Source organism: Trachurus trachurus (genome assembly GCF_905171665.1).
Source record: "Trachurus trachurus genome assembly, chromosome: 22".
NCBI classification, from domain to species: domain Eukaryota; kingdom Metazoa; phylum Chordata; class Actinopteri; order Carangiformes; family Carangidae; genus Trachurus; species Trachurus trachurus.
The window spans coordinates 16,134,002-16,194,039 of record NC_139907.1 but is presented as its reverse complement, the minus strand read 5'-3'; the positions used below and the strand labels follow the sequence as shown (position 1 = coordinate 16,194,039).

General features: G+C 42.4%; 6 protein-coding genes across 10 annotated transcripts; 3 read left to right on the top strand and 3 right to left on the bottom strand.

Moving 5' to 3' along the window:
* Positions 1 to 16,918: 16,918 nt before the first annotated feature.
* pkdccb (protein kinase domain containing, cytoplasmic b) lies at positions 16,919 to 26,049 on the bottom strand. Its single transcript, XM_083997735.1, has 7 exons — positions 25,378 to 26,049; positions 24,463 to 24,600; positions 22,518 to 22,789; positions 22,090 to 22,169; positions 21,680 to 21,787; positions 18,139 to 18,315; positions 16,919 to 17,865 (listed from the first exon to the last, which is right to left on the bottom strand). The coding sequence occupies exons 1-7, from the start codon at positions 25,987 to 25,989 to the stop codon at positions 17,759 to 17,761; spliced, it is 1,494 nt and encodes a 497-aa protein (XP_083853861.1). The 5' UTR covers positions 25,990 to 26,049; the 3' UTR covers positions 16,919 to 17,758.
* A 2,973-nt stretch (positions 26,050 to 29,022) lies between these two features.
* On the top strand, positions 29,023 to 41,299 carry disp2 (dispatched RND transporter family member 2; the record flags this gene model as incomplete). Its single annotated transcript, XM_083998254.1, has 10 exons — positions 29,023 to 29,117; positions 33,262 to 33,406; positions 33,560 to 33,837; positions 33,930 to 33,959; positions 34,088 to 34,211; positions 34,771 to 34,886; positions 35,640 to 35,758; positions 36,592 to 36,689; positions 36,940 to 37,098; positions 37,970 to 41,299. The coding sequence occupies 10 exons, from the start codon at positions 29,023 to 29,025 to the stop codon at positions 41,297 to 41,299; spliced, it is 4,494 nt and encodes a 1,497-aa protein (XP_083854380.1).
* A 1,815-nt stretch (positions 41,300 to 43,114) lies between these two features.
* On the bottom strand, positions 43,115 to 45,880 carry rpusd2 (RNA pseudouridine synthase domain containing 2). The gene is made up of 3 exons (XM_083997708.1): positions 45,241 to 45,880; positions 44,174 to 44,470; positions 43,115 to 44,052 (listed from the first exon to the last, which is right to left on the bottom strand). The coding sequence occupies exons 1-3, from the start codon at positions 45,715 to 45,717 to the stop codon at positions 43,213 to 43,215; spliced, it is 1,614 nt and encodes a 537-aa protein (XP_083853834.1). The 5' UTR covers positions 45,718 to 45,880; the 3' UTR covers positions 43,115 to 43,212.
* A 403-nt stretch (positions 45,881 to 46,283) lies between these two features.
* Positions 46,284 to 48,907, bottom strand: pcmtl (l-isoaspartyl protein carboxyl methyltransferase, like). Of its 5 annotated transcripts, none has more exons than XM_083998978.1 (9): positions 48,855 to 48,907; positions 48,406 to 48,541; positions 48,200 to 48,304; positions 48,026 to 48,057; positions 47,801 to 47,905; positions 47,569 to 47,689; positions 47,392 to 47,477; positions 47,084 to 47,253; positions 46,284 to 46,914 (listed from the first exon to the last, which is right to left on the bottom strand). In XM_083998978.1, exons 2-9 carry the CDS (start codon positions 48,521 to 48,523, stop codon positions 46,902 to 46,904), a joined length of 750 nt encoding a protein of 249 aa, XP_083855104.1. In that variant the 5' UTR covers positions 48,524 to 48,541; positions 48,855 to 48,907; the 3' UTR covers positions 46,284 to 46,901. The 5 variants fall into 5 exon arrangements, with proteins under 5 accessions (XP_083855104.1, XP_083855100.1, XP_083855102.1 ...); XM_083998974.1 differs by having other exon boundaries at positions 46,284 to 46,878; XM_083998976.1 differs by having other exon boundaries at positions 46,284 to 46,878; positions 48,793 to 48,873.
* A 117-nt stretch (positions 48,908 to 49,024) lies between these two features.
* ccdc32 (coiled-coil domain containing 32) lies at positions 49,025 to 51,229 on the top strand. The gene is made up of 4 exons (XM_083997873.1): positions 49,025 to 49,137; positions 49,457 to 49,692; positions 50,055 to 50,208; positions 50,438 to 51,229. The coding sequence occupies exons 2-4, from the start codon at positions 49,458 to 49,460 to the stop codon at positions 50,625 to 50,627; spliced, it is 579 nt and encodes a 192-aa protein (XP_083853999.1). The 5' UTR covers positions 49,025 to 49,137; position 49,457; the 3' UTR covers positions 50,628 to 51,229.
* A 4,656-nt stretch (positions 51,230 to 55,885) lies between these two features.
* prlh2r (prolactin releasing hormone 2 receptor) lies at positions 55,886 to 58,514 on the top strand (the record flags this gene model as incomplete). Its single annotated transcript, XM_083997856.1, has 2 exons — positions 55,886 to 56,891; positions 58,188 to 58,514. The coding sequence occupies exons 1-2, from the start codon at positions 55,953 to 55,955 to the stop codon at positions 58,512 to 58,514; spliced, it is 1,266 nt and encodes a 421-aa protein (XP_083853982.1). The 5' UTR covers positions 55,886 to 55,952.
* Positions 58,515 to 60,038: the final 1,524 nt, after the last annotated feature.

Sequence of the window (60,038 nt, the reverse complement as noted above, 5' to 3'; positions counted from 1 at the left end):
GTTTTGTTTAACCCGGCAAGATCAACTTGAATCCGTTAAGAAGAGCCTTTGTTGAAAGTTTTTGTCATCATGAATTATGTGGTGGTAATGTGACCTAGTTTCAATGGGGGTGGGGGGGATCCAGCAGAGTGATAACATTTTATTCACAGCTCTGCATAATAAAAAGCACTTGGAGCTGCATTGGACTCTCACAGCATTATAAACAACGCATTCAAACCAACAATTTGATACGTGCTCCATGGCTCATCCCAGTGAGGTCATCATCTCATTAAGTAAGACAGCTGTAGGGACAGCAGTGAGCTGAGGGCTAGCTTTAGCTTTAGCATGCTTACAGTCTTATAATGAGTGCTGTGCATATGTGAACCCTGCGCACCATCTTAGTTTAGGGTGTTGCTATGTTAACATTAGCTGATTGGCACTAAACAGTCACCAAATTAGACTGTTGTTGTGTATCACGATGGCTCTAGATGAAAACTTTGGAGATCACCACAGTTATTAAAATTCAACCTGAGAAATGAACGTACAGGAGTTCACGTGACGCCAATCCATAGAATATTTGGCAGTTAAAATACCATAAAAGTCAACCTCATAGTGGCACTAAAGGAAAAGTTAGAGAATCAATAAAGTCATCAGGATGTATCCTCTGGGGACTGTAAGTGTTTGGCTTTTCAGTCTGGAGCAAAGTGGTGGCCCAACAGATCAATACTACCAGCCACAGAGCTTTTTGCATGGCTAAAAATGTTCCGTTCATACTGCATGCAAATGTGTATCAATACTTTATTGAGCCATCTGCTGCACCAAACTCTTCTAAAAATGAATATTTCAGCAGAAGTTCCCAACAGAAGCAGGTGACTTATATACTGTAGATTGTAAAGCATGTATTTTGTGGGTTTGATTTGTTTTCAGTGCGCAAAACAAAGATAAGGCCTCAGCATGAAAGTAAACTGCAGCTTCACAGTGCAGTGTACTAGTGTGGGCCACACAAGCAGCCGCAATGCCAAATAATGATGTTATGATTCAGTAAAACTGGGTCACCACTTGTGTTTTTAGTGCAGTCTTTTGGACATGGCCCCTAATAGCATTATGCATGTAGGACTCCACTGCCAGACTCGGTAATATCTACAAAGACCCACATTTACCCAAATTTAAGAATTTGAAGGAGTCGTGGAAATATGATGCACTTTTCAAGAGTCACAAGATTGGTTAAATGAAACCATATTTTTCCCATTTATGCAGCGATACTGATTTTAACTCTGTCAGTGGATCATTTTGTGTTTTCATCAGTCCTCTATGACTAGATGCTTGACCATTGCTTAAGACAGACAATACAGTAAATACAGGCACTGATCTGGTGCTGCAGCTACAGTCACAGTAAGACAAAATACAGTCAAAGCGTTTGGTGGCTCAGGCATGAAAAACAGCAAATCCTGTCCCCTGTTAAATCTCTATGGATGCTGCGTCAAAGCCAGACTTTATAGGAGAGAGACAGTGGAGGCATGCAAGCGTAGAAGAGGAGAATCTGCTTTTGGTCTGTAAATAGCTGCTAATCCTGAGGCTGTAGAGCAGTGTTACAGGTCCTACTCCAGCTCCTCTTCCCTGTCCTGTGAGTGGTATGTATAACCCTGTCAATCACAGGGTAAACATAGCATGCTCTTCCTATGGCATGGGGTTAATATCCAACACCCTATTTGGACTGTCCAAAATAAATACTTAGTATCATCTTGGTTTCTGTTGAGTTTTACAATAGGTGTGTTCAGTTTTAAAGTGAGTCAGCAGTTGTAAAGCCACATATTTGCCATTTTTCAAATGCACTGAGTTTTGATTTATGGGTTGTGGTAAACCTAACTTGGCTGAATGACAAATTACATCTCTGCCATGAATTTAATGGAGTCCATTAATGGAAGCTACACCATCATAGTCAGCGAGCAACAAGAACCCCAAACTGCATGTCAATAAAGACACAGGATGCAATCTCATTTTTTTAAAATATAAAGTGTAATCTTAAGTATAAGATTCTGCTGAGATCCTGATAACACGCTGAGTAAAGTGATGGAAGTATTCAGATCCTTTACTTTATCACAAATAGCAAAGAAACTACTTCGTAACAGTGAAAGTGCACTGCATTCAAATTTTTCCTCAAGTACAAAACAAAAATAGTTACTGTGCAGAAAAAAGCAACTTGCAGTGTGATGTTAGTAAATATTATATTGCTGATTACAGTATGTCTTTGGTGTTTGGTGACGTTTGAGCTAATTATAGCTTCTGTATTCTGCTGGGTAACTTAATCTATATTATGCAGTGCACCATATTTTATGAGGTCATCATTGATTTTGTGTGTAAAATGTTATGTGTAGCTGTTACTAAGATGAGGGCGAGTAAATAGCAGCGTACCATATGAAATATAAGTATAGTTAAGTGCAAGTGCAAGTAGCCCAACATGAACCTAAGCACTTTATGAATTGTGGTTAGTTTACAATTTACGACTGATTGAGAATTGTAGAAAATGAACACAAACTCAAACAAGGTTTAAATGACAATTTAAGCCATTGAATAGTAACACTGAGTCCAAAGAGTGACTCACTCTCTGACAATTTAAAACTGAATAACGACTTTTAAGTGAATTACTGAAGGCAGTGCTTTTAAAAAGGTGAACCCCTAATCCAAAAGTGGAGAGAAAAGAAGTCCCCGTGGGTTGTACAAAATATATAACCCAGTGTTAGGAAACAATCTCCCACATCCAACTTTTCTTTTTCCAGCCGTACAGTAGTTTCATCTTTTATGGACCGTATCAATACGCCTGTCTCTGTTGAGAACACACAGTAAGTCAGTTTTATTTATGTGGCACCAAAATCACACATCTCTCTCAAAGGGCCTCGAAATCTGTACAGCGTTCAACGGCCTCTATATTTAGACCCTCAATTTGGATTAGGAGAAACTCTTCTAAATCCTTCCTTCAAGAGGGAGAGAAGGGAGCGAACTACAAAAGAGGAGGACTCCGTCTTCCAGGAGAGAGTGGGCAGACGTGCAAAAAAGATATGGCACATGTGCCGAGAACAGGATTAGATTTTCATTGAGCGCACAGGCAAACACTCTGAGGGACTGACATGCAGATGGTCACAAGGAGACTATTATACCGTACAAATTCATGACACTGTATCAAAGCTTATTACTTGAGCTTTGCATCCGTGTCAACCTCTGGTACCTCTTCCTGCCTTCCTCTCTCATACCTCATACCTGACCTCCTCGCCTACACACTAATGGTGCCATAGAAGTGGGGGAAAGGGGTTATAAACCACACCGAGCTCTAATCTATATGTTAATGAGGCATAACTTGGACGGAGAAGTAGAATAGGATTGGTGTAGTTCATGGGATGGGAATCTACTAATGTGGGCTGGAGTGTGACCATTAAAAAGCAGCAAAAAAAAACAGCAACTTGCATCTCAGTGGGAGACGCTGTAATTCGTCAACCTCCTACGTTTCTGAAAATGATCCATTCATCTTAAAAGGATGGTGATCAACACAAGAAAAATCCAAGAGTGCTATGGCGTGTAACATGGACACACACTGTGCAAGGCAGAGTGTGTGCTGTGTGTTCTCTCAAGCGTCTACAACATTAATCACATTTGACTTGGTCGCTGAAACATCCATGTACACCCTTCCCCCCATTTCCTGAACAACCAAGAACTCTGCTCCTTCTCCATCTCTGTACAAGCTACATAGAATATACATGTATGTGAAATGGCCATGGGTGGAAAACCCATACACCATCTGCACTGTGTTATCTTTAACTCACTTTTCATGCACCACCACCCACGGCCTCGCACCGTAAATTCTCTTTTGTCTCTTAAATTGATAAGCTTTCCATTTCATGTTATTCTTTTTTTTTTAATCTTTACTTCATTTTTCCTGCATCAATTGACTTTTCCTCTTGCACTTGCCGATCTCTCCTCTCCTGTTCCTTTCAAAGTCAAAGCAACTCAGTCCTTCAATCGATATCGCCTAAAATAAACTCTGCTGAGGAGATCTGCCGTCTGCTTGCTCCTGCGGAGTTGGCTCCAATGCATATGTTGTGCCAGTCACGTTTCCCTCTATGTCTTCATTGTCAACTGCAGGTGACTGTGTTGACACCTGTGTGACAAATGACCCATTTTCAGCCAGTTTGTTAACATGAGAAATAGGTTTGACATCAGCGTAGCTACTTGTCCTCATATTCGGGACGCAGATGGAGGGCTGACGTCAGTGGACCATGATGCTGTCTTCATCTCTCATCTGCATTTTTGAGCACAGTCACTCCAGCCTACATACATATAGTAATGTAGGCAGTAGAAACTGGATGCTGATGGTTTTTCTGTCACATAAAGACTTGCCAGCTTCCACTGATGCCTCCATTAGTCTCAGTTACATGAAATGCAGCAGCCAGTGCAGCTTTTCATTTTTTCCACCAGAACTGATCGGCTTGGAGACAGCCACCGCCTCTCTCCTCGTCCCCTTCATCCTCCCTACTCCTCCATGTCCCCTATTCATATCCCACTCACTCCTCTCTGGTCATCTCCCATTCTCTCTACTATCTTATCTCCTTTTCTATCACCCGCCCCTATTTAATCCTTTTTTTTTCAATGTAACTTCCCACTTTTCATGATACTCTGCCTTGCCTTCACTCAGTGAGCATGATACCATCCATAAAGTAGGCTAATACTGACACCTGCAGGACACATGTTGAACTGAAAGATACTTTGCTGCAAGTATAAAGGGCTCTGAATGTGTGTATCAAAATAAAAGCCAACTCTGGAATTTACAGATTACTGTCTCAAAACCCTCACAAATAGGACCTAATTATATCCTATCCTATAACTACAAAACAGTTAAAATCTTAAAGGATAAATGTCCCATTAGGATAAAACAGTATTTAAATCAGCAGTAGATTATTTGCACTTTGTGTTTCTGTGACAACAGAGGTGTTGACGACACAATTTGGACTAAAATGTGGTTTGTGAACTGCTCAATGAACCCACTGAAACTGAAGCTAAAAAACTTTCTAGACTCTCAAGCTGCTGGACCACATTTCCAAACTGTTTATTTCTACAAGTGCTGTTTTGTTCAGATGACTGGCCTCAGCATGTAAACCTCCTGTTAACCTCTTCAATGCCAACGGTTCTTGGATTTTTGGTCCACCTTTGCACAGAAATCTGTTTTTTTTCTTTATTTCCTCAATACTTCACATTAAACCAGTCCTCGGCCTATACTTAGCACTGTGCTGCTGTAACAATACTTGGTTTTGATACAGGTTCAAAGAAAAAAGTAGGGAATGGAGTTCTACTTTAAGTTTCCAAATTCACCAAATGCTTGAATAAAAGTAATGAGACGTCACATTAAAAACATTGCACAAAAAATGTACTTTCACAGATAAATAATTGACATCTTTCATTTGATTTTTTTCCTGATAAGCAGCCACATAAGATAAAACACTGCTTTCCAAACAACAAACAGGTTCACCAGTAGCACCAACATCCTCCTCAACCAGGGGAGCCTTCAGGGATGGAAAGAGGCTGTGCAGGTGTGTGCAACACGAGTTGAAGAGGAGGTTAAAGAAGGCAGAGGAGGACCACAAAAGGAAAGTGGAGGAAGCTGCAGCACAACAACATCAGAGAGATGCGGAAGGGGATAAGGAGCATCACCGGCTGTGGAAAAATACTTTAAATCTGTCACTCTGTAAAGCTACACAGGAGAGCATTTCATTAAAGTGGAGCAAATAAAGGCAGGAGGTGACATAAGGATGCTTCACTGTGTCAGTCAAGATTCACAGTGATTCAGCCTATCAAGCTTGATACCATTTCCTGGCAAATGCATTGGGGAATTATATGATGTGATAACCGAGGTGCGGTCAGAGAGTGGTCAGCTGCCTATCAAATGCAATTACCACAGACTTGTTTGTTGTCGCCAAGCAAGGCTGTGGTTTATGTAACTGACAAAGATCAAACAGTTCTTAAACTGCTCAGTGATGTTCAATTACACCGAAGAAGGAACCATGCATGGATTGAGCCAGAGAGGAAACAGGAAAAAGAGGGGATAAAAGGACAGGGAGGGAAGATAGAGAGGAGTAGGAGACGGAGGTGGAGGGGAAAGGGAGAGAGAGAGAGAGTGAAACATGAGCAAGTGAAAGAACTAGACAAGGGAAAGGCTTCTATTTTTAACTGATTGTTTCTGTTCGTCTGTCAGCTGGGTGGTAGTAATGCTCCAGCTCCTCTGTCAGCTTGGCTGCACTTGAGGGAAATGACCCTTCACTTAATGCTTTGCTGCCACAAACACACAAACACACACACATGTAGGCACTCACATGCGCACTCACATGCACACTCAGGCACCTGCACATACACACAACACACCGTTGTAGCTTCTGGCTACGCAGACCTGGAACAGCCAGGTCACATGCAACACTGTGCAACAAGTGGAACGGCCGAGCAGACGAGAAGTAGCCTACAGCTTTGATAGGAATCTTGAACCTCCAGCCAGCCGGGCCTCCTTCCTCTACTGTCTCTCTCTTCTTTTCTTTTTTTGTTTAAATTCTCAACATGTCTCTGATTAAAACTTATGCAAAGTCACTCTACATTATTTTGATGAACCCAGAGGAGAATCGCTCCAAGTTTCCATATAAGGGCCCAAACCGAACCGGCTCCTCTTTGGGGCTGAATGCTTGCTGGGTGAGCTGTCCCAGTGGACGGCTTAGACTAAAACAGGATGGGCTGAGAAAGACCCCCACCCTCAAACACACACACACACACAGATTATAAGTCCAAACAATTTTCAGACAAGCATGCAAACATGTGCACCTCTTATCTCTTTTGAACATCTACACACACACGCACAAGACTCATTCAGACTTCATGTTTCGTCTCACCCATTGGTAGCCCCTCACAGTCAGACATGGTCACAGAGGGTGAGGGGGATCAGGAGTCAGGACAGTATCTTCTCTTGTTGTCTGAGTCTCTGCGGTCTGTTGCTTGTGTAGGTGCCTCCTTGTTTTTGTAACTCTGGTCAAACTCTCTGTTTTAGCCGATTAGCTGTTTGGCTCTCCCCGTGTTTAGCTTTCTTGCTTTACTCTCTGTCTCCTTGTCCTCCCCCTCTCTCCTTCTCTCAACAGTCTGACCAGTGGCCAGTAGATATGCCAATCAAACATCACACACTGTACTATTGGTTACTAAATTTGTAACAAACACTTCTCACTTGGGATAATGTTTCGTTTAGATATGGCAGGCATTTTTGGATATGATTTCATCCACTTTCTCACACATATCTCACTATTAAAGCCGCATGGAAGAAAGAAAGTTAGTTATTTTTTCACAGTCTGTAGCAAAACAAGTTTTCAGTCAGTTTTCACTCTCACAAACGCAGCATGAAAGTTTTATTTTCCCCAAACCTTTCCCTTAAGCCTGTAACAGTAAAGAGTAAACTTATGTCCCTTTGGGGACAGGTTGGCCCAGACCTGGCACTGGAGACTAGAAAGTAAAGTTCTGTTTTTTCCCTCTTTCCTTTTTAGTAGCAGTAACTTTTGTTTCCTGTCAGGGGCGCTAGTGTCTCATTGAACAGTATCTCCCTTATGTTGAGAAAAATTCTTTGTTTTCTTCAGCTCCTCAAGCGTCCTGGTTACCAAGAGATTTCCTGGGTCAAGTAACTCTGTACTTAGGACAGCAGTTTTAACTTAATCTCTGAGTTCTGTTTTATTTCCTCTAAATAAAAAGGAGCCGTGTTTATAGTCAGTTGCTATTTCTTCAGACAGCCAGACAAGCAGAGTAACACAGATTAAGTTCTCTTTTTTGCAAAGATGTGATGCTAAGAGGCAACATAAGGGGAAAAGCAGGGAAATCGAAGATCGCAGCCAGCTTTGTCTCTCCTTCCAAATCCTTTCATAACAGAGGAGACAAAGAAAAGTGCTCAACAGGCACTTGATAATGCTGTGCAGGTCACTGACTCACTAGAGCGCAAAAATGTTCCTCAGAAAGAAAGAAAAAACTTAACGCTGTGCAGCTTTGATTAAGCTCACCGCCGACCTTTTCCACACACTCATTCCTGCATTACTTTTCAGCTTACTCAGCTGACCCTTTGTCACTTGACTGAGAGGATTATCACGAGGGAAGGGTCCAGCATGTGACTAAGTGGGGTCAGATGGTAGACTTGTCCAGCAGCACCAGTGTCACAGAGGTTATGGATTTAGTGTTAGGGGGCCGGTGTTATCTTGAGAGTTGAGAGGGAACACAAGGGGCAGAGATGTAGAGGGGGTTCCTGATCCATTATCTGTTCCCAGACCTGTCAGTGACCACAAGCCCCCACCCCAAACCCAACACAGCACCCCAGCATTCACACCCAGGACCAGGACTTTGATGTTTGATCACCAACTCTTATTTGCAGAAGAGCTTGAAGGCCCTTCTGCAAACGTAACCTAAGCCTTCACCCCAAAGAGACCTCTTGACCCCTCATGCTCAGGTAAACAGAAAGTGGACCATCCACCACTGTGACTATTTTTACCATAGTGATCACACGTAATTACTTCATTTGAGGCAACTTACTCAAGAGTCCAGATTGTGGCGCCAATTATGCTCAATTAGGTTGTAAAGTAGCTTAATGGGGGTTTCAGTTCTTGCAGTGGTTATAAACATTGCACAGTTTATTTGAATACAAGAAACTGAGGTCCAGTAGGTATGAGGAGAAGCAGGAAATCTGGGAACACGATTCAGTGCCCATTGCAATAACCTGGGTATTGTAAAACCTCTGCCCACCTCTAGTTGGAGAGTTTGCTTCATAGACTTGTTAACAGTCACATATCTGAAGCATAGCCAGGATCTGATTATGGCAACTACTTGCTAAAGTACACAGCCTTTTTAAGAAATAATGGCACTCATCAAGAGTCATTGCTGACACATTGACCTTAATTAAGTATAACAGATAAAGCTTTTGTCTTTATTTAAATCCAGGAGAACATTAACATTAACATTACAAACTGGTGCTACAGTGATAAAGCCCTGGCAGCAGAACAATCAGGAGCAATTAAGAGCCATGAAGCTGTAGGGAAAAGTATTAGTCAAAACAACTATGGCAACAACAAGAGGACATTCTTGTGGGGCTTGAGGACTAAGGTGCACACACCTAGCTGGAAAGTCATTCTGATGATTGCTTATCCGTGAGAAATTAAAAATGTAGCCTAGTGATGTTTAAGATTCCTGTTCACACAGCTTTCAAAGTGGTGAGGTTTCATTTATCAAGGACAACAACAGCACCAAGAGCACCTCATTACAGATGTCATGATCCCCAGCAGAGCTCTCCATACAACAGACGGCAACTGTGCAATTCATACACAATAACGATGACCAGTCAATGCCTTGATGTTAAACTGATGCGGACTCACCTTGAACTCTGTGAAGCCACGGCCTCGGTCTTCGACTTGCTTGGAGAGATTTGAGATGTTCCCACCATTTCAACAGGTAACTTGTCCCCGATGATCCGCGACAAACACAAAACACCTCCACACACCAGTCGAGGCAGTGTTTTCCCTCCAAAAGTCGACATGGATCCGGACATCTCTGCACCTGCACTTACCCCTGTCACTCAGGTGTTGTTGTTATTGCCATATCCGTCTTATATCTCTCTTTGGGCTTTGTGTAGTGTTGGTAAACTATGTGACACGTTTGTTTGTTTACAAAACGTCTGTTTTGGGCTGAAGATGGCAAATTTGTTTGTATCTTTAGACGAAATAGGCTTCGTGTCGATTTTAGGCACGTGCACGCCATTTTTTTTTTACGTCTAGGTGGTGCGTTTAAAATTGGGTGATACCACTAAATCCTCCCTGGGGGGTTAAACCCTTAGGAGCCATAGGAAAAACACATTTTCTCTCTGCTCCTGCTTAAGCCCAAGTCAACAAAGTTTGTAATTTTGGTTAGCAAACGATATTGATTTTATGTGAAATTGTTAATATCTGCATTTTCTGGCCATTTCCAAAGCCGTTCAAAATGAACCTGTGCAAATGGATGCCCTCGTGCGTTAATGGACTGTTCCACGTATTACATGACAGTTGCGCAGAACCTGACAGATCAAATGTAGCCAACCAAACCAAAGGCCTACCTGACTGCAACAAATTCTTACACACAACCAAACGTGGCCTCCAGAGGGGTTTATATATTTACACCAACAGCCTGGAGCTTTCCTGATCCAACACTTGAAGACCTTCAGAAGTGACACATGCTTTTTTTTTAAATGTCTTTAGATGAAACTGACGAGTAGGTACAGACACTATTTTCTGTTGTCTTGAGATGCACAAGTTTGATGTGGACATCAAAAAAGACTTTTTGGACCGGTGTTTCACATTATACTGTCTTTGTCAGTTTTAGCAGAATCTGTCTCCAATACCTTCAACAACACTTAACGCACCAGATGACAATGCCTAATGTAGGCTATTGGTTTTCTAACATACCTAGGTCTACCCTAAATCAGCATACTACCATATCAGTAAAATACAATATGCAAAGATACAAAACAGTGTCCCTAATATGTGTCCCTGGAACACACTGAACAAATATGTTCAGAAAGTGTCATTTCTACATAGCCCTATCACTTATCAAACAAAATATGTCTATTTAGCAGTTGGTCATCAGCCGTGTCAATCACTTTTTAAATATGAACGAAGGGGCTACATGGCTGTTCAGAGGGGTAGAAATAAGTGCACCATACTTGAAACCAGATGGATAGATAGTTTATCTCTCTCCATCTCTGTCTGCACCCCACCCAGTCTCAGACGACCTCTGGCAAAACCACTCTCTCCTTCTCCCAAGATGTTTTTCTTCCTCTCCCCTCCCCTCTGTCAGCCCTGGTGTTTGTCTACCTCAGTCTGAGACTCTTTACAAGTGACTATCACCCTTTTAGTTCCTATGTGCTCAGTGCTCTGTATTTCCCTATATATTTGGTTATTTATCCTTGTGTTAATTCCTACAAATAATCACTATGTATGTACTGTCTCCAAGGGTGTTCACCACTGTCTCTGCCTATAAGAAAAACATATAATGAAAATATGTAAATATTTCTTACCAACACAACTTATGTAATGCTATATATTGGTGGAGACATTATCTCCCTGCAGAGAATGTTTTCTTTAATTTGTCGTTGTGTTGAATTCCAGCAGTGACAACGTGTCTGGTGGTGTCATTGAAGCTTGCCAACACACTGTGAGCACAAATGATGTGTAATTTCCCTGTTGTCGCGTTACTGTGCTGTATGTTAAACAAGACAGTAAGACCAATGTTATATAAGGTTTAAAAGCCTATAGACTATAATTTAACTAATTGACAAATTAATTAAAAAAAAAAAGGCAGAATAATGCAAGAAAATAATTATTTTGATGACCATTTCAGATTAAAAAAATTAAATCACATTAAACTGAAAAGTAATTTTTCATTTGTCTGTTACCAGTCTGGCTGCAGCTCAGTGTTCAACCCATTTCATAAACCTGTAATGTTTTTAAACAACAAAAGTAATATGGGCTTGGGTTTGTGTAATAACCAATTATGCTACAGGTGACTGCTAAAAGGCAGCCTAATTAATATGAGGCCTCTACTCTAGGCCTCTGTTTTAATGGGTCTATGCTAATGATCCTTCAACGGCAGCAGCAGTTGTATATGCAGGTACTAATGAACTCTTAATAGTGTTAAATCTAACAGCCGCTGAATGATTCCACTAACTGTTTTATGGCTGTGTGGGCAGAGCCCTAATTGGGGACTTGTGGCAAAGAGTTACAGTTCGCAGCTCCACAGGTTTAACAACCTGCACAAGCCAACAGAAGCTACTCTTCATTGTGCCAGAGACAAGTATCTCAGTAACAATTATAGTTGGTTACACACTATTGTCAACACTGTGGTCCATCAAACATACTGCAAGGCATCTGGTAATGCATATAAAAATATGTCAGATATAGAACATCATGCAAGATCTTTAAATTAACAATACATTAAATTGCAGAAAAAGAAACAATAGGTGTTTCAAATTACGACATTAGATTTTCCCCCTCAAATCCCAGGCTCTAAATAGGAAAAATGCAAATGGTAAAACTTTCTGGATCAACAGAATTACTCCAAGGAGTGTTTGCCCATTGTGTCCAAAATAAAAAGGTCAAATTTTATGTGCAGAAGAAAACCCAGACTTGTTTGCGTGTATGAAGAAATTGGAAAATCTTATTGCATTTAAAGTCCCGAAAGCACAAATTAATTTAATTCCAGTGTAAGTCTGTAACTCAGGGGGAGACAAAGGATGTATTTGTGATAGCAGATTAACTGTAGAGGAGGAAGTCTTCCTCTGTCTGGGGGCAATAGTTCCCCTGCTGAGAAATGGCCGAGGTGTGACGGAGGGGATTCCAGAGCACGCAACAAAAGGCAGGCACTTTGATTTGAAAAGCAGCGGTAGTCGGCAGCACACACACACACACACACACACACACACACACACACACACACACACACACACACACACACACACACACACACACACACACACACACACACACACACACACACACACACACACAAACCACAGTCCCTGATCCTCAGCAGCCCTGCCCTCAGGTCTCAAGTCAGTTGAAAGACGGGGGGAAACTCCAGATGCTTCACAGCAGTTGTGGGCTGTGACTTGGAAGAAGACATGAGCAGTGGAAGACTGGCAGGCGGAGGACACTGATGGAGGGTTGGAGTTATGTATAGAGTGGAACAATTTAACAGCAGTGGCGCAGGCCTAAATTAATAGTGGAGCAATGGAGTTTTTTTGGCCTCAAGGAGCGTTTCAAACAGGGAGGGAGGGCAGCAGCAGCAGCAGCAGCAGCAGCAGCAGCAAAGGTGGACCGGTGGGGGCAGAGGGGGGTTCCACAGACTCTGTATGATGGATGGACTGGTGGGGAAGAGAGGTGGAGGGCGGGGGTGGGGTGGGGGGCTTCAAAAGAAAAATGACCCAGCCTGCTGCTGTGATGTAGTGGGAGGGAATGCAGGGCAGAGGAACATGTGGCGATCTCATAACGGAGAGAAAAAAAAAAAAAAGGTTTTGCAATTTCTCCTAGTGAGTGAGGCAGCCAACAGTGAAGGTAAACCACTGCACATGAATTAAACACTTTGTAAAATTTGCTTTGGCTCAATTTTTTAAAATTTTATTTCAACACCTTTTTTTTTTTTTTTTTTTAGCTTTGGAGAATAAACATGCAGCACTTAGTCAGATACCTACGCAGTGGGTCCGTAGGGATGTCACTGGATACGAGGCTGAGCTATTACACCTTTCAAGATGCCTCTGTGCCTTTAGTGGTGGGTATAAACCTTTTGACTGGGGTTAACTTCAGGGCTTTTAAAACATGATCCAACCACACACCCCCCTCTCCACCCCTCACTGCAGACAGACAGAAATGAAAACCTCTCCTCGTCACACACACCTACTTGCTCTCTGCTTCGGGGCCTGCTAAAGCCATTGTGGCTCTAAAAGAGATAGTATCGGCTCCAGGCAGACAGACAAATAGTTAGTTAGACAGTTAGATATACAGACAGCAAGCTGCAAACTAAGAAGCCTCTGTGCTTGGGACAGGCCGGCTAAATGCCTGGCTACTCTTCAGAGGCTCTCAGGTGTGACCGGCTGGTCTCCTGTGTACTGCAGCCAAGGCGGCAGACAGGCACAGAGGTGTTTCTGTGAGCCTGGAGTCGAGTGAATATCTGCTCTATCTCTCCCGTCACAGGCTGCATACGCTCCTGCGAGCAACTCAAACACAAGCCAGATCTTCTTTCCTGCAGAACTATGCAGGCTTTCACTAAGTTAATGCATATTTTTAGTCTGAGCCAAGGTCAAACATTTTGCCAAAGACCTGCCTGACACGTAATTTTTCCCAGCAGCTGCGGTTTCTAACATTTGATGACTAACTTTGCATTTGAATCAAAGACTTAAGCCAGACCACAAATGCATTGCATGAGGATTTTAAGAGAGAATGATGGAAGCTTTGGTTCTTAGCTCAGTCGTAGACATCTTTCTCACTGCTGTTACATTGGTGAGTCTGTGGACCCCACTGAAGAGGCCCTAATGTCCCCCTCCCCGAACATGCACACACATACACACACACACACACGGACAATTCTTCCCTAAAATTGCTGATGGCTTGTTTTCATGAACATATATTATTTCCAGATGGAGGTCATGAATAAAACCCAACGGAAACAAGTCGGGTGAAACTGGAAACTTAAAAAAACAGAAATGGTGGGGTATGGAGCTGAGTAAAAAAAACAATCTTTCTCCTCCCCCGCTTGTTCCCTGAACCTTTCACAAAAGACCGACTTGTCAATTACACAGTTAAAAACAGAGGAGCACTGTACCACACAGGAACATGAAGACAGCAGTACCACATGATCATTTTAAACGCTTCACCACGATGCAAACATGAAAACATCCCCAAACAAAATATGACTCATAACTAACAAAACAAACATGAATAAAAAGGGGGCTTGGAGCCTTTTCAGCTTCCCTGTTAAATAAACAAAGTCAGGAAAGAAAGGGAATACTTTCAGACTCAACTGAGAATACAAAAACTTCACTGTGAAGACCTTCTCTGGAACAACCGCAGAACATGTTGCTGATTCACCAACCCCAGGCTCTCCACCCATCCTGAATATGAAGAAAGATGCATTGTTGCGATGTGAATATACACTGCATTCAAGCGAATAACATAACGAATCTATCACTGCTCGCATTAGTGATGTATTTCAAAACATTTGAGCATGTGCATGCACCGTACAAAGCCAGAACATCCATTAGCCCTGTCAAAAAGATTGCCAAGACAAACCAGACGCCAGAGCTTTTCTTTTCCGAGCTGACGTGGAGGAGGATGAACCACAGCTGTAGCAACGGTTCAATACATCAAAACTTATCACTGGAAGAATTTCAAGAGATGTGCACTGTATTATCAGGGTATTGAACTCATGTCTCTACAGTAATGGAACTATACCCAGGCCAGCAGTTAGTTAGATTAGTAATAAAACAAAAACCTAGCTCAAAAAGGTAAAAGAAAACAAAAAACAAAGACAAACCAGCAGCTCTTAACCCCATTCACTAACATGATATCCAATATTTGTTTAAAAAGCTATGTTCAAAAGTCTAAAAGTGTGGGAAGAATATGTCAGTCCAACCACCCATTTCTCTGACTACCCATTAATTTGACTTTTTATTGATTCTAGAGGGTTATGGTTGGGTTTAGGATTAGGCCTACTTAAATTGGAGAAATGGGAGTGCAACAATATATAAATGTATGGTCAGAGAAATGGGAAGTCTGAGAAATAGGAAGTTGGACAGACGCCATGTGCCCTAAAAGTGTAGAGTAAAATTGTTGGTTCACTATTTTTTTTGAAAGGTCCTACCAGCAACTCCCCTGTAAATCAGTGTCAACTTCTTAGGCTAGCTTTTTGTCCCTATTTCCAGTCTGTATGTGGCTAACTTAGTTAGCTGCTAGCTGTGCTCTCAGCCTAAATAACCAGAGATAATTCAGCTAAACGGCTCTTCATAGTAGCCTCATGATTTCAGTCTTCTTGGTAGAAAGTCAATACATTCCTCACACTAGGCTTACTTCTTTGCTTTTTGGCTCACAGTCTTGTGGCCTCCAGCAGCTCTTTGACTCATGATATAAGTCTAGGGCCTATTTACCATAGCACAGATAAAACACACACTCATGTGGGGGGATTATTTTCCCAACCATGCAACCAGTCCTTCTACTCCGTCCTGCTGTGTTGGTCCAGTGAGTTGGTTTGGTCTTATCTAATCTGACTCAGACTCCTTATCTCCATAATCAGACTCTAATCAGCCAGCTTTGTCCAGACAAAAAGGGGCCAACATGAGGCAAAGAGGATCCTGAGGCCTCCCCGGTGTCTCAGCCATAAAAGTGTAATTTGTAGACAGGACATGTCCTTTCAAGTCTGTGGTAGTGGTATGGCTGAATGGTAAAGGAATCACAAAACTATCTGGAATTTGTCGTATCTGGTCTGATTTTTTGTTTCGTTGCATTTCTCAAGCCAGATGTCCGATAATTTCAACATCAATTGATGTTACGTAATGACAATAATTGAGAATTTAAATGTTGTACGATATTTGTTAAACAAAATTGGGCATCAAGATTAAACTTTCTGATTTTTTTCCCTCTATGTAAATGCAACGAGAAATATGTGGGGAGTGGGGGTTGATATGTTACAGAGACCTCTGGCTAGTATCAGTGCATCACAGGTATTTGCTCTGCTCTTTCTCTCCTGTCGGAAACTCTGAGGCAGATGAATCCTGATGCTGCAAGTCCTGACCTTACAAATCCTCCAGTTTGCCACCCTGCAGTCCTGCCATTATCTGAACCTCACCAGGTTCCTCCTGGCAGGCACAGATGGCAGGTCCATTCGTGTGCAAACAGCAGATTCAGCTCTGATTGTCCTGCTGACTGTCTTTGTCTTACAGTATCACCGCCTCCCTCAACATGAGAAAGGCCTGGTAAGTAAGCCAATTTACATGTATTAATTAAGGCTAATAATGAGCCCAGCATGACAAGGCATTTGAATGCATTCCTCATGTATTGTGCAAACTCTGCGGAGCTCTGTCGGTTTGCAGTCTCACCCATTCAGATGGGCCACAGATTGTAGATGTGGGGGCACGCGATCAGATAAAGGACTTAAACACGCACAAAACCAGGTCAGTATACACATGCAAGTTTCACCTCCCCCATTGACGCCCACACACACTCGCAAACACAGACACACCGAAGCGTGCTAATGAGAAATAAACACATATAGTTAAAGTTAAATAAAAGTGCAAATGACTACACCAGCAAAAAAGTAGAAACAATACATTTATATAATTACAAATTGTAAAACTGTACAGTAACAATTAGTGAAGTATAAAAAAAACACTGAAGTGAATAATTTTTCATTGAAAATAAAAAGTTTCACCCACAAGGTGCACGTAAGCTATAATGCACAATCATGTAAGAGCAATTACATTTCATTTGATCATATAAATATTTAGGAAGTAAGAAGGATAAACTACGTTTACAAAAGTGTGTAAAAACAGACTGCTCTGGAATGGTTTTAATCATCTTTGCTCATTGTTGATGTGTAAATGCTTACATGGTTGTTGCCATCTCATACCACAGCGCAGCTAAGCCAGGGAACCGTGAAAAAACAGCCGCAACCTCAGCGCATTAACATCAAAGTGTATTTCTATAAGAGCTTGTTTTCTTTTCTCGTCCCCGGGCTTCAAACGCTGAGCTGCAGTGGCTGTTCTCATTACCTCTTTGGCTTAAAAATCCAGCAATGGGGACCCGGCCTCACAACGAAAGCCAACACACACACATGGCAAATAAAGACAAGGTAGAAAAAAACATGTCAAGGGCACAAGGCTCTCCCTCCTTAATTGTACCTGAAGGGAAATCCCTTTAAATAGTAGTTGGCAGAGGCAGTGAGCTGGCAGGCAGATCAAACAGTCACTGAGCAGAAGCCCTATAAATACATCACATTCACTTGCCTCACTTCAAACGCCTCCTCCTCAGCCTCTGCGCTCCTCCTGTGAACCCACAGAGCTGAGCTGCGTTCAACATGTTCACAAGGAGGACTCAGTTTCTGATCTTAAGCGCAACGTTTTGCTTTGCTTCACATCTCCGTCTGTGCGTCATCTCTCATCCCACTCCACGGTAACTCCAACTCGATATAAACAGGACTGCTGTGTTTGTTCCTCGCGTCACACTGTAGACGTCTCAGGAGCTTTGGTTTTCTTCACATACACCTCTGATGTCCCATCAGGCACCAGATGGCTGAAGCTGCTCCTGAAAGAGGCCAGGAGGCGACCTGCAAAGAGAGGGAAAAACAAGCGAGGAAGAGTGAAAAAGAGTCATGTTTAACACATGTTCTGGCTTGATGTCCTTAATATCTGTGTACATTTCAACATTTAAAAGCTTCAGCAAAAGATTAAAGAAGTAATGGCCAGGCTCAGTATGTTTACCCAGCAGCACCCAGTCTCAGTCGTAATGCAAACATGATTTAAAATGCCTAGCCTGTTGATGAGAGATAACAACAGACAGATCAGAAGAAAGAAAGGTGTTAATCTGTAGCGTTACCAACCTGTCCATGTCTTCTGTCCGGTCAGAGTGAAGCTGTTGCACTGAGAGTGGGAGCTGCAGATGTACGCAGCCTCTCTGGCGCTGTGGACAGACAGCACGCAGCCCTGCTGGCTGTATGACGGCCAGCAGCGGTACTCCACATTCCCAGAGGTCCCCATACCTCGCATCACCGTGTAATCTAACCACAAGAGAAGAAGACGCCACTTCAGTACATGAGGCCAGTGAAAGATTTTGAAGTGCTCCCTGAGGATAGGATGAAAGTTTAATGATCCCCAGGCAGCATAAAGAGAATACAGATATGAACATGAAGAAAAACAACAAAGAAAACACACTTACTGTAAGATATTTGTCATGCAACTACAGAGCTTCTACTGGCTCAGATGGATTAATATGATTGACACACTTAAGAGTAAAAAGTTACACCACTAGGATGATAAATCACAGGAAACAGTCTTGTTATGTTTGGGGTTGTGACAAAATGCGTTTTCTAATATCTTACGCAAGTACATGATACAAGGTACCACGAAATAGGCTACATGATGACCATACAAGGTTTGGATAAGTTCGCTTTGTTGCCAGTTTTACTTTAACGTGAGCCAAAGAGAAGCAGCAAATCCTCACAGCCAAGCTTTGACACCGTTTGAAAAAAAGCCAAAATATAAAAATAGTCGCCGCCACTCTACGAGTCCTCTAATTGTTTCAGCAATAACAAACTATTTCTTTGTAAATAATCCAGAACCATGAACTTCTATTCTGGTTAGGCTTAGGGTCTGTAAAGCAGAACAAAAGATTCTGCATCTGACACCAGTTGTGAGCCTTTCTCCAACAAACTGCTGCTCTGCACTGAGAGAAAAAAATTGCTTCACCTTCTTCCTGCTCAACATTTGTGTTACATTCATCATCATAATTCTTTCAGTCAGACTTCTTGTGGACCTGGCCTTAAATCATCTGCTACACATTAGCAGGAGCAGAAAGAAGCATGCACACACACATGCCTGCAATCACACTCTCTCTCACGCGCGCACACACACACACACACACACACACACACACACACACACACACACCAGAATTGGACAAAAACCTAGTCTGTGCGTCCGTGCGGAGGAGGCACAATGTTACAAACTGTTAACCTTCTTAAATAGCAGGAGCTGGTGTGTGTGTAGAGGTATTGTTACAGGGAAAAAGACACAAGGATCTGCCCTCTGGGTCTGAGAAGAGGGGACAAGGAGAGGGAGTATTTAGAGGATCCTTCTCGAGGGAGAAAAAAAAGAGGCCTGCCGGGGAGCTAAAGGGTGGCAGGCCTCAAATGTTGAGGACACGGAGACATATGAATATAAGCTCTGTGTTCAAGCTGAACAGCAGGAAACAGCCTTGCTTTCATGTTAATAGACATATTCATATTTATTACTGTGCTCAGGGCTCTAATACATTTCATTCCTTGCTTTTTATCACACCAACTAAATTTATATCTGCAGAACCAGCTGTTTTAAGAAACTATCTTTACCAGGTTTTGGCTTCCTTCACCAAATCACAAATGATCTCAGCTGTGGAAAAGTTACATCCACATTACCAATGAATCTCCATCTGTCAGCAATTTCAAATTAAGACTTGGGATGTGATCAGCAACTTTTTTTTTTTTCTATCTACACACAAGCACGCTCATGTTATTCCTCTTTGAGCTCTGTTGCCATTTGGCCTCTTTTATCCCGCTCTATGTTTGTGTCCTTGGCTGCGATTCTGATTTTTTTTTTTCCCTCTTCTGAGAGGAGACATGTTAATGAGCCCATGTGTTTTTTAATATACAATTGCAGGATCTTTAGATTTTTTTCCCCCCACTCTTCTGGTTGTTTAATCCTCAATAGTTTCACATTTGGGGAAATATGCTCCTTTTGCTCCTTTCTGCTTTGAGTTAGATGAGAAGATTAAACCACACTAATAGCTATCTGATAAATATATGGCTACAATTACCACCAATTACAATAACCACCTGGCTAGCTTAGCTAAACACAAAGACTGCAGACACGGGTAAACGGCTAGCCTGGCTCTGCACAAAGCCTCACTAATGAACATATCATATCTGGTTTGTCTGACATGAACAAAATCTGAAGTGTAAAAACAGGTTTTATAGGTTTCATTTCTTGGTCTGGAGCAATTTAATCTATAATGAGATGAATTTTGTTGACCATTTGCTAATTTTAGCGGTATATTTACCAGACTCTTTATGAGAGCTGTTATCTTATCCAACTCTTGGCAAGAATGTGAATAAGATAAAATGATATGAGGTTAAATCAAGCTAAACTAAAAATGTTAGCTTAGCAAGAAGACTTGAAACAGGGTTACAACTCTTCTGGCCATCTAAAAATAACAAATTCCACCTCATGAATTAACGTGATGCAGCTTGTTTGTTCAATTCGTGTAAAATTTGAAGCGTAGAACTGGTGACTTTGCTAAAATTTATGTCCTGGACAGAGCCAAGATAGACGTTTCCCCATGTTCAACTATCAAAAAAGTAAATGTGTAGCCTATTTTACTAATCTGACTACGCTAAACTAAATGAAGCTAAACTAGGTTTAATTAAACAAAGCTTAAGAAAACTGAAATGTGACCTGGTTTGTACTTGACCAAAAAAAGTAGCCCACCCTTTTTAATGAAATCCACTAAATGGTGAAAGTATAAACACACATTTTCTTTAGGTCTTATCACACACACACTCAGCAGCAGCAGCCCCAGCAGCAGCAGCAGCAGGGCTGGCTCATGGCACCTCCTTGTTAAGCTAAAACATTCCCTCCCGGTGTCAGCCTCAGCGCCCAGGCCTCTTTACCCTGAATCAGTGATTAAATTCACAAAGCGCTGCTATATAAACAGTCCAGCATCTGGGGGACGGAAAAATCTCACCACAGGAACGCAGGCCAGTCATTCTGTTATTAATATTTCATAGAGCTGGGAGGAACGGCGGGAGGGGTTAGGGGGCTGCAGTGGAGTTAGTGGAGGCGAGTTGGAGAGAAGAAAAGTGAAGGACTTTTGGTGCTTATACTTTAAGTATACACAAATGTTGTGGAAAGTTTGCAGAAATGACTTTATTTCATCATTCTGGGAGGATTAACTTAAATAGTGTTTTTAATTAAGGGATTTCAAAGCTGGATAAAACATTTTCTTCATAACTATCCTTACATAGCAAAAACCCCAAATAAAACATTTATTATGTGAAGAAAAACTCCATGTTATCCCAGCACTGTTTTGTTAAATGAACGCCAACTGTGCTTTCTGGGCCAGAGACATGCAGGATTAATCCCACTTTGTTGGTCTTGTCCGATCATTCCAGCTGCCTAATAAACCTGTCAAAACACTACGAATGGGAGAAACAACCCTCCTTCAGTTTTTAAAGATACAAAATGAAGGTGGAGGTTGGCTGTTTCAGTTTTCTCAAAGAAGTGAATCAAAAGGGGCCAAGCATTCCCCTCCAAGAAAAAGGTCGACATGAGGGCCCATTGTACTTCATGAAAAAAAGCAGCCTTCATTCCAGTCTCCAGCCTTCTTACCTCTGATTATTGATGGAGGCAGGTTGTCCAGGTGCAGGCCAGACTTGTAGAGGAGGAGGATGTGTTCAAAGGCCTCCAACGTCTGATTGATGTCAGCTTTCAGCTCCCCTGGACACACACAATGCATTTAGTCTGGTAAAAGATCTAACTGACTAAGGGCGTAAAATCAACCAATATAGAAGATTTGTGTTTTCCCCCCAGCTCTGCTCGTCTCTCTAATCCTAGCTGTGTGATCTCAACAGAGCTTGTATTCACTCCTGTGTTACATGTCGTGAAGCATTTTGTTGAGCTCATTAAAAGAAGCACTTAAAGTAAGACATGTCATTACACGACTCCAATAATGGAATGATTTGCTTTCTGATCTTCCATAGTTTAGTGTCCTGTCACGTCAAGATGTCTCCTGTCCTCACCTGTGGAGTTCATGATGTGGTCTACCAGGTGTGTGAGGCCGGGCGGGGCTTGGTGAGGCAGCAGGTAGGTGAAAAAATACCTGGGGCCAAGCAGAGACAACTCATTCAGACAGACAGAAAGACAGACAAGCCCCATCACATAGTTCTCACAGAACATGACTTGTCTCACATTGGTGTTAAAACAAACAGTTCATAAAGCTGTCAAAATCTGAGGGCTTTTAAAAAAGGGAAATGCACCTTTCTTCTCCCACTGGCACTACTAATATTTATCACATCTTCCATCAAGCCACATATTTTAAGCTGTATTTCTTTACTATCGACATTTTAGATGTCAGCTGAACCTATATTTAAGTAATCACTCATGCAGCTGCTGCTCCATCCATCCATCACACACATCTATCACGCAGTAAAACTATCATGTTTCTTACCTATAGGCATTGTAAATGTTCATCTTCTCATTCAAGCCTTCGCACACACCACGTGTCGAGCAGGGCAGAGTGAAATTTCTGTGTGGAAACTGTAACGTGCAGTCTGCGTCGCTCTGACAGCGGGTCTCCTTGGCGCTGGCGTCGTCCAGGTCTGTGAGCTTCAGTTCACCAGACACGGTGACAAACTGCCGGGGCTGGAAGTCCAACAGAGCTACGGAGCCCAGAGGAGACTGGGAGAGGAAGTGCAGGAGCCTGACGAGGTCCAGACAAACCTGGGATGAGGAGCAGACATACCAAAACCTGATCAGCCGGATTGATAACAGTTTGTTTAAGTTCACAGAACTTCCTTGTAACTCATTTGACATTTGAAACAATAAATCAGCCAACAGAAAATGCATCCGCAACAATTCAGATAAGCAATTAATTGGTTATGATGTTTTCCGTGATTTCATTTCAATATTTTTTATTCTTGTGATGCTAGTCAAATGACACTGAAATGTTAAACTTTTTGCACATTCTACATTGTTTTCAAATATTTTATGAATTATATAAAATCATTAAATCATTAAATAAATGTATTAATTAATAAAGTAAATAAATACACCTATCACCATAATATATTTAATCATTTTGTCTGACCAGCCCAAAGCCCCAAAATTCCATTTGCAAACATGGAAAACAATGAAAACCGGCAAATTTAAGTAAAAAAGTCTGAAATCCAGAATTTAAAAAAAAAAAGTTATTTTGCTGAGAAAGTGAAAAAGTGAATATTGCATTATCAAAATTGTGTCAGATTTATTTTATGTCAATTTGACTATTTAAAAAAACAAAACAATGGATCATAAACACAAAATAATAGTTAGTTCCAATCCTAATTGTAGCTCCAAAGTTGGATTTGGTTTTCCTGGTTAGTTCAGCCTCTTCCAGTTTTTTTTCAAATAAAAATGTTTCTATAGACGAACCAAAACATTTCCTGGTACTCAAGCTAAAAACTGAAGGTGACATCCTAGACAATGTAATTAAGTTTCATGTTATAGCTAAAAATGGTAAAATATAAACTTTCAGTCTTGCAAGAAACACTGTGTTATTTACTTTTAAGACATTTCACCGACCACATTTGCAAACCATTTCCTGAAACTGGTTTTATAGGACTCTTTAAATTCTATAATAAAAACAGAAAGAGAAAATAAGTAGGCCACTAAAGGCAAAATAAAGGCATTAGCCACGCACTGACAGAGCGTGAAATGATTCTGTCACACTGCAAACATAGCTGCAGTGTTAGGTAATGCGAGTCTCTTGGACGTCACTTGGTGGGATCGAAGCACTGTAAAAACAGGGCTGGGTGAAACCAAACACCCCTGGATTACTGTAGTCTGCGCAGATGCAACGTAGCTGAAAGGGGCCGAGCAGCTTGGGGAGTGGGGGTATTATGAACGGCTGTCTGAGTGATGTAGCAAAATTAGGCCCATAGTTGAGATGATACTTCCAGACGGTGATGCTACTTTTGCCAATCCAAATATAAAACATGCACACTCTTAACATTTTCATTTTTGCTCTTCCGCTCACTCTTTCTCCCTTTCAAACACTTATATGCACACACACACACACGCTTGGATTCAGCCTCTGTTGACTCCCACTGTGAGCATACCTGTGATGGGGGTTGAGCTGAAGCTGTGTGTGCATGTGTGTGTGAGGAGATGACATTCCTAGCCTCCAGTGGATTAACTCCAGAGCCCATCTCCATTTCAACCACGGCCTGATCAAATACACTGAGGGACAAATGTCAGACCTCCAGAAGTTTCAAATGTCTACCTTCCCTCATCTTTCAGCCTTCATCTATCTTACACCGAGGCCCTGCGCATGTATTATGCGCAGCAGGATGTGAGAGAGTGTGGTGGTGTGGTGATAAGAGCCAGAGCTAAAAAACAGGAGCTAATGAGCTTACCCTGAATCTGTCCTCCCAGGGGCTCTGGAGCAGCTGGATCATCTGGAGAGGACTCCCCTGCTCCAGAATGACTGTGACTCTTCCTCTCCCTCCTTTTCCTCCGTGGCCGCTTGCATCCCCTGCACAATGACCTTTGAGCTGTGGAGTGTAGAAGAAGTCTGGTTAGAGCAAGTGTGATTAAAGTAAAAGAGATCATTAACCTGCTGTTTTTTCTACCCTTTAAAAAAAAAAGAAGCATTTTAACTCTACAGATATTAAATAAAACAACTGGCTTAAGTGTCCAAAAGTCCTGAGTGTGGGGCCAAATTGAGAGGACATGATGTTCTGCCAGCCTGACTCCCCGCAGCTCAGACTTGTGACAATAAAATCACATTATAGCCTACAGGGGAATGCGCTCTGTACATTTTCTGAGCCGGGCCGAGCTCTCGGACACACCGCTGTCACACGACTGCTGGATGTGAGAAACAAACCCATCTGTTTAGTTTCAACTAGTTCTAAATTGGGCTGTAATGGTTTGAGTGAATAAGCGCTGGGGGGTTTCAGATGCAACCAGGGATAGCAGAGAGGACAGAGGCACATTGTCAGTTCTTGCCAAACTGGACCCAAAGGTCAGCAAAGGGTCAGTGAATTTAATTTAATTACATGGGAAGGTCCTGCAGAGCCAATGAGGCCTTTCTTTCGGCTCACTGTGTGCCAGACAAAGGAAAATGTGAGCAGTGGTGCATGGATTATGGAAAATCTTAATAATCTTCCTTCAGTATTTCCAGTGTTTACGAGTGGGCAGTAGCTTCTGATGTCACAAACCTTCTTTAACTTAAAAATATACATTTTCTTAAATACTGGGTTAGTATAGAGCACTGACTTTACTCTCTATGGATAAAAGGTTTCAAATGGATGGAGGTGCAGATACTTCACCTTTATGACATTTGGATGCTGCAGCCTCTGCAACAGGACTATTTCTTTCTTCAGCTTGTAGGAAACGAGCTCGCGGCAGCCTTGTGGGTCTTTAAAATCCTCCAAACACTTCCCCATATCTATCCCCTGCTCATTGACCAGTTTTAAAGCCACGGGCTGACCTCCAGCCAGGTTCACTTTGACAACCAGTTTGGTGTATCCAGACCCAAGGACCTCCATCGCTTGCATGTCCACCAGAGAATCACAACCCATTTCATCCATATGCGCTTTCACGGAGCCGTGCGTGATCTCATTCCACAGATTATAATCCAAGTTTGAGTCCGGTTGGGGAGAAAGTCGAGTAATTCCCTCGGATTGTCCGTTCGCATCATCATCACCATCACCGGGCAAAAGCAGCGGAATGATTTCTTTGCGCCTCTCGTTAAGTTGGTAAATCAACGCCCCGCGGAGCGACTCAAACTCCTGCTCATCAGCAGCAAGAGTTGCGTTAGAAAAGTGCGAGACTCTGGCTCCAAACTGCTGCACGCTGCTAATTAAGAGTGACACCAGAATGGAGAGAACCACGAAAGCCAGGAGGGCAGCCGCGCGTAAAGAGTTGCCCATCTCGGGCATTTCTCCTCTCGGTGCACGGCTACTGCTGCGGGGAAGGGGCGCACAGCCGCGGGCTCCGACGACCGCTCGCTCCGAGTGAAAGGACTCCTCCTGGCTTTTCTGCAGGAGAAGTGATCAGCTCCTTGTTTCCACCTCCCCGGGAACTCCCTCTAGAGGTGTGTCCTGTGCGCTCGTAACTTTACACCCGCTGAACAACTTTGCAGGAGAGCTCGACCTCATGTTGTCAGTCAGTCAGGGAGTCAGGGGGAGTCCGCGCGTGGAAGCGTCTCCCGCAGCTGATCTGGCAACAACAATCAGACACTGAAACAGCTGAATATGAAGAAACGTTACTGCGTGACCAGAAACTACAAGTTTTAATCATCACAGGTCATCAGGTAAAAAGAAAAAAGAAGAAAGAAAAAACTAATCAAGATTAAATTAAATTTGTATATAAATTATGATTAAAAATGTAAATGTAAAATACTTTTATTAGTATGCTGATCAATTTCATGTAAAAGAGAGACAATTATTATCAGGTTATAGAAAGTGTTTTCATGCTGACTAGCCTATATATACAGATGTGGGGTATTTAGCTACAATATGAGGGAGAAGAAGGAAAGATTTCTGTCACCTCCTCCAAGTGTCCAACAGGTGGCAGCAAAACACCTTTTTCTCCAGTTTGGCCCAATGCCTGTTGTGAGATTGATTTCTTAATAACCAGATTCCTCATCAGATAATCAAAATAACACATCAGATCTGTACAAGTTCACAATATTTTTTCTTTATTTCCACACAGTGTCTCATGGTGTAGGGTTCTTGTTTCACTTATACTTGGCTGTATTGGTCTCACAGATCTGGAGGCAACGTTGACACTGTAATGAAGCATTTCCCAGAAATGTGCCACAGGAAATTACCATGGCTGTCACCTCAGCACCAGCCAGAAGCCAAACCTCACTCTCTCCAACCTCTCATTATATGTGTATGTGTGTGTGTGTGTGTGTGTGTGTGTGTGTGTGGTATCCTGTATTTGCGTACGTGTTTGCAGTGCCTGCATGTTTTTCTTCTTCTCTCTCTTTCTATGTGTGTGTGTGTGTGTGTGTGTGTGTGTGCCAGGCTGGACAGCTAAACAGTGTAAGTTAATCAGTGTCTGAAGTCAAGAAGACATTAGCCACGTCAGCTGCAACACAGGCTGCTCAGAAAACTAAGTGGCAGCCACCAGCACAGCAGGCTTTGGTTTAATATGAGCGTGATCATTCACAGGAAGACTTGAGCTGGAAGATAAGTAGAAAACAAAGTTCTTAACAAATCAGATCACCTCTAGTTTTCCATGTCTCACTCATCTGCGGCTTTGGATCTGTCAGCATATGTTTACTCCACCTAATTTAGGAGGATGAATTGGTTTTTAAAACATAACAACTCTCTGAAGCACTGAATGGGGCTATATTAGTGAGACAAAATTAAAGATACTTCTACTGTCTCTGCTTCTTATTTGAAACCATGAAATCAGACTTTCATTTCTCCTCCAAAACTTTCTCACACCCTCCTCTTCCTGATCTCTGCCTTTCCTCCAATAAATCACTTCCTTATTTTTCCAGTGTGGCCCTCAGAGACAAGGGCCCAGTGCCATGATTCATATTTATAACCAGAGCCAGACCAGCAGCCGCCTCATTAGCAGCGAGTCACACTGGTCTGCTGTGCTGGTTTCTCCTTTCTTTAGAGCCGCTTGGCCTTGGCTTCCTCCCTCACGTCTCTTATTAATAAGTTGCCCAAAGTTACATTCTCCCTTTTTTCCTTTGTCTGTTTTCTTCTATTCTGAATTTCTTGCCTCATTATCTCAAATCTAGAGCAATTTCTAAACCTACTTAAGCTTAGTTTACCCTGATGTTATCTTCATAAACTGCATAAATTACAGCAGATTTCATTCATTAGCAAAACAGTGTAGCCAGTCCAAGTGATGTTGATTCCAATTTATTTTGTTTTTAAAGATACACAGAATAAGTTTTAAGTTATTGCTGTTAATAAATGGCATGAGTATGATTGTATCATTACCCTCTGTGATGTTGATGATGTCATGGTTAACAACTCATATTGATCAATTATGAGGTACTGATTAGAGAAAAGTTTGGGTTGAAAAATCCCAGTTTGGGGTTAACCTTTATGTTGGGTAAGATAATGTTCATTTATGGTAGCTAGTCTATGTCTGCACATATGACATGTCAATATAGGCCAAAACAGCCTATTTGCAACAGCAAATGGTTCATATGATCTATTATAACATATCAAAACAGTTTTACCAGGATCAGGATCTTTTTGCAAATGGTTATAACGGATTACGTTTTTTATATGGGAGTAAATAAACTTTAAAATGACATTTTGTTATTGGAATGAAACAGAAAAATGAGGCAAGCTGACTATTAAGCTTTTTTGAGTCCCATTTGTGCATTCATAAACATTTGCTCTTGAATGAAAGGATCTAGTTCTGATTGTCTGAGCTACTTTAGTGATTGGTGTAAATATTAATAAAAATAAATAAATTGGGGGTGGTTGGTTTTACCTGAATTCCCCTCATCAGTTGTCACATATCCGGGTGATATTTAGCCAATTTACAATATTCACCGCCCTGTGATCAGCTGCTGGAGGTCCCCGTTAAATTATTGTCTAATTGACCACAGCGTCACAGCCTGCTCACCTTGCTATCGGACATTAAACAGTTGCTGTAGCTCCAGTCCGAGCCAGTGGATCACGCACTGATGCCCACTATCCGTCACTTGGAGCTCCAGCACCGCGGCCGGTTGGACAGCGACCAGGCAGCGTCCTCAGCATCACCGCGGCTCCGCCAATCAGAGCGCAGCTCGGGGCAGATTAACCCAAGCAGCCCCGGTGCTGCTGTGTAGTAGCAGCCTCAGAAACAAGCCTGTGCCTCCGATCCTCGTGGACCCAGTCTGGGCAGATGGAGGGTACTGTTTGGGTTAACCCAGGTCAAAATAACAGCAAATGCATTATTGCCTGTTTTGAATTTTAGTTTTGGTTTTTCAAAGGCGAATCAGGAGGGACATGGATGCTCGCTCGATAATAGGAGAAAGCACGGATGCGATAGTGATGGATGATTCTCCTACAGATGAAAGGGATATTCAGGAGGCTTGCCAAAGGTGGGTTATGCTTTCTTTTTGTCTGAGGATTTTTTCTGTAGCTTACTAGGTAACTTGATTAGAGGAGTAAAAAGATAAAATATGAATAAAAGAGATTTACAGTGAGTGGACGTGGATGTTGTTCTTACCCTCCTGTGGCCGCTGTGAGTATCGTTCAATGACACTCAATCCAGCTATATGGACAATAGGATTTTGTGCAGGATATGACTTCTGATCTTATTATTTTTCCATTAGACCTATTTCAATTGTTTTCTCAGAATCAGTGGATCCGGATCGTGTTGCTGTGTTTGTTGCTGCTGGTGAAACCAAAAGGTGCACATGTGCAGTTGTCAACTTACTTTTCAGAATTGATGTTTGGTAATTACAAGATTTTCATTTTTATATATTTTCCTCTTGAATTTCATCATCCTAAATGGGGTTTTAAAGATATACAGGATACAGATATACAGTAATACATCATCTCTGTTTCACACTCACTGTGGTTGACTCAGGGACTGCGAGCTCTGCTCTGTGTCATCAGCTTCCTCTCTGGGTCAGTGCTGTCACCCTGTCACTCACTCCATGCAGCAGCCCTGTGAGTGTACATGTATAAAAAAGGGAAAATCAAATGGCCAAGAGGCTTCAAACATGAAAGTGGAGCTGGCAGCAGCTGAGGCCTGCCACTCTTTAGCTCAGCAACAGGCCACATTTGTGCCCCTCCAAGACATATCCTCTCTGCAGATCCTCAAGCATTTTTCCTCTAATAACCCCCCCTCACAGGAGCAGCTCTGGCTTTTTAAGAAGGTTAACAGTTTGCCTCCTGCATACAAACTGAGCTTTGGTCTTGTTTTTGGCGTGTGTGTGTGTGTGCAATGTGCATGCATGATTGGCAGTTTGGGAGATGTGTGCGGACACTGACGCTGACTGGCGTCCAGAGAGTTGATGAAAGAGACATGTGCTGTAGCGAGGGTGAAAGACAGAGGCCTGGAGGCAGACAGAGGGGAGAGCAGGGAGCGCTGACACCGCTGTGGCCTCACAGAGACTTTGTGAGTCTCCTTGATGGAGTCTTTTAAATACCTTAAAGCTTAGTTTGGCTCCAAATACGCAACCCATGCACTTTACAGCAACTAGTCAAATTCAGCTCTGAGCACAATAACGTTACAGCAAGGACATTTAGCTAATATACTAGCTAACTATACGTTGTATTTTAACTGAAGTAATATTTTCAAGAAAAAACATTTTCTTGCAACAGAGAATCTTGTGACGCTGTATTTTTTATATTCCTTTACCTCCTGTAATAGATGCTGCCTTTCCAAAGGTTATAATTGTCACTTTTTGATGAACTTGTTGTCAGTGTTTGTGCAAATTTGTGGCGATTTTGGAAGTTGTAGTTTGTGGTTTTGTTGAATTGTAGAACTGAGATTTGTTTCTAATATTTAACTCACATCGTTGCCATTGCTGGGCCTTTGTAAACCAGTGTATGAGGTAATAGCAGAGGGATTTCAGCTGATTTTTGTATTCATCCACTGAAATATTGATGAGCTCCACCAATTGCTGCCCTCACATATGTGTGTGTGCACACCTTGGCCAATCCTGCCAAAATGCATCATGGAGGAGTAATAGGCTTAAACACTCACATCCCGAGCCCTGTGGTGAGGAGGCTGTCAGGCACAGGTTACACCGTATCCAAATGTTTCCCTGTTAAAAAGGTTTTCTTGGGAGTTTTTCCTCAGTCGATGTGAGGGTCTCAGGGCAGAGGATGTTGTTATGATGCTATGTAAAGCCCTTTGAGACAACTGTTTGTAAAAATGGGCTAAACAAATAAAATTGCCTTGCCTTGCCTAATAATTCAGTGTGTGTGTTCTAACCTGAGTGGATGGAGTTCACTATGCTTCAGCTACAGACATCGTGCTCAATTAGTTGACAGTGTTTGTTTCTAAATAGTTTTTATTAGGGCATTTACTCACTCACTCCAGCTTCTAAATAGGCTAAACCAAATGACAAACATTTGCGATGTGACTGGGAGCTGCTGAGTACACTGTGAGCTATTTATTATTTAGATCATGTTACAGTTTTATTGTGATACGAAGACAAAAATACTGTGGTTCAGTTCCTCACTGAGCTCCATCATTAATCAGCACCACAATCCCTCTGCTACAGTATACCACTAATTCAGCAGACCACTCATCATCTGTGCGCCTTATTATGGGATGCAAATAAAACCATGTGAGGTCATTTAGACTCTGTTGACTTACTCCGTCGCCATGGTGACAAGGCAGGAAGTGCGGTTGCATCCAGTCTACTGTGGAAAAACAAGCATGTGGTAGACTACACAGACCTCATGGCCCCGTTACTGAGACAGAGCCAGGGCGGTAGTTTATTTATTTACTCGAGCACTGAAATCATGAGACCAGATAGGAGGGTTTTTCTTTTTAAAGGGATAGTTCAACATTTTGGACAATTGGCCCATTGCCATAATCCCTATTGTCATAGCAGTAGGTTCGTTACCTTTAATTGTCGGTGCAAGCTATTTTTAGAACTGCGTAGCCGAGCCGCGAGCTGCTCAGAGCTACGCTATGGAGGCTAATGGTATTTCTTGGTTTCCCTCATCAAATTCATCAAATACACAATCCAACAACTCTAAAACAACTCTGTCTGGTAACGCTCCGTTATCATCTCATAGCGTGGTGGATGTGCAGGTCATAACTTGTCCACGACAGCGTTTTGGAGTTGTTGGATTGTGTATTTGATGAGTTTGATGAGGAAAACCAAGAAATCCCATTACCTCCGTAGCGTAGCCCTGAGCAGCTCATGGCTCGGCCATTCTAAAAATAGCACGTACCGACAATTAAAGGGGGAGCATATGTCAGTCCGACCGCCCAAAAGTCCGACCGCTCATTTCTCCGACTACCCATTAACCCGAGTTATTTTACAGTGTTACTGTTAGGTTTAGGGTTAGTCGGAGAAATGGGAGGTCGGACTAATGGACGCAAAAAAAAAAGAATGGTCGGAGAAATGGGAAGTCGGAGAAATAGGTAGTTGGACAGACGTCATGCGCCTCAATTAAAGGTAACGAACCTACTGCTATGAGTAGGCTATAGGGATTATGGCAATGGGCCAGTTTGCCAAAATGTTGAACTATCCCTTTAAAGTCAAAATTGTGGAATTGGGTGGAACGCAGTGAAATGCATTTGTCAATCAATCGGTTTGATCTCCTAGTACATACAGTAGTTTCTCCCATTAAAGTGACATACAGTGTACAGTATATTCACTATTATCTTGTGCCATCTCTTTCTATATGTATATTATATGTAGGCTACATTGTATAAAACATCCAAACATAAGACAGTTTTTTATGACAGCAATGCCATTTGCTCCACTATTATAGGCTGCATATCCCCTCAAATGCAACCTGACATGTTTGGTGTCTTGGGAATGTTTAAATCTCATGAATTTTAAATAAAGGTCTGTGGGTTTGAACAATGTTTAGATGCACTACTCAAGTTCCTTTAGGGACCAACTCACCCACTGACAGCCCTGTGTGGTTTTTAATACACTGGTGCAATTTAGAGGACTTTAATACAAGTGATTGAGATTCCACAGCTATGCTAACAGCGGCACCACGAGTGTCTGAACAAAATGTCATGTCTATGTACGCATGTGTATGCAAACATTTCTTATTAAACCAAGTTTTATAAAATCTGTTTGCAACAATATCTGTATAAGAAATGAATATATCGCAGCATCAGACAGGAGAAGCGAATCATTAAACAGGTAACTGCAGTGTTGTCCTGACTGCTGCCATTACCCATGAGTCATCACTCAGTCTCATGATATCTATACTGGACAGACACCTACTTCTGTTATAATTGGGCTTTGTTGCTTCCAGTTGCAGAGTGGGTTAGAAATCCATTCCTTACCTCATTAATTGTGCTGGCATGCTCAATGCTCCATGGGATATGAGTAGAAGCCGAAACACGAATATACCGCAGTCAGGAAGCTGAGGTGTCAATCAGTGTGAAGCAGGAGAGACACATGGTTATGGCTACATTTATAAACAGGTTGAACTACGGCACTTTGAACTACGGCACTTTCAAATAACTTTGCTGCTTTTTCCCTCTTTGTACTTATCTGTCACTCTCCTCTCCTCCTTTCTCCTCCTCAGTGAGATCCCAGCAGTTTCCCTGTGTCCTCCTGAAAGTAAATGTTCTGCCGAGGCCCCGTTGACAGTCCTCCAGTCTGAGGGGGAGCTGTGTGACAGCTGCAGCAGCCTCGCTAGACCCTCTTCCTCCTGCCAGCTGTATCACCAAGTATGCCTGAAAACTCACTGTACACTAGGACAGATATATGGGCACCCAATGAAAAGGACCCAGAAAGTCCCAAAAAAATATAGAGGTTATAAATAGATCCACAATTTGAAATGTGTACAATTCATGTATATACTATTGTCTTTTCTCCTTTAGGTCCCCCACGGTCCTCGAGTGGGGGCTTACGACTTAGCACAACCCCCAAAATGCCCCCACTGTAGCCATCATGGTCCAATCAAACCAAACACCTGCCACGACTGCAAGTCAAACACAACTGGCCGTCATGCTGAAGGAGGTGTCGTGGTGAAAGTGGGACATAGCTGTGGCTCTGCTCATCAGACGTCACGTCATGGTGCGGTGAGGTGCCACTGGCTGCACGGGTCTAATGAGAGCAGGACACAGAAACCAACACAGCGACATGTGGTGACAGTAAGGTGTGTTTAAAGACCCATTAAAGGGCTCTTTATGTGGCATTGTTTTCACATTTCTGTGGACTCATTATAATAAACTCTCCAACCATTAACAGGGATGGAGGACTTTACTGCATCCTCAGAAAGTAAGTACTGAAAGCTATTCACTTTCAAAGCCCAAAGGTATTGCATGTCACATTCCCACTGATCATAATAATTAATCTTTACTCAATACCTCCGACTGCTTCTTCTTCTGTGGTTATCTATTTGGCAGTTATTCCCAGCTGGTAGTGGACTATCCCTTAGCAGTGTTGGTGGGTTGTGCTGTGCTGCTGCTGGGATGCTCATTGGCCGGACTCTTCATCGGTCCACTGCCGGACTTCTCTGACCCACTGCTGGTGAGTCACACACACACACAAATAACGCATATAAAAGCATTCAGTCAATAAAATGTAGTCCTAAAGTCTCCCTTGCTGCAGCAGATGTATCTGCGATGTCACGCTTCTGTCAGATCTACAATACAACCCCACCACCACCACCTTAGGCTGAGTGTTAAATTACTGTTTCCCTAATGACTCACGGTCTCCATTTACGTCAGTCTCATGTCAGATCCAATGAATTAGATCACACTCGCTGTCATCTTAATTAAATGCATCTTCTCACCTATGAGATGTAGGCGTACAGGACAAAGGATGATCTGAAAATGCAACATGGGATTCACAACAATGAGCTGTTAATGAGTTATCTAAAAAGATTTACATATGAATTGAACATTGGGTTATACAAGGACTCTGTTTTGGTAGTAAGCGTAGCGCTCTTTCTTTTGAGGGTGCTTGTGGTGATGATTAATTCAGTGAGCTGTTGCAGCGGACTGATGGGCACCAGCATTTACACTGTCTTCAGCTTTGATGTCTGTATGTGTGCGTGTGTCTGTGCGTGCGTGTGTCCTTTCTACAGGGTTTTGAGCCACGGGGAACGTACATCGGAGTTCGCCAGTCCAGCTTGTCCGAGCTGCAGGAGAACACCGGCCCGGGGAAAACTCTGTCTCCTTTACCTCAGCAGCTCAGTAAAAGGTCGGCAGAGAGTTTCAGTAGAGTGCTGGGTTTCTGCACACGTCACACACGGTTTCCAAATGGATATGAGCTGCACACATAGAGATATAGAGCAGTTATGGTCATGTTGTGGTGTGTGTACGGGGGTATATATGTGGCTGAAAGTCAGGGTTTGAAATCTGACAGAACTGCTCCTATAGCTAATACCAATAATTGATATATGACAGTAGCACAATGGATATGAAAATATTGGTAGAAGAATGTATAATTAAAAATAGGTAATCAATATTATAAATGAATAATTTATCAAAGCTGCTCTAACTAAATTTCTATATTACTAATGGATTAGTGGATCACATGACTCTGCAGTTTGCTTTTTAAAGCTGGTCTCACAGATGGGAACTCTACCGTTTCTACTGTTTTAGTACACTTTTGCCCATCTCTGTTTGCTAACTTGTTTGTGCCTATATGAACTGAAAAGATAATGATCTGACAGAAATCAGAATTTTTTTCATTGCCAAGAGCAGTAAAGGTCACAGCTCAAGGAATTTGACATGGTGTCAGGTGCAGTTACAAAAAGTACAAAAATAGTAAAAAGTAGCGATAAAATAAAAATAAAAATAAATAAAATTTAAAAATATTTTTGTGCAAAAAATATGTATATATCATATGTGTTGTGTTTTACCATCACCCACAAGTGGTCAAAAAAAGAGAGAAAGAACTGGTGGTTTAAAGTGTGTATGTATGTGTGTGTGTGTATTCCCTGTGCTGTAGCTTCGGAGTTCCTGTCAAAGTCAAAGACAGTAGTGGCAGCCAAGACGCCTCCAGGCTTCGCATCAAGAGGATGTTGGCACGAGACTCGTCTCCAAACACCTTCCTGTGTGATACTCCAGGTGGGTCAGTCCTGATGGGGTCACACCTTTCAATCAACTTAATTCACTGATGATGAATAAAACTGAGAGCAGAAACAATGAAAACCATATAACCACCACATCAAAGAGACAATCACAATCTTGATTATATATTTGTTGCTAAATAAGCATCTTATGTAACACAGTTGGCTCCAGTACAATCAGGGATAAAGTAAATGAAATAGAAATATTAATTAAACAATGTAAACACGATGGGTGCCAACCCTGCAAATGAGCAACTAACTTCCGTATAAATGAGTAGCGTGAGTTGAATTCAAAATCCTCCAGCTTCTTCGGGAGTAATCAGCAGCCCCCCAGCCAGCTAATAAAAACAATACAACATAATAAACAACAGTAACAACGTGCTAGTTAAAAGCATAGCTAGAACAAAAATGTAAGATAGTAAGAAGATGCGAATAATAGCTTTTAGTGAGGCTTCAAAGAGAAGAGTTTGCTGAGTGCTTTTCCTTGGGCAGGTTATCCCAGATTTTCTGCTCTCAACCCCACTTTGAAATAGTGTGCTGGTAGATCAAATACTGCTGTTTGCCCCATAAAAAACACAGAAAGCCCCCTGAATGAATTCATTAGCACCTCAATGCCTTAGGATTTTCACTATATGATGTCTACATGTTATTCAACAAAAGCAGCAGGGTTTAATGCACAAGAAATTGGAGGTTAGGCTGTTTTTTTTTTTTTTTTTTTTACCTTTGAATGAATTCATACCTTGCAAAGTATAACCAATGTATGCATTTCTAACCATGAGCTGATGAGTCACTGCTGGTCATCACTCAATCCATCTGTCTGTGTCCACGCAGGCGAGCGCTTGGCCCAGCTGGTGTTTCGATCAGAAAACTCAGCCAGTCTCTGGAGCCTGAAGGCCATCCACGCCATGTGTGAGATGGAGCAATCCAGGGTTCGCTACTGTCTACTCAGCCCTTTGTCTCACCCATAGTCCTCTGCCTTTAGTCATCACCCTCTGTCACTCTTTACTGTCCTCTCTGCGCTGACCATGTCATGTTTTAATGCTTTGGAGGAATAATAATAATTAAAAAAAACCCTCCTCTTTGTGTACATTACCTCATCTGAAATTAATTCTCTTTTTATTTCAGAAATGGGCATGTGTTCAAAAAATAAAAAATCTCTCTCTATCTTCCCTGATTCAGATTCGCTCCCAGGCTCAGTTCCAGGACCTGTGTCAGCAGCATGTGAGGGCGGAGGCCGAGGGACTGTCCAGGAGCGGCTGCTGTCCGAGCTGGTCTCTGGGGAATTACTTGGCTGTACTCAGCAATGCCTCCTGCTGCCTTAGTCTTACCTCACACCAAGTACTGCAGCCTTCTCTTCATTTTTAACATGGAAAAAACAAAATAAAAACAAATAACCACAAATATAATAATGATTAACATGAGATTTTACTAAATAGTACATTACAGTACTTCTCATTGAGAAAGGTTATTCCTGACCAGTTCATCTTAAATCCAAATCCAGTTTCTAGGTTTGTTCTCATTAAGTGCACCAGGTACACTGGAGGGTGGGTGGGTGGTGGGGGTGTCAAGTAAACCTTGATTTACATTAAGATTATGTAAATAGCTATAAAATGCAGTGGGGCAGACCATCTGTGCATTTTATGACAAAGCGCTAATGTTTTCAGCGTATAATCTACATACCTTAATGTTTAATTTCAGACGTGGAGGCAATTTCTATCTTATTTCTGGTGACTTTGAGAGGCCATTGACCAGTTGTAGGTTTAAGAATTCAATCTGCTTCCTCTGTGCACAGCCCTCAAATAAAAAACAAGCATAACTACATAATTGAGGCACACTGTTGCACTGGGTGATGTGTGTCTTCATCAAAATTAGCATGCACATTCTAGTTTGTATTAATTCATCCCATAAAAAAACACCCAACTGCGGAAAGAAAAACAAATGTATTAAATTGGTTTTAATCTGTCCCAGTCTCCAATAAACTGGTAAAACAGATTCCTTACATGACATACAAATGTGATTCACTTCTTTTACTGTTTGACATTTGCTAAAAACTACAGTGCCCTGCAGTTTTAGGAAAGTACAATGTTGTTGGTTTTTCACTTTTGAGAATGAGAATTGCTGGCAATATGAGGACTATACAATGATGTCAGTCTCTTTCGTCAAAGGAATCTGAGTAATTTTAACATTATTTTCTCTCCCCTCTCACCAGGTTTCTGAGTCTCTGAACCTTCTGCGGAAGTGCGCTCTGTACTATCATGAGGGACATCTGGTGGAGGCCTGTGTGGACAGACCCAAATACGGCAGCTGCTCCTCTGTCCCGTCCCGCTGCAAACAATCTCGTGTGGTGTTCCAGATCCTGCACTTCCTTGTCGATAAAGATTTTCTTGGCCCGCAGACGGTTGAATACCAAATCCCGACGCTGAAGTACAGCCTTCTGTTCCTACCCGTCGACAAAGGGGAGCACATGATGGAGATATACATGAGCAGTCTTGAAGGCAGGGATCTGACCTACAATAACACCACTATTACCGGCATGGACTTTGGCATCAAGCAGACACTGTTCAAGCACTACCTTGCAAGAGATTCAGTATATCCTGTCCTAGCTGTTGTTTGTCTTCTTTTCACTATGGCTCTCTATCTCCACTCTCTCTTCATAGTAGCGTTATCTGTAATAGCAATCACAGGCGCCCTCCTGACCTCTTATTTCTTCTACAAAGTAGCATTTCGTCTGACTTTCTTCCCCCTGGTCAACCTCTCTGCAGGCCTTATTCTCTTGGGAAGCTGCTCCAATCAGGTCTTCATCTTCGCTGATTTCTGGAACCTGCAGCTATCCCAGAACCCCTCAGCCTCCCTGGAGAAGAGAGTTCACAGGGCTTTGCAGGAAGTCGGCTATTTGATTCTTGCGTCCGGGTTGACCTCTAGTGCAGCATTTTTCTCCGGTTATCTCAGCAGCATCACAGCAATTAGATGTTTCTCCGTTTACCTCGGAACTGCCTCTTTCATCAGCTCGCTCCTGGCGTTAGTGTGGCTGCCGTGCTCTTTCGTTCTGCGGGAGCGCCACACCGAGGCGTCCACTGCATCGCTGGCAGTGCAGGGATGGAAACCGTGCTGCTCGAAAAACACCGGCGGCTTCTGGGACACGAGCTCACGCAAGAAATGCCTCTTCACTCTCGGCCAGAAGCTGAGAGAATTAAAACGAGGGCTCACCGACACTTCAAATTTATTTTTTCTGAAAATCTTGCCCTGTGGAGTGGTAAAGTTCAGGTACATCTGGGTGTGCTGGTTTGCAGTGCTCGCTGCTGGGGGCACTTACATGTCCTGCATTGACCCAGGCATGAAGCTACCCACCTTAGAAAGCAAGGTCAGCCAGCTTTTCCGTTCCAGTCATCCATTTGAGAGGTACGACGCAGAGTATCGCCACATGTTTATGTTTGAGAGACAGAGAAATGGAGAAGATAAACCTGTCACATTAAAGCTTGTTTGGGGCGTCAAGCCAACAGATAATGGGGATCACTTTAACCCTAAAAGCAATGGCTCTTTGGTTCTCGATCCAGAATTCAACATGAGCCAACCAGACGCTCAGGTCTGGCTAAGGGACCTGTGTGGACGGGTCCAGAATCAAAGCTTTTATTCCCCTCCATCACTTGAGGATAGAGATGTTATGACAGAAAATATCTGTCTTGTGGAGCAGCTAATACACTGGGTATCTGTCAGGCGGTGCTCAGAGAGTGATGACGCCCTTCACTTCTGCTGTAATGACATCCCTTTCCCCTACCCTCCCAGCGTTTTTGAGAACTGCCTCAGCATGATGCTGGCAGAGAGGTACGCTGAAGGCCATCTGGCCCACAGCGGAGGCCTGTACTTCCAGCCAGATGGAAGGGTCGCTGCCCTTGTGTTGGCATTCAAAACCACATACCTCTACAGCTTCAACTTCAGCTCAACCAGTGTTTTTTATAGAGAAATCCGGACGTGGTTTAACGGAGAAATCTCGGGGGCTCCACGAGGACTAGAGAACGGCTGGTTCATCAGTCAGCTGTCTCTTTTTGATCTACAACAGTCCTTAAGCTCAGAGACTCTGGTGGTAGCTGGCTTCTCGGTAGCTATCACATTTGTTCTGCTTCTTCTCACCACCTGGAATATTCCGCTGAGCATCTATGGCACCATAGCTGTTGGAGGCAGCGTGTTTGTCACCATCGGCCTCCTGGTCCTTCTCGAGTGGCAGCTTAGTGGCATTGAGGCTCTATTAATATCATCAGCAGCAGGCCTGTCTGTTGACTTTGTAGCCAACTTCTGCATATCCTACAGCCTGGCTCCTCATTCAGACAAAATTGGGAGAGTAGCACACTCCACTAAAAGGATGGGATGTCCTGTAGCAATAGTTTCTGGTGCATTTTTCTCCATGGGAATCATCATGCTGCCTGCCACAGCTCTACTGTTCAGAAAACTGGGAATTTTTCTGTTTTTGGTGAAATGTGTAGCATGCGGATTTGCCACCTTCTTTTTCCAGTCCCTGTGCTGCTTTTTTGGACCACAGAAAAACTGTGGAAAGATCACGCTGCCGTGTTTCTCGGACCAGACAGACGGCGCGCTGTCCTCTTGCTCGGCAACAGAACCTGGTTCCTCCTCGGCCGCTAACGGCGACTTTGGTAGATCTAGAGTGAGGAGGAGTTACGACAAAGAGACAGGGGGCTTCCTCTACCCCAACCACCAGCGTCAACACAGGCAGAAACAGACAGGGGCAGGGGGAGGAGGGGGAGGTGGCGGGGGCCGAGGGCCGGAGCAGTATGAGCTGCAGCCACTGGCTTATCGACTGAGCGACAGCTTCGAGAACAGCACCTGCACAAGTAAACTGTCAAACCGGCCCTCAGTGCTCTCTGATGAGATCGAATACTGCGGGAGAAATAGCATGAATGAGGAGAGTGAGGAGACGTGCAGTCGTTCACATAAGATTTACCAACCGCCTGCAGCCCTCCAGACTTCATCACCTTACAAAGAAAACACCCTGCGGCCTGTGGGGCTGGCACAAGAGGACCATGCCAAGGATAAGCTGCTGTGTAAGACCTGCAGAGGTCAGCCTGGTGGGGTGACGCATTGGGCCAATACATCTTTCTCTTCATCTTCCAGCATCCAGGAAACTATAATCAGCCACACGCTGGAGACCATTGATCAGCCGTCTCTCTGTACAGAGGAACAGACCACACAGGAACATCTCCATCACCACTCGCACAAAGAGCATCCCTCCTTGTCCCACAGCTCCTGTGAAGGTCTGGAGGATACCTGTGAAACATGCCTCAGCGACATCGAACCTGGGCCTTCAAACCTGCAGCAACATGAAGAGGAAGGAGAGGCTCAGTTGCAACCAGGATATCTTAACGGGAAAAGAGACACACTTCGTCTCTCACTGAAAGATACTGTTTATGAGACTTGTAATAAGGGCCGCACCAGTCAGAGCGAGGAAGTCGTTATTTTACCCAACAGCAAGCCAGACTTACCAGATGTTTGGATAAAGAGAGACGGACAACGGGAGGATACGTGTTGAGGAAAGCTGGAGGAATCTTTGCAAACACTGTGCATTAAATGCTCAGAATTTATATTATAAAAAAGGAATTCAAAAGCAAATATAAATTACAAAAACAAACATACACTGTTACTTTTCTATAATTCTCAAAGGAAATATAAGCTAACTGCAAGTGTAACATGTGACAGCATGTTTGTCTTCTGTTGCTGCTACGATTGTTCAAGTGTCTGTCACAGATGAGGTCAAAGCATGAGTGTTTTTCCAGCAAAAAGGTCAAATCAAAGCATGACTTGTTCAGCCCAGCATTTTCAGAAAGACCATAAAAGATTAAGCTTTTTTTCTGCCACAATTTTGCACCAAAGTCACACTTGAAGAAACTACAGCTAGAGTATGTCAGCAAAAAAAGAAGAAGAATAAAACACTCAGTACTGCACCTGCTGCGGCAGAGTTTACTTTGTGCCTGGAACTTTTTAACATCTGCACCGACTGGGTTGTCAACAAATACAATGCCAACTCTGTGCAACTGCTGGCCTTTCTCCATGCTGGAATTGACCTTAATGAGCCATATACATTAATGGACTTCAGAATATTCAAAAGATAAATGTGTGATAAATGGAGAAAGAGATGATGCATTGTGTGTGCCTGTGTGGAGAAATTACATAAAGTATATTAGCAAGAGTCAGATGTCACATCTAGAGTAGCAAAAAGCTGTCAGTCAGGTGATTTTGCACTTTGTGATACTGTGTAGAGTTTGTCCTTTGTGACCATGACTTAGAGAGTCAGAACATGTCATTGATAGTGTCATGGTTTGGTTGCATTTAATGTTTCACTGTTAAATTGAAAGTCAGGCTGTTTATTCCAGTGTCGGTGCCAAAAGAAATGTCATGTTTACTTACTGTACTGATCCTAAAAGGCAAAAATGGTTTCTAACACTACACTGTGGGTTTATACACTGTTGGCAAATTAAGGTGCATACTGTTCCTGGGTCTGTGGATGTCAGTATATGCCTTAGCTTTTGTAAAGTCGTAGGGGCGAGCTCTAATTTCTATTTCCAAAGCAGTAGTTGTACCATCACATGCCGCAGCTTCAACAGCTCATAATATGTATATAAACCTTGCTGCACCACTGTTAAGATAAAACTCCTACGGGCAATTATCTGAGGAGCAGAAAGCCTTTATCTGCAGCTACTCACCCCACAGCTGAGATGTAACATCACATGTCTCAATACCATTTAATTATAAATGGTATTTATGACATAAGCAGCATGTGCCAAATGTCTATCAATAGGTTCAAACAGCTAAAAAATGTGTGTTTTTGTGCAACGGGTGTGTCCTTTTAAAAATAAGAGATGTATTTATGGTTCTAAATATGAAATGTAATGTTGGTGGTGGAGCCTTGATAAATATACAGTATACATATATAAGAAATGTGCCTATGAGCAGGGTTATTTTCAGGCTCAAGTGTAAGAAGTGTTTACTTCTGATATCTCAACTGTATCATCACGATTCAAAGAGCCTTCACTTTAAAATCAGAATAATCTGCCTTAGAGACGGATGAAATCAAATGCAGGCTTTCTACAAATAGAAGAAATATGAAAAGGTTGCCACCACTGTTATTTACAGCTGTTAATGTTGTTAATTTTTCACAAAACTGAAATAAAATGAAAAACATTTATTTTACTTGAGACTGGTCTTTAATTTATTTCAATTTTTTTGGCTGGGGTACCAGACAGATTACAGGCTTAAAAGGATGAAACTAAATTAAAAGCAAATTACTGACATTAAAACAGTCCCTAAAAATAAAATGATAAAAAAAGAATACAATTCCACTTTCTACTTGTGTTTAAGGCATTTTACGGCTCAGAGCCAAATGAAAACATTTTTTATTTTATGCAAAAACTGTATTAAAACAAATGCACCAAAATCTGGTCGGCTCTAATCGGCTTCGACCCAGTCCTCTTTGGCCCAGTCGGGTAAACGTGTGGAATATTCAAAGTCGGGTCCTTTGTAGCGTAAAGCGTGAAGATACATGACAAGCTCCTGTTCTGTAGGATCTGGTCGGATCAGCTTACATTCACTACACAGGTGGTCTATCCCTGGAGGAGTTTTCTGGGCGGAGTCAGCCGACTCTGTTTGACTTCCATTGGATCTGTGAGTCTCTTGGAGCAAAGTGCTGTCAGTGTTTGGCTCTGTGCAGCCATGACTCACCTCATCTGGCGTCTCGCTGCTTGTCAGCACCTGCTGTGTCTCTATCTTTTTGTCACCATCGCATGCATCAGTCGGTGCCTGATGGTTTTCTCCAGTCTTGTCTTCACATGACCGATCTGACGTGTGTGTTCTCTCACATGTCTTGTTTTTTTCTGCCTCGGTCCCGACACTGCCGTCTGGTAAATCCAACAGGTGTAGACTTTGCTGAGACTGATGTACCTCCACCAGAGCCTGCAGCAGCTCCTCGTCGCTCTTGCCCACCTGACCCCCCTTACCTCTGTGAGGGCCCCACGCTGAGGACCCATAGATGGGGTCATTGAGGATCGGGAAGCCCAGGAACTGAAGATGGACCCTGATCTGGTGAGTGCGGCCAGTGAGGGGTAAACAGCGGACCACGCTTGTTTTTCCGTTAAAGCTGAGCCTCTGGAAGATGGTTTGGGACTCCTTTCCCTTGGGGTCAACCCTGCAGACGCCGATCTTAAAGGAAACAACCAGGATGGGCTCCTTGCAGGTCAACTCACCCTCTGGAAACTCCCCATCTACTCGGCACACATACTCCTTTTCAAGCTGGGGAAGAGAGTAAATATTATAACTTCTGAAAACCAAGTGGTATGTTTATCATAGTCAGAAATTAGAAATGGATAATTGACAAAATAACCTTAAAGTCATAATCTAAGCCTGAACGTACCTTTCTGTCTCTCACCAACTGGTCCAGTTTCTGTGATGTCTCCAATGATCGGGCAAACAGCAGCACTCCAGAGGTCAGTCTGTCCAGTCTGTGCACAGTGTGCAGCTCAGAAATGCCCCGCTCTTTACCAAGGATGAAAATCACCGTGTTGTGGCGGAAGCGACCACAGGGGTGGACTGGGATGGAGGCGGGCTTGTCGACCACGAGCACCTCACCATCATCTGCCAGAACCTCCATGGATGTGTTGACCACAGGGGGCTCGTGGCGGTGGACGGTGTTTCTCATGTGGTCATTATTCTGTGGACAGTAGGAAAACATAAGAAACTGACCAACAGCAAGTGGATGTTTCACCCCCGAACCTTCACAGGCCACAAAACACATTTGAATCTTGGGAATTTAACTCAGTAAGCATCATGTGAAAGATATTTGCGTCAGTGCAAAAACAACATATCCCTGGAAGAGATATAGAAAGCAGACCCCTCCAATATCCTAACGCAAACACACCATAGTAAAGTATTAAACACCACCTGTCAATTCCTTTCTGATCGGATCTGATTGACCTGATGGGTGAGCAGCATCACTGTAATTTCCAGTATTGTCAAATAATTTAACATGACTATGCATTAGCTCAACAGGAACACCAAGTTGAACAGTCTTCCACAAAATATGTGACATTTGTGGCATAGCCTATCTTTTTAACAGTGCATGAAAAGACTGATGCAGATTATAAATTGATCGATTAACCTTCAAAATTACAACCATATATTTGTACAGGCTTGGCAGTTCATTCAAAACCATCAAGCTCCAATCCAAGATTTGATTTGACATAGATGACAGTAACCAGCAACTGCCACAAATATCCAGAGCAAACCTTGAGTTTAGCTGATTTGAGATTGGTTTGTCAAGATATCATTATTGGCTCCGATGCATGAAATACAGGCTAAGTGAGCATCCATTCAATTGGGTTACCTACATGTAGCTACGATGCTGTTGAAGAGCTGAAGCAATGCCACAGCGAGTGTTGTGAATATTATGCAATCATACAGTGTGTTGATGTTGACACTGACCCTGAGCACCACGGACAGGTCCTCCACCACGGCCTCGTTGAGCTTGATGCGCCCCTCCTTGGCCGCCCTCTGGTAGTACTCTATGGACTCGCTTCTGAACTCGCTCTTGAACACCTCCAGCAGGGTCTTCCCCACCCACCGCCCTTTGCAGTAGGTCTTAAAATCAAAGTAATACGGACGCACTTTGCGGAGGCCGCCCTCAAAGTAGTAGGAGGTCTCGGAGAAATGCTCCTGGTTGAAGCTGACACCAGGGTTGCGTTTCTGCGGCGGAGGGATGTATCTCTCGCCCGGACGGAGGTTCTTCCCTCCGGCTCCTCTCCGCCTCTTCTTTCGGCCGCTTGTCTCCGGTTCCCCCGCCTCGTTTTCGCTTTTACGTTTTCCGGTTTCTGCTGCCTCGTTAGCGGCGGTTACCTGCGTGGACACCGGGCTCTTCACCTCCACCGCCGGTGACCCCGGAGCTTCAGCGGCTTGCTCCATGTTGGAGCTGCTGTGTTGTTGTTGACACCGTGGAGAATGAAAGAGACGATTCAGAGATGTATAGAGGTCAGAGGATGAAACAAAGCGTCGTGCCACAGAGGTTACACGCTTATTAACTTCAGCTTGGCCCGAGAAGAATAAAGTAAGTTTTAAAAAGCCCCAAACCGGGACACTCACGTGCATTTCCCTCTAGGTCCTTCTCGGTACAGTCGCGTGCTGATGACGTTAATTTGTAGTCCAATTAGATCACTGTGTAGTCCTAAAGCGCAAACCTTTCTCTTCTTGTTTGTCTTAAAGGTGAAAACACGTTGTCATCGGGGCATTACCGCCACCAAGTGTTCATAATGTGTGATCTATCTATCTATCTATCTATCTATCTATCTATCTATCTATCTATCTACCTATCTATCTATCTATCTATCTATCTATTTATTTCTCCTGACAGTGATGATTCTAGGCTGTAGGGAAAGTATAATAAAGGGACTTTATTTACAGTAGCCTACTGTATCTTTTCATGATTTCAGTTCACTTTGAGACCAGTTTGTTTTCAGTAAACAGTCACACTATCCAATAATTGGGTTTTATTAATAAATCTGACAAGAGCACACATAATTGTAGTATTTGTATCATTTCAAAAAGTTAAGTGCTTCAGTTTATCACATTTTGGCACAATGCCCCCTCTGTTCTACATGACGATGAAGAAACAGATCTTATCACAAAATATATATTACATAGTTCATTTGCAAAATTATTTTTGATTGAAACCCACTGTTATGTGTTAAGATAGCACACAATTTCATCGACTATCCGTTCTTTTGGACTAAACTCAGACAGTAGCTCATGAAGCTGCACTTGCCATTTAGCCACTGCTGAGCCTCACTGACTCACTCATAAATAATAATGAGACAAGCATTTTTTTTTTGTCATCCACAGTATCCTTATCAGCCTCTCACAGACTCCATTGGGTAGAAAGGTTATTAGTCCAGCAGCAGTCACTCATACAGCACTCTTGGAAGACAACCTGGTCAGGCAAACAGAGCGAGATCCTCCTCGTACGTTGCTAGGTGACAACCCAGCGGGGCAGGTGGCCACTAGTCTGCAGCTCAGTGAAACCATGAGGAGTGCTATGGGGAGCCGGGGACGCAGCACCAACGCCATCTCCTGCAGGGGCAACCACACTGCAGTCAGAGCTCACCTCTGGGGAGAGAAGGATAAGGATAGCACGGATGCATGAAACACTCTTAAGATCACATCTGGTGCAGGCATTGTTGAAAATAATCTACAGCTTTTTGTCAGCACATTACATAATTTCCCTTCACTGATTTTGCTTTTAAGATGAGAGGTCATGAGTGTTTTTGTGAAATACCCAGGCCACTGATGCCTTTTATCAGTCAGCGGGACATAAACCACCCCCATCAGAGCTTTTTTGAGGAACGTCCCGTCACTCTGTCGATCATACTGCTCCAAGACTTGACTGCCACCATCGGGGCCCACCGGGAGAACCAGCCGTCCACCTGGCTTCAGCTGCTCCAAGAGCTTTAACAAAGAGGAGAAAATTATTTTATGGGTCACCTGTGAACAGCGAGGTCTTTAACCTCAACTGGAGTGCAATTTTTGTCTTATTTTATTCTTTTCTATCCTATGTTTATGAAAGTAAGCTATATGTGTCCTTACAGCTTTAGGAACAGTAGGTGCAGCTGCGCCAACATGAATTGCATCATATGGCGCTCCTTCTGGGAAGCCCAGCCTTCCATCTCCCACTGAGGACAGATGTAACAATGACTTTTATAGTAGCGGTGGAGACCCAACATCTGAATTAGACATGGTATGACCCTGTCATTAGATACTCACCTACGAGTCTGATACGTCCAGAGGAGAGCAGCTCTGGGTCGTCAGCTTGCACGTTTTTTATTGACATTTGAACCAGTTCATCAATGTGTTCAATACCAACCACGCTGCCACTGGGTCCTGTCTACACACAGTAGGAAAAATGCACGCCTTCATACATTTTGTTTCAATTCATATGAGGAAATACTACTTCCACAATAAATGCATTATAGGCATTACACCAATTGGATCTCACCATTCTTGCGAAGCAGGCAGTAAGGTATCCACTGCCTGAACCCACATCCAGCGCTGATGCCCCCTCTGTTAGTTTGTCACTTAACAGCTCCAAAGCATGAGCATGCTGTCAAACCAGGTCCATAGGAAAACATTCATCACACTGTGCATGTATATAAGTTAATTATTTAGACCTAACAACTGTAAAAGACATCTCAATATTTCTGAGTAGGCCTGTGAAACTCACCATGTGTGGTGCACTGATGGTCGCCCTGTAGCCTGTAACAAACAGTGCACATCTGTGCTCATGAAGGCTACTACTTTACAGCATAATGTAGCCTACAGTATTAACTCACATATGCATTTCCGTACTGATAGGCAACATGTGTCTGCATGTTTATTAAGTGACCAAGATGTATACCTATGGACTGGGGAGAGTCTGCATAAGGATAGTCCCTGGAGTAGATCCCTCTGTCAGTAGCCAGCATGGCATCAAATACTCTGTCGCTCCGGATCACTCCATGATCTAAAACAGGAAAAAAAAAAAAAAAAGGAAAATAACACTGAATTTGCTAATGTAAGTTGAAAAACATTGTTCTATCAAGGATCATACATTCAGTTCAGTACCCCTCAGCCTGCTGATGAGCTCTGGATGTGTTTTTCCACTGGACATCCACGCCATGGTCCGAGACAGCAGCACACCCATAGGGAAAGCCACTATTGCCAGGCGCAACGCTGGTCGCATCTCCTACTCTGGGTCTCCCTGCAGTGACATGGTGATGTTCATATGTCTTTTATCCAAGATCGCATAACAGTAACATAACGTTGTAGCAGTGACATAGACAACTAGGGTCATTGGGTCATTCGTAACAAGTCTGACAACGAATCACAGCAGGCTGAAAACCTGTGAAGCAGATTACTCACATATTAAACTGAACGCGAGCTCCGTATAGTTGTTACACGTTGCATTTAAGACAAACAATATTGCAAAACGGATGCAAATGCTGAAATTACCTCTGCACACAGTCAAAACTCACGAATTAAATGATTCAACAGAGGTCAGACAGCTTGTTTACCTTCGCCACGGCTCCTTCCTGCTGACACAAACTTCCTAGCTCCCTCCCGAGCGATCCGCGGGCCGGACCAATAAGACGCGGCCTTTCGAAGACGAAGCCGTGAAGAGCCAATCACACGGCGAGACAGTTTGATAGGCAGTTACCTTGTCCAATCATATGCCTCTCAAATAAGGAAGTGGGTTGTCGTTCCTTGAAGCTTGTGGATAATGGACGCAGTTAGCTAGCAAGGCTATTTAATCTGTAACATCAGAAGAAATTACATTTTATCTGCCGGTTTTCTCAGGTAAGGCGTTGAGAAGACATATTTGTATTTCATTACGTTGACAGGCCGTTTGAAGAACATTTGAAATACCTTTATACAGGTCTATAATGTAGCCTAGGTAAGACACCAATTTAGGTCAAGTAAGTTATATTGTTGTAAATGAAGCTCACTTTTTAATTTCCCTTTGCACTGTGAAGTGTGTATTGTCTCGGTTTCTTTTATCAACATGTGTTAAGAAGATTTCTATCTTCATGCTGCTGAAAGAGCAAGACACTAGGCAGCACACAGGCTAACGTAGAGGGCTTTTGATAACTGATGTTGACATCTGTGGCTGCACCAGAATGACCGACCACTTCGAGAGTCAGGAGGTCCGGTCCAGTGGAGAGCTCTGGTCCGAGATCTGCTCCAGTCTGCCGGACGCGCAAGCTGAGACAGCTCCAGAAAACAACACCGACTTCAAAGACTCGTTTCAGCCAGCAGCACCAGTCAATGGACAATCAAATGGCACAGATGTTAGTTCTCCCAGTGCCAAGTGGGAACCCATGGAGGACTCTGAGATCTATATCGCCAGTTTAGGTATTGTCCTGCACTGTCCGTTTCATGACTGTCAGGCTCACCTTTTCTTCTATTCACCTCACTCAACATGTTGTCAAATTAAATTAATAAAAAAAAACAGAAATACAAATGATCACTACAATACAATTAAATGTTCAAAGCATTTTTTTTTTTTTTTTTACAAAAATAACTCTTTTTTCAATATGACTTAAGGTGAAGTGACCCACTTCTGCCAAAGTTGATCACAAATACATACAAAACATACACTGAATGATAATAAAATATAAGTAAGAAATTGCTTCCTCCAAGCGTCTTAAAAAAAAAAAGTTAGTTGTAACTTTGAAAGATGTAAAACAGTATTTTTTGCCTATATGTTGCTGCAGAGAACCGTCTGAAGAAGTTAAAGGGCCAGTCCAGTGATGTGACCTCCAGGGACATGTTGCGTTCGTTGTCACAGGCTAAGAAAGAGTGTTGGGACAGATTCCTACACGACGCCCAGACCTCAGAGCTCTTCCAGGGAGGTGACATGGATGAAAGGTAGGGCATTTATTTGATGTAAAATGATGGTGGAGGATTGTTTCTGCCCCTTTAAATCCAAACAACCGGTGTACTACGCACTGATCTCACTCTGTTACAAATTCATGCCATTACACACTGGTCTAGACCACAGATTTACTTCACCCTGTGTGTTGCAAGGATAATATAGGCTTTCCATGTAGTAGATGGACTTCTTCACCGTTGACTTTTTGTGTACCGCTCTGCTCAGTGCCCTCGAACACTTCAAGAGGTGGTTGATTCCTGAGAAGGTGGCCATCAGCGCAGAGGAGCTGGAATATCTCCTGAGGCCATCTCAGAATCAGGAGCCAGCAGGACCAAACCAAACACAAAGCGGAGAGGACACAGAGGGAGAGAGAGACAACACTGATGAGGACGACACTCACAGCCCAGAGAAATAAGTGCGTTAAAATAGTAACACTGTCACAAGAACTAATTTGGAGTGTATTCAGTAAGGGGACTTGTTAGCCGCTGTGCTCATTTTGAGCTGTATTATGTCACACTACTGCTGTTTGACGGCCAAAGCTTTTGTTATTAGTGGTCAAAGAAGCAATTACAGCCCATCATCATTCTCTGTATCCCCAGCAACTGAGTGTTAAGTACTAATTCAGTCACATGTGTTGTGTTTTGTCTTCGCTCTTCATCCCTTGAGCCACACCACACCATTAAAATATGTAATAAAGAGTTTGAAATTAGACCCGTTTGTCTACTCGCCACAGAATTAGCATCTAGTCTTTGTAGAAACTAGACTTCTGTCTCTGACATGAATAGCTTGCCATCCCACAAACAGATGCAAAGGTTAATGAAGGACCATATGCAGTATCATCTTGTAAATCAAACTCATATGACATAAGAAATGCATTATTGTCCAGATCTGTTATTTTTCTGTGTCATCTATATGTGATATCAAAAGTAGGAATACTCTGTGATTTATTCCTACGACGTAACGTATTGTGTAACATCTTTATTTTTGCCATGTTGATTTTACAGAAGAAGTTTTACCCATGTTGCAATAAAAACAAGGAGAATTGTTGCTTTTTGTCTGCTCATTAGCAAACTGAGGTGCAACTGAAATACAGTTGAAAACAAATGGTTGGTGTGTGTATGTGGGGGGGTGGGGGGGTGTTCTTGTTAGGACCAATTGAGGACATGCAAAGTATGGACGGTTAGACTCCATGTTAGAAGTACTGTATGTACAGTACACTTAGATTTGAGCTAGAATTGGGGATAGAGATTTAGAGTTACGGACTGGAGGATGCATTACGCATATGTGAGTAAATGCACAAAGGTGGCAAGTGGTTAGGAAGTGTAAAGTGTAGCCAGTTTTGTGTACTTTTCTGACTATTGTATCTTTAGGTGGCAACAAATAACCAGATTTTACATCTTAAAGTCAATTGATCAGGGTACTCTGAAGTAAACCTTTGAACAAGAAGTAAACATATATTTTATGTTGAATGCAGTTAACTCGAAAGGCAGAAGATGTTGGTTAAATTAGAATGACTGAATTTCTGCTCCCTGGCTGAAATCTACTCGTGAGGGTAGTGTTTCCCTTTACTGATACACTTCTGTTCAACACAGCAAATTAACACCTCCAAATGACCACAGGGTTGAACTGACACCTCTCTTAGAAAAGAAGAAGAAAAACATATCATTATAAACTCAGATAGATAGATAGATAGATAGATAGATAGATAGATAGATAGATAGATAGATAGATAGATAGATAGATAGATAGATCCCCCCTAGGGGAAACTACTTTGCCACCAGTAAAAACACATACATTCACTTAACAAACAATACAAACATACCATTGCACAAAAACAGCTGTATCGACATGATTAGGACAGAGTACTCAAAAACAGTGAAAGATAAATAAATAGACACCTCCAGAAGGTAAAAAAAAAACTGCTGAGGGTATTTCCAGAGTTGTTGCATATGATTTTATTAGTTTAAGCTGGATGAACAATGTAAATGTCTGTTTATATATTTAGTGTAATTCTGAATTAAATCAGTTCAGTGTGAGAAAACCCAGCAGCCATGGCTTCATTATCTAAATCAGTTTTGGCTGTGGTCCTTGACATGAAACCGTAGGGGACAACCTGATTATCTTGCTGTCTATCTTCTAGGACCCAGAAGACTGAAAATCTGAAAGCTACTGTACTGAACTTCAAACGTGATTATCATTTTCCTCTCAAGTGGAGAAGACATTCTGCCAGTTACCTTGACATAATAGAGTTGACTTGATCACAGTAAAAGCTTCAGCAAGAATAGTTAGTGACTTTCTAACACTCCACGTGTCATGGAGTCTTGCTTTATGTTAATAGGCTAGATTGGGATGATGGGAAGTGTGAGGCCCCGAATGACAGGAAATGAAAATTTGATTGGCACCAATCCTTGATTAAAATGTAATTTCCTTCTCTGGAAGGTGTTAATAAAGACATCCAGTCTCCCCTGATACAAACAGTCCCAGCAACCATTTAACACTAAATGTCATCCCTGGAAAAAAAAGAAAAAAAAGAAAAAAATATTATTATAAAATTATTAATTATTACTTCAAATTTAAGCCAATCTTTATATCAATTTACGGTAAATCTGTAGAGATTCCAAAAGCTTAAAGTGAATATTTATCATTAAAGGGGAGCACTGCGGCTAATTCCTACACAAGGAAATTACAGTAATGAATTCTGGAAACACACTGGATCTTTGAGGACTACACACAGCTGCTCCATCAGTGTAGATCAACACTCCAGAAAACAGATGGGTGATGATATACACCTCCACTACCACAACAAAGTCCCCTAGACATGAACTCAATCCCAGCAGCAGCTACAAGTCACTCTGTTTCAAGCTGTTTCTTAAACCCAAGTAACAGTTTCTTCACACACTGACCTCCTGAAACTGGGAGACATCTGGAAGACAGAAAATAACACAAATCTTTCAAAACAGTGTGTTTCTTGTCACTTCCACAGCCCACCACACGTTTCAGGTGGTCCATAAAGTTTCTCAGTGAGTGAGGTTCACCATGACCATCTTTTCCACCTGGGGCCCCTTCAAGATCATATCAAAGACAGATGTTAGTCCCATTTTCCTCCCAGAACAAAGTGCCAAGCTCCAGACAAGATACAGGCAGTACATGAAAGGAAAACCAACCAAATGGGGCCTCAAGCCTTTTTTGTGTTGGGACACATGAGCAGCGGTAAAGATGCAGAGGTGTAAGTATATCAGATCAAATTGTCAGCACTTTGGACAGATTCGGTACAACAGTGACCACCATTTGGGTTAGTGCTCATTTCACACTTTGTGTACATCACTGTGACAAACTGTGAGAAACCCACAGAGGAAGGAACAGTCCACACCTTCTCAGAGATTCTTATGAATCTGTCCCCATCAGTGTCCAGACCGATCCAAAAACAGCCAGAAGAAGCTGTGCAGATCAGGCAGGTCCACCAGACCTTATCATAGAAATTTGATGTGTGAGATGTCTGCGTTATCTTGTGGCACACCCCAGAAATGAATGTGGACAGGTGAGATTTTCTATAAAGAAAGCAACTTATACCAGTATAAGTTGCTTTCTTGTCACTCAAATGTTTAGTTATAGACTTAAACTATAATAAAATAAAATAAATCTCCCATGTCCAGTTCATGGATATCTTCATTACATTCACAATCATTTCCTTCAGGTGGTCCAGAATTAATGACTTTTGTCATTGGTCACCCTTTGACCCTCAGCTGATGAGTCAGACAGTCACACTGGTTTTGAGCAGCTCTGGCACCGCAACTCACAATCATTGAATTATAGGCTAAATTTTATGAATATGTAAGACATGAACCTCTGGAGAAAGACCGTGGTTTGTCCCTTAATTGCTCAATTTTTTTCTCAATTTGTTCTGCTCTCTTATGTTGCTTACTGAGCATGTTGGTTAAGGAAGAGGCAGCCAGAAAAAAAACACAGAGCAACAAGGATACTATTCATTATTCTAAGAAGTCGAAAGCAACAGTGAGATAACAATTTTGGATTTTTTCTTTCTCCTTATCATGATCATCGGCTGCTGACGTCTGCTGCAAGATACTGTTGGGATGACAAGTGACAACGGAGGAGAAATGATCCATCCCATAAAATGCATCAGAGTCACTAGAAATTGACTTCATAAAAGCACTGACACATTAAAAGACCTAAAAGGCAAATTATAGTGACTTCATGGCAGATAAAAAGTACCATAAAACAAGGAAAGGTCATTATAGATTTACTATTTATTACCAAAGAGTCACTATAGTTCCCAAGAGGAATATCACAGGAGATTAAAAATGATTGTTCATTGGGGGTGATAACTGAGTGAGAATGAAATGACAGACGGACCATGTGACTCACTCCGGTACTGTATGCTGAATGATGACGGAGACAGAGTGAGTGCACCTCTTTATGCTGGATCAGAGTGGGCTGCAGTGGAGAAGAGGACACACACAGGTGCTGGACTGTGAGACTGACAAGTTGCCATAATCCAACTGACCCCCGATGTCTCTGAGAGGTACTGTTACTTTTAATTTGTACTTTCTGAAATTTGTATTTGACAATTTTGCACAAGATTAATGATAATTTAACTGTTTTAATTATAAGTTTAAGGGGAGTTTATCAATATCATTATTATTTTGTTATGTCTTCATGTAGTTTAATAGTGAACAAATTTCAAAGTCATGTCAGTAAGGCAATGAGCTGGTTCACCATGAGAATGAGAGTATGCCTGTTTTCTGATCTCTTCTGGATGTAATTTAAACAGATCTTCTGAGGAAAATGCACATAATTTAGTAGGAGAACTAATATTATGACAAATGCTGTGGTCAGAGGGTCTTGCTTGGGCTAAGTAGGTCATTAATGAGCACTTAGTCATGCTCTGCAATAGAGCAGGGAAGGATTTTCATTCATAGTTAATGGTGTAATGAAGCAGCTTTGTCATTTGATTTTACAGTTTGAAATTTGACAAAATCTTTATTGTACACACTGTTTTCTTTTTACTATTTGTTTTCTTAGCTTCGTCAATAATGTCCAATATAAACTGTTGAAACAGTTGTGATTTCTTTTGTCTTCATATTATCTTGCAAATTTGAATGGAGCAGCCGTTCAAGTGCTCTTGTGGCTCTCTTAGTTGCTGTTTTGTTTCTTAATGAACCAAATCTTCTGACTCACAGCTGTGAGAAATACAGATTTTTCGAGCCTCTGTGCTAAATGTGGAGTTTGGCGTCAGTGTAGATTACACACAGAGATGCATTAGCAGATGTTCAGGAAGACAATATTTTAGGATCAATTTAACTGTAGGGCTGAGAGGGGGGAAAAGTAGCATCAAAATGAAGCTCATGTGGATTGGATGAATCATTGTTGGTTAAAAAAAACAAAAAAAAACAAAAGTAAAGTGTGTCTGTGATGAGATGGAGGAGCTTTGGGAGGCAGACACAGATAAAAGAAGTATAGAGTGAAGATGAGAAGAGGATAGGTTATTGTGAAGGAGAGACAGATGAAAGTAAATGGATTTATTTTTGTAGGACTTACAATAATATATCCATCTGCAGTGCAAGCCCTGTTCAGAGTTCTGAAGACAGTCTGTAATTAGTCGATCCAAATGTGAGTCATCTCTTCATTCTCTTTATCTTCTCGTCATTACAACAACAATCTGGGCTCAATCAAAAACACTGCTCCGAAAATATGTTTTGGCAATAATGAGGGTAAATCAAGTATGATATATGCAAAACATGCAGCAGGTTATTTGATGCAATCTAAAAATAAATTGTTTTTTGTCCTGATTTCTGCAGTGATGGACTGGGAGAAGTCACTGAACACACCCAAGGTGAACTCTTCTACCCCAGCGTGTCCTTCTCCAGCCCCAGCCATGTCTGAATCTTCATCCTCCTTTCCCTCCTTTTCCGGCCTGGATCTCCTGTTTGACCTCAAGCTACTCTTCATCCCTCTTTACGCTGCCGTGGTCCTGATCGCCTGCTCTGGGAACCTCCTCCTGCTCTTTCTCATCTGGCACAACAAGAAAAGACACAACACCACAAACTTCCTCATTAGCAACCTGGCACTTGTTGACCTGCTCATGTCCATCTTCTGTGTCCCTTTGACAGCGGCTTACGCTTTTGACGAGCATGGCTGGGTCTTTGGGCCCCACATGTGTCATTTTGTCAGTGTAATGCAGTCTGCAGCTGTCTATGCAGCGGTCCTGTCCCTCATGGCCATTGCAGTTGATCGTTACGTTGTTGTGGCTTACCCCATTCGCAAAAGGGCCGGTTGCCAGTTTTGCTGGGCTTTGGTGGTCCTAATCTGGCTGTGCTCTCTGGCTTTATCCACACCTACAGCACTACACACTGCCTACCTGGACCTGCGGGCCACAGGTGTGCAGATGTCTGTGTGTGAGGAGTTCTGGGATGGCGAGGAGCGAGGCCGCCTCGTCTACTCTTGTTTCATTCTCTTCTTCTCCTACTTTGTCCCTCTGTCTGCCGTCTCCATTTCCTACTGTGCTATATCCTATCAGCTGAAGCAGAGGACCACATCTGGTTTGACAGCATGTCCCGAGCTGAGATCAGCGAGGGCCATATGGAGCAGACGGAGGAGAAAGACTTTCTTCCTGCTGCTGGTGTCTGTCCTCTGTTTCGCCTTTTCATGGCTCCCCTTACAGGTACAGGTGTGAAATGAGAAATTTATAGTTTCATAGGCAAATAGAAGGGATAGTTAGACATACTCCTACTCATGTTCTTGAGAAAATTGATATCACACATGCTTGAAACGGGAGCGTGCCTATGTTCCCTCAGCCCTATGTTCCCTCTGGACTCTCTCTACCTATCTGGACTCTGTCTATCTGGCCTGTCTAGCCTCTACCGGGTCTTTTTACTAAACTTAACCAACTCCTTTCTTCATTGCCTAAACCCAACCAATGGTGGGACCAAAGGGCTGTGGGAATAGGGCCTAATTTTCAGTGACAACAAAAGTTAGAAATGAGGGAACATAGGGTTGAGGGAACATAGGGCCTAATTTTCAGTGACGACAAAAGTTAGAAATGAGGGAACATAGGGCTGAGGGAACATAGGGCTGTGGGAACATAGGGCTGTGGGAACATAGGGCTGTGGGAACATAGGGATGACCCCCTTGAGACAGCCAGAGGCAAATTAGCTTAGCATAAACTTTGAACTCAGAGGGAAACAGCTTGTCTGGCTGTGTCCAAAAGTAACACGATCCATAAAAGCAGCACATCTAAAGCAGGATTTAATTATATGTTGGGCTGTTAACTGTTGCACAGTGACTTGTGACATAAACCACCATTAAATCACTATATGTGTTTTTAATAAAAACATCTTGCAAGATAAAATGTATGTTTTAGAGGTGCTGTTTGATGGATTTTGCTTCCTCCAGACAGAACTAGGCTCCTTCCATTCACAGCTTTGCTAAGCTCAGCTAATCAGCTGTTAGCTGCCCCCCAGGCATTTACACCATAGAGATGATATTGGTATTGATTTGTAATTTCTTCCTCAGCAAGTTGAATAACAGAGTCAGTCTGTCTGAGTCTGAGAGTCTGTACACCATAGTGAAGGGTTTCACCATCATGACATGAGTAGCTACATCAAATCACCACTGTCACTGACTGTGAATATTGAATATTAGGTCAGTTAACATGCTTATTCGAAGACAACAAAATCCATAGAAAACATCTGATCTGATGATTTTGTTGCCAGTAATTGCTTTCTGGTCTATTCAATTTATAAACACAGGCCTAATTTAGTAGTTAACAGAATGTAATTAACAGCTGAAAGCACTGAAATGAAGATAGCGGTGTATGAACAGTAAATAAAGTAAATTATGACTTTAAACTATTTGCTGCCATCTAAAATGTCAAACTCCTTAAGGAATAATTTATGAATTGTGTATTTAATGAAGTGCCTTGGATGAAAACTTGGGGTAACATAGTTTTCCTTTGCAGGTGGTGAATCTGATCCGTGACCTGGACACAGACTTCTCCATCTTGGGGAAGAATTACGTAAATGTCATCCAGGTGTCGAGCCACCTGTTTGCCATGAGCTCTGCCTGCTACAACCCTTTTATCTATGCGTCATTACACGACAAGTTCCTGTCCTGCCTGTGTCATCACTTCCTGTCCCAGAGAAGAGGTAAAGGAAAGGACCGGGGTCGCGTGTCAAGCATCCTGACAGTGTCTCATAGGATGCCGCGTCTTCACACCTCCACCGTTGTGGCAGATTTACCAGGTGCTGCTGCAAATAACGTGGTCCCTCAAGACAACTATGCTTAACTGGTTGTTACAGATGAACAGACACAGTTGTATTTACCCAAACCTCTGCATCAGATATCTTCGACATTTCAGGTTTGATAACAGTGAAGATCGATTAGTGAAACGGTGTTGGCTATCATGAATAAAAAAACAAAACACACACTTTAACAATCATTCAATTTATACAGATGTAAAAAAAAAAAAAAAAAAAAGCATCAGTATCAGATTTATGTGTAAAATGTATTTTATATTTTTTGATTTTGTACATGAGAGAATAGCCTATACTCTAAACTGTGATTTTGCTCTTGTCCTTTTCTGTTTTCCATCTAATTCCTGTACATATTCGCACACTGTAACTATGAAATTGAATCATTCGATGTCGATAAAATGTCTCTCAAAAAGTTTAATATGTTTCTTTGCCATTCCCATCCACTTGTGTATACTAGTACAATATTAGATCTATTTTACTGAATTGCACAAAATAAAAAAGGGTCTTTTAAATCATCTTTCATTCTGAATTTAATCATGGTGGTTGAGTGATAGAGTAGGAACATGAAGAGTTTTTGTCATAATGAAGGAATAATGTGTTTCTGTCATTCAGTTTGGCCATGAGCCGCTGAGCGTTTTCCGCCCTTTCTGCTGCAGTGATGACATTTGACAGAGCAGAACGCAATATGCAAATTCTGAAGCATTGTGTAAATGTCAACGTTTAGATGGTGATAGGGTAAAAAATAAAAGTATAATATCCGGTGTTCAGTGGGATTTGAAATAATATTACCATGAATAAGGACCTGAGAGGCAGTTAGACAGTGAGAGATAGCTTTGATAGTCAGTGTTGATTTTGAATGTTTATGCAAAATGGAAGAACTAGAAATCCTCAAACAATATTTTAACAGTAAAGTTTTGAAAATCTGCCCATAGCTTTAGCTAAACTGTGCCTAGGCTACATACTATACATGTATGCAAATATTTCACATGTCACTGCAAAATACTAAACTTCTGTCATCTTCTTCCTTACTTGCACTTATCACAAAAAAAAATAATAATAAAAAAAATCACAAAATATGCTGATTTAAAGATCCCATTTATACAATATGTTGGTAATATGTTTTGTTTGAATTTTGGATATGCATAAAGAGTTATATTTGTGGTGTCATTTGGCTTCTCCCTGGAGCTCTGGCGAGAACAGACTGGTCAGCCAGTCTGATTGTGTGATACATGGCCAACAACAGGTGCTGGATTCTGGCCTAATACTGTAGATTGGTAGAAATCACTAGTGATGCAAATTGGCGAAGATCAGTTCTGAACGGATTAAAATAATTGCGCCGGTGTCCAATTTACTCACCTTGGCTGATAGACCCTCTGGACAGAACAATACAGTGCCAGTGGACATGAACGCCAGCCAAGGGAGCGCAAGTTGCCACTGAATCCAAAACCATCAGGAACATCTGTGAGGTGGGCGACTGGACAGCTGGGACAGCAAGCAGTGAGATATGACAATCTGATCAGCAGGAGGAGGAGAGAGGACAGGCTGCGCTGTCCTGA

Coding starts and splice junctions, on each gene's coding strand:
- pkdccb (XM_083997735.1), bottom strand. CDS start 25,989: ATGCCCGAGATGGGCAACTCTTTACGCGCGGCTGCCCTCCTGGCTTTC. Junction 18,316..21,679: donor GCCTCCATCAATAATCAGAG/GTAAGAAGGCTG, acceptor TCTTGTGGTTAG/ATTACACGGTGATGCGAGGT. Junction 17,866..18,138: donor CGGACAGAAGACATGGACAG/GTTGGTAACGCT, acceptor CTCTCTTTGCAG/GTCGCCTCCTGGCCTCTTTC.
- rpusd2 (XM_083997708.1), bottom strand. CDS start 45,717: ATGGAGCAAGCCGCTGAAGCTCCGGGGTCACCGGCGGTGGAGGTGAAG. Junction 44,471..45,240: donor ACCTGTCCGTGGTGCTCAGG/GTCAGTGTCAAC, acceptor TACTGTCCACAG/AATAATGACCACATGAGAAA. Junction 44,053..44,173: donor AGTTGGTGAGAGACAGAAAG/GTACGTTCAGGC, acceptor TCTCTTCCCCAG/CTTGAAAAGGAGTATGTGTG.
- pcmtl (XM_083998974.1), bottom strand. CDS start 48,523: ATGCGACCAGCGTTGCGCCTGGCAATAGTGGCTTTCCCTATGGGTGTG. Junction 48,058..48,199: donor AGACTCTCCCCAGTCCATAG/GTATACATCTTG, acceptor TGTTTGTTACAG/GCTACAGGGCGACCATCAGT. Junction 47,690..47,800: donor CTGCCTGCTTCGCAAGAATG/GTGAGATCCAAT, acceptor TACTGTGTGTAG/ACAGGACCCAGTGGCAGCGT.
- ccdc32 (XM_083997873.1), top strand. CDS start 49,458: ATGACCGACCACTTCGAGAGTCAGGAGGTCCGGTCCAGTGGAGAGCTC. Junction 49,693..50,054: donor GATCTATATCGCCAGTTTAG/GTATTGTCCTGC, acceptor ATGTTGCTGCAG/AGAACCGTCTGAAGAAGTTA. Junction 50,209..50,437: donor GGAGGTGACATGGATGAAAG/GTAGGGCATTTA, acceptor CGCTCTGCTCAG/TGCCCTCGAACACTTCAAGA.